Below are 72,089 nucleotides of genomic sequence, written 5' to 3' on the forward strand. Positions count from 1 at the left end.
CACTGAGGATTTTAGGCCAGGGATAGTGCTTTTTTCATCAGGGTTAGTGCTATCCAGGATCCTTGGGACATCCCTACCCTACCCTAAACTTAACCATAACCCTTACCTAACCTTAAACAATTTTCAACTTTTACAGGGTGACATCAGTTGGACTTTCAAAGAAATCTAGAGCAACGACCGATACGGCAGGGATTTTGTGGACAGGGTAGCAGCACCCTCATGTGGCTATCAAAGAACATGACCACAGAAAACATAACCCCAGACAGCGAAGAGATGCCAATCACATCCGCGTCATACACTTATACAACATGATTGGTCGGTGGTGCAGGGGTAAACCCATATTTGATCATGTGACGTCGGTCGTATAAATACTTAGAACCTCACCACATTAACGCAACCCTAGTTTTTTTTTGAGGGAAAATGTATCGTCTTCGCCAACAGTCTTTCTCCAGGATCGCTTTTAATTCCTTTTTCTCTACCGTGCCACGGGAAGATTGTCAATTTATGAGACAGTTTAATAAAAACTGGTCGTGTATCGGCTGATTTTTGCTCATATTTTCATACGTATCCGCACGAAAATGCCAAGGTCCAAGAAGAGGAGTTCCAGGGGTAAGTAGACTCGCTACAGACCGGGTTGTTTTGGCCTACTCTCGTGGTTTGAGTTTTGTGCGTTGTAGGAGTTGTAGTTCTGTACATTCTTACAGCGTGTTGAGCTCAACGACCGGTAATGTCTAACAGAACTACAAAAGTGTGGCATCACTGCCCATGTTTTGTCGTTGAAATCAGAGCTTCCAGACAAAGAACTCTCACTTTCTCTTAAAATAATTTTAATTAACTTCAACATCAGATTGTTTGCCGATATTATTGTATGAGTATTGTGATTATAGAAACGACCCCCGAAACCGCGATTACAGTATATTTATTTTTTAGACTGACTTTTGAAACGAATTCGTTACCTAGCAACTAACGTCCGTTGGCCAGTGTTGCTCATATGTTAGTTTTTAGCGAGTTCTCTTTGGCTCCCTTCCTGTAAAAGGATAGGTTGTTTTGAGGACACGAAGTTTATTTGGAAGGACGCCACAACATTTGAGTGAGATCGACAGTCGATCAGGTCAAATAATGGGATGATTCGATTATGCTGAGCGGCAGATAACGTTAGCATAGTGAGCGTTGGTCTAGTAACCGAAAGGTTGCACACTCGAATCCCCGAGCTGACAAGGTAAAAATGTCGTTCTGACCCCGAACAAGGCCGTTCTTAACCCACTGTTCCTGGCCGTCATTGAAAGTACGTTTTTTTTCTTAACAAACTTGCCTGCCGTGACGTCAGCGGCCAAAAACGATGATGAGGGGAGGGGAGGGGGTTCATGCTTTGAACAAGGCAGCATGGTGCATCGTCCGGAAACGTACAACATGCTTTTCCATAAAATACGTTTACATTGAACTAGTTTTCACTGGGAAGGCAGATACTACGTTATCAAAAGCAATCGGTTTTGAAGGTGGGACACCGAATCTTACTCATAACTGCACGTGCTTAACGTTTACTACTGAACTTCGCCCTGGACCTTGAACGGGGCACCTGGCTCACGCCCGGGAGGCCCGGTTCCGAAATTAATGCTGTCAACTTTCACCCAGTGTAACACATGCTTGACCGTGACAGATTAATCTAATCCCGTCATGGTTATATAACACTCGCTGGACTAGCTAGCTCGGTAACTAGTTATTCACATTACAGCAAGCTAGCTACATTGCTGGCACACGTTTTATAGGGCCAGCTATGCTATAAAGCAGGATCGTGTTAGTCGACTAGCTATTTGGGTGGTGTCTGCCTCCTTTTTCAGAATAGTTTGTTGCTATGGTCTGAAAAGGAAGCAATGGATTGCCACGTGAACATGGTCACGTTTACACACTGCAGAGCAGACAGTGTGTGGCCCTCCCTCTCAGATGGGAACAGTCTTATCATAATAAACTGCACCAGCTGGGTTTAGATTATGTCACTGCCTGGCCAGCTACCCACCCAAGGAGCTGTGCTGTTTGCACATTCAGCAGAAGACTAGGGAGCCCTTGACTTTGAGGGGAGAGAATATTAAGTGCATATCCCATAAAAAGTATAAAGTTATGCGTTGTGATTGCATGGAAGTGTACTAGTTAAGCCCCTGGAGTAAAATGCACACATTGTACCTACATGACCTAATGTATGATTTGTTGGGGGGTCGGGCGTGGGACATGTAATCATTTCAGGGGGGCAGCATGGAGCTGTGCAGCCTTTCAGTGATGAGGATGCCTCCATCGAGACCCTCAGCCGCTGCAGCAGCTTCAGTGATGCCATGAGTGTGGCAGAGGAAGGTATGTGATTGTGTGTACATATGCTTGCCTGTGTCCCAGTCATAAAGTAACAACAAAGGGCAAGTACATTTTTTTTAAAGGACTACCTTTTGACTAGTCAAGTTATAAATGCCTTACAGCCCTTTTATGTTATGCTTTTATCTTAAATGGTTCAAAGAATACAATCTACAAAGGGAATAGCCTAGTACAACTCTGTATTTCTCAGGCTGTGTTCTATTCATCTTCATATGTGTAGGAGGGGAGGCTGGTGAGGAGACAGCCCAGGAGGATTTACAGTACAAGCTGAAGGTTTTCATTGACAGCACTGTGGATAAGAGGCAAGTCTAAACCACTGTGGGAAACCGATCTACCTGCTATTTCTCTGTTAGCTGTCTCACTTTCAGACGAGATGGAACCAGAGGCCTAGGACTGGGTCGACAAAACCTGAGATGCTATATAATGAACACAATGCAACAAGACGTCATCCTTTCCATTCACAGATTGCTGCTGATAATTGAATTGTGTAGCAGTTACATAAGCTACTGCAGACACTAGGCCTAAATCTTTACTGTTCTCCTACCTCGTTGACAGTGCCAAGACCAGACAGGGAGCCCTGGATGGGCTGAAGGCTGCCATGGCAACTAGGATCCTGTACGAGTTCATTTCAGACAGGAGGATGACCATCACTGACAGCATTGAGCGCTGTCTCAAGAAAGGTTAGCTACTACCGCTACTACAGGCTTTCACCAATTCATGCTTCATATTCCCCGAATACCAATACAGACCCACATTGTATTGAGTGTTTGAATCTTTAGTTCTGGTCCAGTAGTTACTATAACCCCTCAAAGTTACTGAGGATGGTAGCTGACTCTATAGGTACTCCTATCTGTCATATCTTTAATCTGGGCCTAGAGTAAAGTCTTTGTCCTCAGGTCTGGATGGAAGCTAGTCATTCCGCTACCCAAGAGTGGTACAGTAGACCAATCGGCTGGCTGCCAGTGCTGAGCAATTTAAAATAAAATCCAATGCTACTTCTCTGTGAACAAATTAAGACTTATAGAGAAGGGAACTCAATGTACTGCACTGACACAATTTACTTATTGGTTGAAATAAATTAATATTAAGAAGTTTGTGGGAGCTGTACTATTAGATTTCAGTGCAGCCTTTGATATTATTGACCATAACCTGTTGAATTTTGTTATGGCTTTTCATCCTCTACCATATTGTGGATTCAGTTTTATCTAATTGAACTCTAGGGTTTTTCTTTAATGGAAGCTTCTCTAATGTCAAACATGTAAAGTGTGGTGTACCGCAGGGCAGCTCTCTAGGCCCGCTACTCTTTTCTATTTTTACCAATGACCTGGCATTAAACAAAGCATGTGTCCATGTGTGCTGGCTAAACCATATACGCATCATCAACCACAGCTAATGAAGTCACTGAAAACCTTAAGTGTTGCAGTCTGTTTTGGAATACGTGGCCATTAAAAGTTTTCTTGATTGTCCAGTCATATGGTCAAGTGTTGCAACAAAAGACCTAGTTAACCTTGAGGATTGGAACCTTTTTTATTTTAATTTCTGCCTAAAATAACACCTACAATAACACATCTAACTCCCTCAGCTCATGACCTGATTCAATTATATGCATGTTCTTGATTCCTTTTGAAAGGAAACATTTAGAAGTTTGTGGAAATGTAAAATTAATGTAGGAGAATGTAACAAATTAGATATGGTAAAAGATAAACACGTGTTTTCTATTTTTGTTTGCATCTTTGAAATGCAAGCTGCCAGATGGTGATGTAGAATTTTAGGTGTAATTTAGATATCCACAAGATGGCAGCAGTGTGTGCAATTTCAGACTGATCCAGTAAAGGATTACATCACTACACTATTTTGTATCCGGTCTGCCAGGAGTTTGCCCAAATGTGCCGAAATGGTCAAGTTATACATGTACATTTTATTTAACTAGGCAAGTCAGTTAAGAACAAATTCTTTCTTTCAATGACGACCTAGGAACAGTGGGTTAACTGCCTGTTCATGGGCAGAACGACAGATTTCGGCTTTCGGTTACTAGCCCAACGCTCTAACCACTAGGCTAACCTGCCGCCCCGCTCGTTCATACATAACTATAGTTAACATACAAAAATAATATGGCGAGTTTGGATACTCCCAAGAATTTCATACATGATGGCTCATTAGCTTCCCTACAGAAAAGACACAAACCTTCTCATCTAGATGGCTGGGCTGGGCAGGGTGGGTGAGGTGGCAGTGGGGTCAAACAGTAGAACCCAAAATTGATTTTATCAAACAACTATGCTACATTTTCCAGGATGACAAACCAGAGCAAGAGCTACCATTCAGAGGTGAATGTATCAAACCAGTTGCTGTGATGAGTGTTAAGTTGTTGCGCACTATCCTCAAACAATAGCATGGTGTTTTTTTGCGGTAATAGCTACTGTAAATTGGACACAGCATTTCGATTAACACTTGTTTAAGCTTTCTGCTCATAAGACATGTCGATGTCCAGGAAAGTTGGCTGTTTGCAATGTCATTCTAGTCGCATATTGAGCAACAACTGTCCCGGTTTAGGGACACCGCATGCCAGTCTCTCTTGGCTACGAGTTGAGGAAAGACTGACTGCGTCACTTGTTTTTATAAGAAACATTCATGTGTTTGAAATTCCCAATTATTTGCAGAGGCAACTTAACGCACACAAGGGTCACCCCAAGGGTCTTTTCACAGTTCCCAGGTACAGAATAATTTAAAGGAAATGTACAGTATTATCCAGAACCATGAGTGCATGGAACTCCCTTCCATCTTATATAGCGCAAGTGAACCGCACTTTGTTTCAAAAAACAAATACAATGCCTTTCCCCCATGTGACCTACTTGTTGTGTATGTACTGACATGTATGTCTAACTGATAGATGTGCACATGCTGTTGTTTTTTAAATGCATGTAAAGTCTTGTCTGTGTGCTTTGTCAGACCCCAGTAAGACTAGCTGTTGCTAATGGGGATCCTAATAAATCAAATCCCTCTCTCAGGTAAAGGACCGGAGCAGTGTGCAGCAGCCTCCCTGGCCTGTCTGCTGTGTATTCAGCTGGGCTCAGGCGTTGAGAGCGAAGAGGTGTTCAAGACCCTCAAACCCATCTTCAAGAACATTCTGTTGGATGGAGCAGCCAACATCCAAGCCAGACAAGCTGTGAGTATCTGCCTGGACCCCGTCATTAAAATAGGTTTGGTTTGCTAAACTCAGCAAAAAAAGAAATGTCCTCTCACTGTCAACTGAGTTTATTTTCAGCAAACTTAACATGTGTAAATATTTGTATCAACATAAGATTTAACAACTGAGACATAAACAAGTTCCACAGACATGTGACTAACAGAAATTGAATGTGTCCCTGAACAAGGGGAGGGGTGTGGCCACTGGCTGCATTAAGTACTGCAGTGCATCTCCTCATAGACTGCACCAGATTTGCCAGTTCTTGCTGTGAGATGAATCCGACCATCACACCTGGTGAGACAAAACCGCGACTCGTCAATGGAGAGCACTTTTTGCCAGTCCTGTCTGGTCCAGCGATGGTGGGTTTGTGCCCATAGGCAACTTTGTTGCCGGTGATGTCTGGTGAGGACCTGCCTTACAACAGCCCTCAGTCCAGCCTCTCAGCCTATTGCGGACAGTCTGAGCACTGATGGAGGGATTGTGCGTTCCTGGTGTAACTCAGGAAGTTGTTGCCATCCTGTACCTGTCCTGCGGGTGTGATGTTTGGATGTATCGATCCTGTGCAGGTGTTACATGTGGTCTGCCACTGCAAGGACGATCAGCTGTCCATCCTGTCTCACAGTATGGACTTTGTAATTTATTGCCCTGGCCACAGCTGCAGTCCTCATGCCTCCTTGCAGCATGCCTAGGGCTCGTTCATGCAGATAAGCAGGGACCCTGGGCATCTTTCTTTTGGTGTTTTTCAGTCAGTAGAAAGGCCTCTTTTTAGTGTCCTAAGTTTTCATGACTGACCTTAATTGCCCACAGTCTGTAAGCTGTTAGTCTTAATGACCGTTCCACAGGTGCGTGTTCATTAATTGATTATGGTTCATTGAACAAGCATGGGAAACAGTGTTTAAACTCTTTACAATGAAGTTCCGTGAAGTTATTTTGATTTTTACAAGTTCTTTCAAAGACAGGGTCCTGAAAAGGGGATGTTTCTTTATTTGCTGAGTTTATAAGTGGCCTTTTGTTTCTTTTATAGTGTGCAACAAGTTTGGGCCTGTGCACTCTGGTGGCGGAAGATGACATCCTGGTATGTGGCTATGTTTGACGTTCCAATGTGACTATGCTTGATTGTATGTGGAACTACTTTGCCAAATTCTTCAGCAGCACAAAATACATTCTGTCTAACATTTATTCTGTTCAGCATTTTAAACAAGGTACAGAAACCAAGACCTCTCTCAAAATGACTGCATAGTTCAATCTCACACCCTGGTTAAACATAAATGATGAACCTCTTTCTCTCTGGGTATCCAGGATGTGTATGCTACCATGGAGAGCTTTGAGAGTTTGTTCATGCGTTCCTATGTGAAGGAGGATGGGAGTCGCCCCCCTCTCAACCCCCAGACCACCCTGCTCCACACCAACGCCCTCCTCTCCTGGGCCCTGCTGCTCACAATCTGCACAGGCAGCCAGGTCAAAGCAGTCACACACAAGTATGTACTTAACTCGAACCTCTAAGTCCCTCTGGGACACGACTTTCAGTCCATTTCAGCCTATAGGTCTTTGGATGTTTCTGATCAAAACAATATAGTGAATGTGTGTTCCTGACGTCCTTACCTGTCCAGTTGTCTTACCAGTGTGGATGAAGGAAATATAATGGCGATGGGAAGCCTTAAATAGAAAGTCTACTTGTTTTTGAATGAAATGTTTGTCTTTCAGGCACCTGCCCAAACTACCCCGGTTGTTGGAGAATGAGGACGTCAACATGAGGATAGCAGCAGGAGAGACCATCGCTCTGCTGTTTGAGCTGGCTAGGGACATGGACCCTGTAAGTGCTCACCTGTTCTTTGGTCTGTGCTGCTCAGTTCCATTTAATTTCAGGAGATTCAATGAGATTTCATTTAGGAAGTTCAAATCTTATTGGATTTTCAATCCTGTTGTACTAGGAAATGGGGGGGGGGGGGGGAATTTCACTATTCGACCAGTATCATGAATTTGTTGGATATCCGGACATTCTAAATGTACAGTACCAGTCAACAGTTTGGACCCACCTGCTCATTTGAGGCTTTTTCTACAGCCTTGAGGTGTGTTAGGCCATTGTCCTGTTGAAGAAAAAAAAAAAAGATTGTCCCGCTATGTGCAAAGCAGATGGATTGGTGTATCGCTGCAGAATGTGGTAGATATGTGTGCCTCGAATTTTAAATAAATCAAACCGTGTCACCAGAATAGCACCATCACACCACCACCATTCTTCTCTTGGGAACCACACAAGTGGCGATCATCCGTTCACCTACTCTGTCTCAAAGACACGGCAAGTGGAACCAAAAATCTCAAATTTGGACTCATCAGAGCAAAGGACCGATTTCCACCTGTCGAATGTCCATTGCTCATTTCTTGGCGCAAGCAAGTCTCCTCTTATTGGTGTCCTTTAGTAGTGATTTCTTTGCAGATATTTGACCATGAAGGCCTCATTCATGCAGTCTCCTCTGAACAGTTGATGTGTCTGTTATTTGAACTCTGATGCATTTATTTGGGCTGCAATCTGAGGCTGGTAACTAATTAACTTATCCTCTGTAGCAGAGGTAACTCTGGGTATTTTCTTTCCTGTGGCGGTCCTCATGAGAGCCAGTTTCATAGTGCGTTCTGATTTTATGCGAGTGCACTTGAAGAAACTTTCAAATTTTCCGCATTATTGACCATGTCTGTCGTTTCTATTTGCTTATTTGAGCTGTTCTTGCCATAATATGGACTTAGCCCTATTTGGTAAAAGACCATCTTCTGTATACCACCCCTACCATGTCACAACACAACTGATCGGCTCAAATGCATTTAGGAAAGAAATTACACAAATTAACTTTGAACAAGGCACACCTGTTAATTGAAATGCATTCCAGGTGACTACTTCCATGAAGCTGGTTCAAGTCAGGGTGGTTACTTTGAAGAATCCAAAAGAGAAAATATATTTAGATTTTAACACTTTTTTTTGTGCGTTTCTTTTTTTTGGGGGGGGGGGGGGGGGGTTACTACATGATTCCATATGTCATGCCATAGCTTGTCTTCACTATTATTCTACAATGTAAAAAATAGTAAAAATAAAGAAAAGCCCTTGAATGAGTAGGTGTCCAAGCTATTGACTGGTTGTCTGTATATAAAATGGTGTGTACTTTTTATCCTGAGAAGTGCTGCAGAAGTGCCGGTTAGATAGCTAGTCTTGGCTGTTATTTATCCCCATATAGCCTTCCCTCAGCCTGTTTTGGCTGGAGTAGCCTTGAATAGCTAGCTGGGTTAATTGCTCGTTGTAGCCTACTCCTTCTCATTTTGGTCACTTTTATAATTCTGTAACTTTATTCCATCTTGCATTAGTGAACTCTCTCTACATATGCTAAACATGGAGCTGCTTTGATTGGCCAACAAGCTACACGTGAAGGCTACAGTTGTTATTTTTTAATGGGGGCACTTCATAAACTGTTTAAATGTGTTGTATAATTTGTTGTCATGGTATCCTTGTATGTAACAATGTCACATGGTTATTTTAATGTAGAGAATGCCCTTTTCAGTTAAAATATACCTACCTATAAGTAGTTTTTGCTCAAATGAATAAATTTTTTTGGGGAATACTAACGGCAGTTTTGGATATTCGTCTGGCTGTGCACATCCCCATCCTGTACTGAATTAAAATGGCATTTTACCGAAATGCAGTGCCAGCATAGCATGTCAATCTGTAAACACTTGAGTGATGACTGACCCATGCTCTGTTGTGACGTTCTCAGGAGTTTGAGTATGATGACTGGGAGCCCCTGTGTGACAAGCTCAACTCTCTGGCCACCGACTGCAACAAACACCGTGCCAAGACTGACAAGAGGAAGCAGAGGTCTGTGTTCAGGGACGTGCTCAAGGCTGTGGAGGTGAGCGGGCAGATTATACAATAGTAGATGAGCACTGTCTGGGGAATAGAATTTGAATTTCATGTGATGACTCATTGCTGATTCATGGTGAGAATTCTGTGTGCCTGTGTTGGCAACTGGTTGCCATTGCCAACCTAATCTACCCTTGTTATCAATAACGTTTACCCATTTTGTTGTCTTGTGAGAATCCAGAACAGTGTAGCCTTGCCTCAGCTGACGTGTGTGTGTGTGTGTGTGTTAGGAGAGAGATTTTCAGACTGAGACAATCCGCTTCAGCACCGAGCGTATGACCATCGACAGCTGGGTGAGGAAGAGGACTTACGACGCCTTCAGAGAGTTTGTGGGCTCTGGCATGAACTACCACCTACAGGCCAATGAGTTTATTCGCGACGTGTTTCAACTGGGACCCCCCATGCTGGTTGACGCGGCCACACTGAAGTCCATGAAAATCTCCCGCTTCGAAAGGGCAAGTATCCTTACTAGACTGCGTACTTTTCTTTCTTTGACTAATTGAACTCGACTAACTTTTTTGAAAAGGTCACGTGCATTTTCTTTCAATTAACCCGATCAGTCTCGAGACGGTTTTTGCTGGTGTCTCAGCCGACTTTAATGTCCAGCCCTTTATATTTAGCCTCACAATGACGTGTTTTACCACTTTATTTTCAGGACAACCAGATCTACAAGTGCATCACAAAACAAGTTGACATAAAATGTTGCGTTCATGAGTTTGACAAATGCCATTTTTCTTTTTTTAGCTCAAACAATTTGGACTCTACAGAAGTTTTTGTAAAAAGACCCAGCCCCTTCGGGATCTGCCCATGTCTCACAAACACCGCTCTAGCTCACCCCACCCCTCCGTTAATCACGCAGACCAACGGATGCAGAATAAATGTATTTATCCAATGGTACAACCCAGCAGTCAGTAGCTGAAACGTACACTGTTTTAAAAGGGGCTAGAAGTGCAAATCATGTCGCGGTTGGACTCGTTGGGTTAAGTCTTTGCCCATTTCAAATGGATATACCAACGCAAAAAAAGAACCTGTCTTATTGTGTTAACATTGCGGTTTTCTTTTCCAGCATCTCTACAATGCGGCTGCATTCAAGGCTCGGACAAAGGCCAGGAACAAGTTCAGAGACAAGAGGGTTGACGTCGGGGAGTTTTGATGTGATTTAATGGGTCCAACCTGCTCTTTTATTAACCATCAATTGAACCTTCTTGAATATCACTGTTACTATCCTTAATTTATCCAGTTAAGTGTTTGGTATTTGTAAATATGAATAATCATGTCTGTCTCAAGTGATTCTCTATTCCCCATAGGCTTGCCAGTGTCTATGTAGGGAATAAAGTGTTTTGTGAGGTGTAGACTTTGTTGCTCTGTTTTAATGTTTGTGTTCCATTAACATTGAGTTATAATATTTGAAAATGCACTAATTGGTTAACGTTTCCTATGGACTTCCCCTTGGGCCCTGGTTTATTGTCTGGTGTTTTGTTATACACAGATTATACCAAGCATTAGGATACCTTCCTAGTATTTAGTTGCCCTCAGAACAGGCTCAATTTGCTGGGGCATGGACTACAAGTCTACCACATGGATGCTGGCTCATGTTGACTCCAATGTTTACCACTGTTGTCATGTTGGCTGGATGTCCTTTGGGTGGTGGACCATTCCTGATACACACGGGGAAACGGTGTGTATACCCTGTGGTGTTGCAGTTCTTGAGACAAACCGGTGCGCCTGGCACGTACTGCAATACCCTGTTTAAAGGCATTTAAATCTCTTGCCTGTTCATCTTCTGAATAGCACACATGACACAATCCACGTCTCAAGGCTTAAAAATCACTCTTTAACCCGTCTCATTCCCTTCATCTACACTGGTGGAAGAGGCTTTAACAAGTGACATCAATAAGGGCTCATAGCTTTCACCTGGTCAGTTTGTCCATGTAAAGAGGGGGGTGTTCATGTTTTGTACACTCAGTGTAGTTTATGTCTATTGGATGTGAGAAACTCAAATAAATTCTAACTGAACTAGTCTCAATGTGTTTCTTGAGCTTCAGTACATATCACCCAGTCAATCATTGTTATGACTAGTCCTAAAGCAGACCAGTTAGGATAAGATCCATGTTAAGCTGAGGTGTGTCATATTATGTAATGGGTTTCTCTGACACACAAAATGAGTAGAAGAGCAGAGACCAATTAGCAGACAACCAAATGGACTTCTGGCTAATTGACTCTATTCTCTCAGATTTTCCTGGAAGCCGATTTCACATTTGAGGAACTGCTTTACAGTTGCCTATGAAATGGTCACGTTGACACAACGCCACAGCTGAACATGTTTTTCAGAGAATGTTGCCGTTTTAATGGGTCCTCCAGAGATATGCGCTTTAGTCCTTGTGTAAGCTGAGTGAGGAACAGACTGAGGAAGAAGATATTGCGGCATAACAGTACTTGATGTTCTTCCCACAAGTATGACTTGTAATAGAACACTAACGCAGCACAGCAGTGACGCATGATTAGGTAACTAGTCAAATATCCACGAGCTCCTGCTTCTCTGGAGTTTGGACCCCAAACACTACCAACACCTATCGATTTTATACACTGCTCAAAAAAATAAAGGTAACACTAAAATAACACATCCTAGATCTGAATGTAATGTTCTTATTAAATACTTTTTTCTTTACATAATTGAATGTGTTGACAATCACATTCTCAATGGAAATCAAATTTATCAACCCATGGCGGTCTGGATTTGGAGTCACACAAAATTAAAGTGGAAAACCACACTACAGGCTGATCCAACTTTGTAATGTCCTTAAAAAAAGTCAAAATGAGGCTCAGTAGTGTGTGTGTGTGGCCTCCATGTGCCTGTATGACCTCCCTACAACACCTGGGCATGTTCCTGATGAGGTGGCGGATGGTCTCCTGAGGGATCTCCTCCCAGACCTGGACTAAAGCATCCGCCAACTCCTGGACAGTCTGTGGTGCAACGTGGCATTGGTGAATGGAGCGAGACATGATGTCCCAGATGTGCTCAATTGGATTCAGGTCTGGGGAACGGGCGGGCCAGTCCATAGCATCAATGCCTTCCTCTGGCAGGAACTGCTGACACACTCCAGCCACATGAGGTCTACCATTGTCGTGTATTAGGAGGAACCCAGGGCCAACCACACCAGTATATGGTCTCACAAGGGGTCTGAGGATCTCATCTCGGTACCTAATGGCAATCAGGCTACCTTTGGTGAGCACATGGAGGGCTGTGCGGCCCCCCAAAGAAATGCCACCCCACACCATGACTGACCCACCGCCAAACTGGTCATGCTGGAGGATGTTGCAGGCAGTAGAATGTTTTCTCCACGGCGTCTCCAGATTCTGTCACGTCTGTCACGTCCTCAGTGTGAACCTGCTTTCATCTGTGAAGAGCACAGGGCGCCAGTGGCGAATTTGCCAATCTTGGTGTTCTCTGGCAAATGCGAAACGTCCTGCACGGTGTTGGGCTGTAAGCACAACCGCCACCTGTGGACGTCGGGCCCTCATACCACCCTCATGGAGTCTGTTTCTGACCGTTTGAGCAGACACATGCACATTTGTGGCCTGCTGGAGGTCATTTTGCAGGGCTCTGGCAGTGCTCCTCCTTGCACAAAGGCGGAGGTAGCGGTCCTGCTGCTGGGTTGTTGCCCTCCTACGGCCTCCTCCACGTCTCCTGATGTACTGGCCTGTCTCCTGGTAGCGCCTCCATGCTCTGGACACTACGCTGACAGACACAGCAAACCTTCTTGCCACAGCTCGCATTGATGTGCCATCCTGGATGAGCTGCACTACCTGAGCCACTTGTGTGGGTTGTAGACTCCGTCTCATGCTACCACTAGAGTGAAAGCACCGCCAGCATTCAAAAGTGACATCAGCCAGGAAGCATAGGAACTGAGAAGTGGTCTGTGGGCACCACCTGCAGAACCACTCCTTTATTGGGGGTGTCTTGCTAATTGCCTATAATTTCCACCTGTTGTCTAATTCCATTTGCACAACAGCATGTGAAATTTATTGTCAATCAGTGTTGCTTCCTAAGTGGACAGTTTGATTTCACAGAAGTGTGATTGACTTGGAGTTACATTGTGTTGTTTAAGTGTTCCCTTTATTTTTTTGAGCAGTGTATATAAAAAAATATATATTTCTAGAGACCTTAAGCGATGTGCTCACCTGCCTGTTTTGGTACAAAGCTGGGGGATGGAGAAATGGGCCACGCTTTATTTGGATAGCCCATCGTTAGTGTTAGTAGGTAGTTGAACTGTTACTGATTGTCTGTAGAGCATCAAGAGACAAGACTATCCAAATGAATTGTTACCGGGAAATGTAACCACTCTCAAATTCAGACAGCGGTGTGGATGCAGTGACTGACCATCAATGATAGTAAAAGTATTGTTTTAACCATGTTTTGAGGCTATACAGTGTTTTACATTGTTTACAAATGGAGGAAAACAAGCTTATATTTTGGGTTCTGATGCAGTATGACATTTGAACTAAGCTCAGGTGTTTTATTTTTCAAGAAGCAGTGGGTATAAACTGGATGTAGCAACGAAGGAGTCTAGCTTTAAGGGACAGTTCAACCAAATTGCAAAATGACATATTGCACCAATGCAAATAAACAGTATCTATATAATCATTTTTGTGCTTCATGTCCAAATCTACCTTAAGTGTCAAAATATTCTGTGCGAGTCAAGTTATTTATAGATGATTTGGATGTGAACATGCTAACATAGGCACCATACAGTAGTTACACTACATGACCAAAATCGAACATCTCATTCCAAAATCATGGGATTTAATATGGAGTTGGTCCCCCCTTTGCTGCTATAACAGCCTCTACACTTCTGGGAAGGCTTTCCACTAGATTTTGGAACATTGCTGCGGGGACTTGCATCCATTCAGCCTCGAGCATTAGTGAGGTCAGGCACTGATGTTGGGCGATTAGGCCTGGCTCGCAGTCGGCGTTCCAATTCATTCCAATGTTCAATGGGGTTGAAGTCAGAGCTCTGTGCAGGCCAATCAAGTTCTTCCACACCGATCTCGACAAACCATTTCTGTATGGACCTCGCTTTGTGTATGGGGGCATTGTGATGCTGAAACAGGAAAGGGCTTCCCCAAACTGTTGCCACAAAGTTGGAAGAGCAGAATCGTCTAGAATGTCATTGTGTGCTGTAGCGTTAAGATTTCCCTTCACTGGAACTAACGGACCTAGCCTGAACCATGAAAAACAGCCCCAGACTATTAATTCTCCTCCACCAAACTTAACAGTTGTAACTATGTATTTGGGCAGGTAGCGTTCTCCTGGCATCCACCAAACCCAGATGAATCCGTCATACTGCCAGATGGTGAAGCATGATTCATCACTCCAGAGAACATTTTTCCACTTCTCCAGAGTCCAAACGGTAGTGAGCCGACGATTGTCATTGCGCATGGTGATCTTAGGCTTGTGTGTGGCTGCTCGGCAATGGAAACCCATTTCATGAAGCTCCCGACGAACAGTTCTGGTGCTGACGTTGCTTCCAGAGACGGTTTGGAACTTGGTAGTGAGTGATTTTTAAGCGGTACACGCTTCAGTACTTGGCAGTCCCGTTCTGTGAGCTTGTGTGGCCTACCACGTCGAGGCTGAGCCGTTGTTGCTCCTAGACTTTTACACTTCACAATAACAGCACTTACTGTTGACCGGGGCAGCTCTAGCAAGGCAGACATTTGACGACCTGACTTGGAAAGGTGACACCCTATGACGGTGCCGCGTTGAAAGTCACTGAGCTCTTCAGTAAAGGCCATTCTACTGCAAGAGTGTTTGTCTATGAAGATGTGTGACCGAAATAGCTGAATCCACTGATTTGAAGGGGTGTCCACATACCTTGTATATAGTGTACCATTGACTGTCATACCTTGTCCATATACTTGGTAAACTATCCCTTTAGTCTACCAAAGCCTTGAACTTTAGGCTATGAAAGCGGTACACCAAGTTAGGAACAAATAGTCAGATGCATCTTTCATGCCTAGGGTTTCCACTTACGTTGGCAACGGAATGGTCTCCATCTAAAGTTCTGGCAGGTAGTAGTGGGCCTATTTGGAAACCCGATCCTCTGCTCTGTCTCTCGAGACAAATTTAGTCGGGATAAATGGATCCTCACGCAAAAGGAGGACACACACACACACAATGCTGTGATAATAACACTGTATCCGCCGGGATTATTGAGGTAACAACCACACAAGTTTATTGTGATCCAGTTTGGAAATCCTGTATCTTTCGGGCTTCATTTTTCTCCTGCAAACTGGTAAGTACAGTGATAGAAAAACAATACACTTGCTGACAGAAAACTGTAGAGCAAGGCAGGCACTATATAACTGATAGTTTTACAATTAGGACTAACAGTATGTAAATTAGCAATCTCAGCCAGTGATTCTTAACGGTGGGGGACAACGTATCTTTGTTGTCAAACCAGCTTAGCTAATGATCAACACTTTCTGTTGATTTTGCTAGTGTAGCGTGGTTCCTTCTGCGTGTTGTGATTTAAGTAGGACGCAGCCACAACTGGAGGTCTGCTGGTTGGATTATTTTTATTTGCCCTGCACACGAAGCGACAACACACAATGTTAGCCCTTGGCGCAGTCACAGACCTCAGGCACCTCGCTAGCCGAAGGTCAGGCAAAAGAGAGCGCCAAAAATAAATAACAGGTGCTGCGTGCATACATTCAGTGCACAACAGCACACCATACAATACAATGTAAAATGAGATGCAACATAATTCGGACAAAATAAATGACATACCTGCACACGAAGAGACAACACAATTTTTTTTAGCCCTTGGCGCAGTCACAGCTCCCAGGCACCTGCGCGAGCACATGGAAACTCACTCAAACATTGTCCCAAGTACTCACAAGTTACAATAGGTACCCTAGTTAGCGAGCTCGGTGAAAGTTGTTAACATACATCTTTATATTGTCCACATTGTAACAAAACGTATGGTTGCATAACAGTACATTGTGTAACATTACCACGGTTTTATATTGAACAATTGCGGAGCCAAGGACAACATATCTAGCTAGCCGAAGGTCAGGCAAAAGAGAACAATAAGGGGGTACGGAAATACAGATAACCCGCGATGGACCAAACCAAAATATACAAAACCTTTACAATCACGTGTATGTACAATACAGATATGAAAATGTGTTTGTACACCAAAAAATAACATTAGCTATGCAGCTGTAATTCAATTTTTTAAAAACACACTGAATTATGATTATTATTATCAAATGATTAACATCCTCCCTTGACCTGCCCTATTGTGTGGAACTGGTCCTTGTGTGCAATTTGGTGCATAATCAACACTAGCCTGGCCCCAAATCACTACTGTGTACTCTGGAGAACTCACTCTGCAGTCTATTGTTATCATGCATTATAATGTATGTATAACAATGATGCTCAGCGGAATTGAGTAAACCACATACAGATTGTGGACCAGACTACTGTACGTGTCACTTTATAAGGCACTTGGAACCAGAGACCGATAGACCTACAGTATCAGTGTTAATGGGTGTGAAGGCTGTGTGCTAATGGACATGGACTGACCCTTTAATGTGTGAATTCCGATACGTGAGACCCTTCTGGTATGGCAAATAGCATTCTCTGAAACCCTCCGAGCTGTCATTTATCAGGGACCCAGGGGAAAAGACAAGGGCACAGCTGTCTGTCTGTCAGTCAGACGAATCGGGATTGACGGAGGGATATAGGGGATGGCAATGCCAGACACTGTCATTCCTCCCTCCATGGCCCTAACACTGTCATTCTCCCTCCATGGCCCTGACAGGGTGGACCTGCTGAGGGTCATGCCCCACATACCTCCCCAGGGGGTCCATGCCCTGGCCCCATTTCTCAGGGGCCACTGGGTCACCCATTACTAAAGCTAGGCTTTTAGACTCACTTAAAAAAAACAGAATGTTCGCCTCTTAATTTGGACTATTTTTGGATTCAACTAATTTTGAAGTCCATTTGTTTTGAAAGTATGTCGTTTATGGAAGGGGCTCATGTTTAAGGCATGGAATTGGCGCTCTCTGGTTAAGTTTGTGATAACACTCCATTGAGAGAGACTTTCCTGTCTTCAAGATGGCCCTAACATCAGAGACGATGACAGAGATTTGTCTAGACCTGGACTGTTTCGACGAGGAGAGGAAACTGTACTCGGCAGAATCACTGAACGACCTCCACAAGATGAACTTGTGCTCCAACCCCAAGGACCTGCTGAAACTCACAGGTTGGTGTTTATTAATTAATGAATTGTCATATTCATTCCCACATCATATGCATGCAGACTGTAGGTCAGTCAGTCCACAGACACTATTCTCTTGAGGCTGTGTGGAATCTTACAATATGCTCTTTATCTATCTGTGGGTTATTCAGTTTGAGATACAAAGAAGAAGGAATGTTCCTCGGAGGGTACAACTTCCATCAGGCTATTGAATGCATTCCCTGACCTCACCTCACTTTTGTCTAGACTCAATAGCTGTCCTTGTTTCACTGAATGACTTTCTCTTCACTAAACCTCTCTAGGATTACCAATATGTGCTTTCCTTGGTGAACGACAATATTGTCTAGACCTTTTGAGAGCTTGAAAGTCTGAACAGCATGGAATAGCTGATAGTAACGACTAGTTATGCTCCAGTCTCCAGTCATGTTAGATTTAGTCCCCCCAGGGTAATAGAGGCATCCAGCCTATCGAAGCCTAAGAACAGGTGTACGCACGTGCACACACACACACACACACACACACACACACACACACACACACACACACACACACACACACACACACGTGTTAACCCTCGCAAGGCTGCAGGCCCAGACGGCATCCCCAGCCGCGTCCTAGGAGCATGCGCAGACCAGCTGGCTGGTGTGTTTACGGACATACTCAATCAATCCTTATCCCAGTCTGCTGTTCCCACATGCTACAAGAGGGCCACCATTGTCCCTGTTCCCAAAAAAACCAAGGTAACTGAGCTAAACGACGACCGCCCCGTAGCACTCACTTCCGTCATCATGAAGTGCTTTGAGAGACTAGTCAAGGACCATATCACCTCCACCCTACCTGACACCCTAGACCCACTCCAATGTGCTTACCGCCCCAATAGGTCCACAGACAACGCAATCGCAACCACACTGCACACTGCCCTAACCCATCTGGACAAGAGGAATACCTATGTGAGAATGCTGTTCATCGACTACAGCTCAGCATTTAACACCATAGTACCCTCCAAACTCGTCATCAAGCTCGAGACCCTGGGTCTCGACCCCGCCCTGTGCAACTGGGTACTGGACTTCCTGACGGGCCACTCCCAGGTGGTGAGGGTAGGTAACAACATCTCCACCCCGCTGATCCTCAACACTGGGGCCCCACAAGGGTGCGTTCTGAGCCCTCTCCTGTACTCCCTGTTCACCCACGACTGAGTGGCCATGCACGCCTCCAACTGTATCATCAAGTTTGCCGACCACACTACAGTGGTAGGCTTGATTACCAACAACGACAAGACGGCCTACAGGGAGGAGGTGAGGGCCAGGAAAATGTCAGGAAAGTGTCAGGAAAATAACCTCACACTCAACGTCAACGAAACAAAGGAGATGATTGTGGACTTAAGGAAACAGCAGAGGGAGCAGCCCCCTATCCACATCGACAGGACAGTAGTGGAGAGGGTAGTAAGTTTTAAGTTCCTCGGCATACACACCACGGACAAACTGAATTGGTCCACCCACACAGACAGCGTTGTGAAGAAGGAGCAGCAGCGCCTCTTCAACCTGGAGAAATTTGGCTTGTCACCAAAAGTACTCACAAACTTCTACAGATGCACAATCGAGAGCATCCTGTCGGGCTGTATCACCGCCTGGTACGGCAACTGCTCCGCCCACAACCATAAGGCTCACCAGAGGGTAGTGAGGTCTGCACAACGCATCACCGGGGGCAAACTACCTGCCCTCCAGGACACCTACACCACCCGATGTCACAGGAAGGCCATAAAGATCATCAAGGACAACAACCACCGAGCCACTGCCTGTTCACCCCGCTATCATCCAGAAGGCGAGGTCAGTACAGGTGCATCAAAGCAGGGACCGAGAGACTGAAAAACAGCTTCTATCTCAAGGCCATCAGACTGTTAAACAGCCACCACTAACATTGAGTGGCTGCTGCCAACATACTGACTCAACTCCAGCTCACTTTAATAATGGAAATTGATGGAGAAAAAAAAGCCACTTTAAACAATGTCACTTAATACTGTATAATGGTTACATACATCTCATATGTATATACTGTACTCGATACCATCTACTGCATCTTGCCTATGCCGTTCTGTACCATCACTCATTCATATATATTTATGTACATATTCTTTATCCCTTTACACTTGTGTGTATAAGGTAGTAGTTGTATAATTGTTAGGATAGATTACTCGTTGGTTATTACTGCATTGTCGGAACTAGAAGCACAAGCATATCGCTACACTCGCATTAACATCTGCTAACCATGTGTATGTGACAAATACAATTTGATTTGATTTGACACACTTCCAGATGGATGCTAACCACTTTCATGCTAACCACGTTCATCTCCATAGCATTTATCCCCCCCCCCCCCCCCCACACACACACACACACACACTCACACTGTCCCCCCCACCCCCCACCAGCCCTCCACCCCTGTATAGAGTTGGCACTGGAGCCAGCCAGCTCTGCTGCCTATCACAATAAAAAAATTGTCACAGAGCGCCTCACTCCTCATGTTTTCTTCTCAGTGGCTCACTGTTGTGTGTGTTGCTGTGTTGACAAAATGGCAGCTCCCGCTGATGGATGTAAACACACTGGGAGAGGCATGCATTGCTTTCACAATGTCCAGGTGACTCCTAGCATATACAGCATATCTAATCTGAACCCCTCCATGGTGGCGAGTGTTGGGTGCCTATAAATCAGATGCAGCAAATTAGTCTTCAGAGGTACTGTAAGAGCAAGAAAAAAACAGAGCCGAGCTGAGTGCTGGCTGGCTGCAGGGGTGGCACGGCTGTCCATGTCTCTAGGGAGACTGGGAGAGCGGCCACCTGTTAGTGTGTCACCTCCGCTGGGGTATAATTAGTCAGCTCTGGTCTTGAGGCTCTCTGCCTTAGTGACAAGGCACAAAGGAAGTGTGGGGCTGTGGTTGTGTCAGAGAAACATTCACTGAGCGGTGCACGTACACGTATAGGCTCACAGTGAAGTGTTTTTACTGACCTGGTTTCAAGACGGTGGATATCAATCTTCTTTTACAGAAGGAAATATGATAGAAGGAGGAAATTATGTATTGAGACTGAGCATGAACAAATACGGTGAAGGAATGAAGGAAGAGTTATAATTTTCTTTCCTCATCAACAAGAAACCAGACAGACAGACAGACAGACAGACAGACAGACAGACAGACAGACAGACACAGGCACACACACACACACACACACACACACACACACACACACACACACACACACACACACACACACACACACACACACACACACACACACACACACACACACACACACAGTACCAGTCAAAAGTTTGGACACATCTACTCATACAAGGGTTTTTCTTTGTATTTTCTACATTGTAGAATAATAGTGAAGACATCAAAACTATGAAATAACACATATGGAATCATGTAGTAACCAAAAAAAGTGTTAGAAAAAAATCTAAACATATTTTATAACTGAGATTCTTCAAAGTAGCCACCCCTTTCCTTGGTCACAGCTCTGCACACTCTTGGCATTCTCTCAACCAGCTTCAATGCATTTCAATTAACAGGGTGCCTTGTTAAAAGTTAATTTGTTGAATTTCTTTCCTTCTTAATGCATTTGAGCCAATCAGTTGTGTTGTAACAAGGTAGGGGTGGTATACAGAAGATAGTCCTATTTGGTAAAAGACCAAGTCCATATTATAGCAAGACCAGCTCAAATAAGCAGAAATGACAGTCCATCATTCATTTAAGACATGAAGGTTAGTCAATTCGGAAAATTTCTAGAACTTTTAACGTTTCTTCAAGTGCAGTCGCAAAAACCATCAAGCACTATGATGAAACTGGCTCTCATGAGGACCATCACAGAAAAGGAAGACCCAGAGTTACCTCTGCTGCAGAGCATAAGTTCATTAGAGTTACCAGCCTCAGAAATTGCAGCCCAAATAAATGCTTCACAGAGTTCAAGTAACAGACACATCTCAACATCAACTGTTCAGATGAGACTGCATGAATCAGGCCTTCATGGTCGATTTGCTGCAAAGAAACCACTACTAAAGGACACCAATAATAAGAAGAGACTTGCTTGGGCCAAGAAACATGAGCAATGGACATTAGACCTGTGGATATCTGTACTTTTGTCTTCTGAGTCCAAATTTGTGATGTTTGGTTCCAACCACCGTGTCTTTGTGAGATGCAGAGTAGGTGAATGGATGATCTCTGCCTATGTGGTTCCCACCGTGAAGCATGGAGGAGGAGGTGTGATGGTGTGGGGGTGCTTTGCTGGTGACACTGTCTGTGATTTATTTAGAATTCAAGGAACACTTAACCACCATGGCTACCACAGCATTCTGCAGTAATACGCCATTTCTTTTTTTTTTTAGCTTAGTGGGACTATCATTTGTTTTTCAACAGGACAATGTCCCAACATACTTCCAGGGTATGGGCAATTTGACCAAGAAGGAGAGTGATGGAGTGCTGCATCAGATGCCTTGGCCTCCATAATCACCTGACCATAACCCAATTGAGATGGTTTGGCATGAGTTGGACCGCAGAGTGAAGGAAAAGAGCTCAGGATATGTGGGAACTCCTTCAAGAATGTTGGAAAAGCATTCATGCAAGCATTCATGCAAAGCTGTCATCAAGGCAAAGGGTGGCTACTTTGAAGAATTGATCATCTAAAATATATGTTCATGTGTTGTTTCATAGTTTTGATGTCTTCAATATTATTCTACAATGTAGAACATAATACAAATACAGAACAACCCTTTAATGAGTAGGTGTGTCCAAACTTTTGACTGGTACTGTATGTGCAAAATGTACTGTACATGTTGTATGTACTCAGATATTCATATTGTGTACTCTGATTATTAATATGGGCATATCAATAATCCCCCATGGTGAGAGGCATGTATTTATTTTGATCATCGACGAAGATCTGACAGAATCCAGGAAATAAAATGTCCCTCACATGGTTTGTCTGGAATCAGTTATACCAGATTGAGTTAGAAATGTTCCCGTCATGATGGTCCAGTATATGAATTGTATCGTCTTTATAATGCCATGGTTTATTTTCTATGGTAGTGTGACTGTCCTCTCCTCTGGTTGATTTCAGAACAGCCAATGAGCTCTCAGACCACACCCACTGCTGAGGAAAGAAGAGGTAAGAATGCCAACAGCAATGGCCAGTGTGGTGATACTGATGGTATGGTTTGTTTACAAAGCAAGTTAGGATAACTAACGTTGCTGGTTAGGATCATTAACGTGGCAGGTTAGGTGAATTAAAGTGGCAGGTTAGGAGAATGAGGTTATGCTTTGGAAAAGGGTTAGGGTAAGGCTTAGCTTCAATGCTACAGTTGTCAAGCACTGTTGTCCCCGACGTGACCAGTAGATGGAGCTGTAGGCCTACTCTATCTAGCCACAATGTTAGAACTTAAACCATCTGTGGCGACAAATCATCAGTATCATAGCACGGGCCTGCAGCAGGTTAGGGCAGCAAAAGCATACAAATATATTCAGGGGCGTCATGCACCCATTATTGTAGAGGAGGCACAAAGTACGTGAGGATGGAGGGGGAGTTCGCTGAATTTAGTATTTTTCAAACACCTGAAACATATTTTTCCTGCAATCTAGAGCCATAATTATTATGCCTAATTATATGTTTAAAAAATATGTCCATGACACCTGTGAATTTATTCCTACTAATTTACCAGGGATCAATCAAAGTACTATCAAAATACATAGATAAGGCTCCTTGACACACACAATTTGTTCTAAAAGAGCCAGAGGCAGCGTCTCCATCTACCTCTACAAACAAAACATGAAGCTCAACGATAACCCTTCGAAGAAAAGGTTCAAGTATTTATTAATCTCCCAGACTGCCTGGGTGGTGTGACGCAGCTGGTAAATGTACACAGTGCTGTTGGCATCGAAGAGGAGCGCATCAAGACTCTACACACCAGTGATGTAGAGGAGGGCAGTAAAACATCACACACTCACCCTCGACCCAGACTGTTCCTCATCCTCTTCATCCTCCCGACTTTGGCTCTGCTGCTGATCCTGGTGCTGTCTGCCTACGCTGTCTTACTCATGGGTAACCTAGCAATATCCTACATACATTATTTCAAATGCTATAGGCCTACATCACTCAAGAAACCCAATCCTACCTGCTTTAGGCTATGCAAACATTATGCTATGCAACATATTAATAACCCTATTGATTCATTCAAGCAATCCTTCAATCATCTCTATCTTTCTATGTTGTGTCCTCAGTCGAGACAGCATCTAGGATGGGTGAGTTAGCAGGCGTTAGTGAGGTGGAGAGGACTTACCTGGAGGAGATGAGACAGTGGAAGACTCTCCTTCAGCAGTACCTGGACCTCAGCCAGAACCACTGCTCATAGTGAGGTACCGGTTCTCTTCAGTCTTCCGCTCAACTCTCCCAAGAGAGTGTGGCTCATAGTCCACTTTACACAGACAGAACGCATGTTGAAACGGCATGCTTGCCAAAGAGAGAGGGTCGGTCACTCATTGTCAGCCTCCTAAGCAGTTCTTAGAAAGGGTTTAGACACAATACTTTTGTCCTGGTGCTGTCTGCTGTGCTTGATGCAGGGCCTCCCTGAACAGAGCACTTATCTCAAAAGAGCCTGTATGGGTTGATGGCACAATTTATTTCTTGATGATATGGCTCTGTGACTGTCCCTCTCCTCTCCTCCTCCTCTTCCATATCATCCAGGTTCTGTTATGACAGGTTATGTGAGGAGATAATGATACAGTGGATTATTTAGAGCATGTTTTAATCAAATAAATTATTATAATGGGGGTGAAGGGATACTGTACTGTACTGCTGTATAATCTACATTTATAATAGGTGGTATTTGAATGCATTGTATTTGGCATTATTTTAAACAGTTAAGTTTAAAATAAACTGTGTGTTCATGTCTTCATCTTTATAATAAAAAAAAAACTTTTACATTTTCTGAGAGTATGTCTGAGTAATGTCAAGCAGACTGTAGTTTTTATTTTTCACCAGCAGGTGGCAGTTATTTACCACTAAACTGAATGGAATCTTTATGCACTATACTGTACAACTAGAGAGCCTTGGGAATATCACATTGGTGCTTCTTTCACTTCTGAAACTACTCCACTGTGGATAGGGAGAACCCCCCTATCCACACTGACGGGACCGCAGTGGAGAAGGTGGACAACTTAAAGTTCCTAGACGTACACATCACTGACAAACTGAAATGGTCCACCCACACAGATAGTGTGGTGAAGAAGGAGCAACGGTGCCTCTTCAACCTCAGGGGACTGAAGAAATGTGTCTTTGCACCTAAAACCCTAACAAACTTTTACAGATGCACAATTGAGAGCATCCTGTTGGGCTGTATCACCACCTGGTATGACAACTGCACCGGCGGAAAATGCAGGGCTCTCAAGACGGTGGTGCGGTCTGCCCAACGCATCACCTGGGGCAAACTACCTGCCCACAAGGACACCTACAGCACCCGATGTCACAGGAAGGCCAAAAAGATCATCAAGGACAACAACTACCCGAGACACTGCCTGTCCACCCCGCTATCATCCAGAAGGCGAGGTCAGTACAGGTACATCAAAGCTGGGACCGTGAGACTGAAAAACAGCTTCTATCTCAAGGCCATCAGACTTTTAAATAGCCATCACTAGCACCTTAAATCCAAGTAAAACTAAATGCATGCTATTCAGCCGATCACTGCCTGCACCTGCTCGCCCATCCAGCATCACTACTCTGGACGGCTCTGCGTTAGAATACGTGGACAACTACAAATACCTAGGTGTCTGGTTAGTCTGTAAACTCTCCTTCCAGACTCACATTAAGCATCTTCAATCCAAAATTAAATCTAGAATTGGCTTCCTATATTGCAACAAAGCATCCTTCACTCATGCTGCCAAACATACCCTCGTAAAACTGACCATCCTACCGATCCTCGATTTCGGTGATGTGATCTATAAAATAGCCTCCAACACTCTACTCAACAAACTGGATGCAGTCTATCACAGTGCCATCCGTTTTGTCACCAAAGCCCCATACACTACCCACCATTGTGACCTGTGCGGTCTCGTTGGTTGGCCCTCGCTTCATACTTGTCGCCAAACCCACTGTCTACAGGTTATCTATAAGTCTCTGCTAGGTAAAGCCCCGCCTTATCTCAGCTCACTGGTTACCATAGCAGCACCCACTGCGCTCCAGCAGGTATATCTCACTGGTCACCCCCAAAGCCAATTCCTCCTTTGGTCGTCTTTCCTTCCAGTTCTCTGCTGCCAATGACTGGAACGAACTGCAAAAATCTCTGAAGCTGGAGACTCATATCTCCCTCACTAACTTTAAGCGCCAGCTATCAGAGCAGCTCACAGATCACAGCACCTGTACATAGCCCATCTGTAAACAGCCCATCTGTAACGGCAGATTTCCTCTTCGTCTGAAGAGGAGTAAGGATCGGACCAAGATGCAGCGTGGTCAGTGTTCATGATGATTTATTAAAAACGAACTGAACAGTGAAATACAAAACAATAAATGATGTGATGAAAACCGAAACAGTACCGTGTGGCAACAAACACCCACACGGAAACAAACACCCACAAACCAACAGTGAAACCCAGGCTACCTAAGTATGATTCTCAATCAGAGACAACTAACGACACCTGCCTCTGATTGAGAACCATACTAGGCTGAACACAAAAACCAACATAGAAAAACAAACAGACTGCCCACCCCAACTCATGCCCTGACCATACTAAATAAAGACAAAACAAAGGAAATAAAGGTCAGAACGTGACACCATCTATCTACCTACCTCATCCCCATACTGTATTTATTTATTTATCTTGCTCCTTTGCACCCCAGTATCTCTACTTGCACATTCATCTTCTGCACATCTACCATTCCAGTGTGTAATTGCTATATTGTAATTACTTCGCCACCATGGCCTGATTTATTGCATTAACTCCCTTATCTTACCTCATTTGCACTCACTGTATATAAATTCCATGTGTAACTCTGTGCTGTTGTATGTGTCGAATTGCTACGCTTTATCTTGGCCAGGTCGCAGTTGCAAATGAGAACTTGTTCTCAACTAGCCTACCTGTTTAAATAAAGGTGAAATAAAAAATAAAATGAACCTTAGAGGCTGCTGCCCTGTAGACATAGACTTGAAATCACTGGCCACTTTAATAATTGGAACACTTGTCACTTTAATAATGTTTACATATGTTGCATTACTCATATCATATGATGTAATACCTTATTACATTCTATTCTACTATATTTTAGTCAATGCCGCTCCGACTTGCTCGTCCAAATATTTATATATATTCATAATTCCATTCCTTTACTTTAAATTTGTGTGTATTGTTGTGAAATTGTTAGATATTACTTAGAAATTAAATTACTTGTTAGATATTACTGCACTGTTGGAGCTAGAAACACAAGCATTTCGCTACACCCGCAATAATATCTGCTAAAAATGTGTATGTGACCAATAAAATTTGATTTGATTCATCTCATTTGCCCTTCTATAAACATTCAACAGACGCAGATCTACTGCACTGAATTTGTGAAAACAATGTTTGTTTGCCATAAGAAAATATGTGCATTTTTGTTTTAATCTGATGATATAATCACTTAACCACTTAACAGACCAATGAAATAGTTTGTTGAATGAATCCACTTTGTACGCATTTGTCATGCTGGGCACAGATGCATTGTAGCTCCTACTCTGTGCGGCAGTGTGACTTAGATGTTCACCCAGTGACGCATGTACACACACACACGCACACGCACACGCACACACACACACACACACACACACACACACACACACACACACACACACACACACACACACACACACACACACACACACACACACACACACACACACACACACACACTCCCCATTCCTCACTACCCCCCTCTCCCTCCATCCACTCCCCTCTCTCCCATGATGGAGGCCAGTGACACACACAGGCCCCCGTTGAGGCTGACAACTGTTTGTGTGTATCTGCCAGATACAGGAGGCCAGGGTGCATTGGAAGACACCTGTGAGTGAGCAGCACGAGCCAGCTAGCGCTCTGGCAGTGGAGCCAACGCCTTAGCGGGAACCCGACTTTATCTCCTCTTTAGAAACATTGCCTAGGAGCCCAAAACACAGCCACCCTGACAGGAAGGGAGAGACAGGAGCCAATACTGAATACTTTACCTATATCATGTGCTAAACACCCTTTCATTCCCTTAATATGCTGGTGAGTGAGACTATTCTGTACCCTTTCGTAGCCTCCTTACACTGGTTAATAAAAACATTATTATACTTCCTCTTGTCCTGGGTTTCCTTATACAGTATAATTGAGATGTCAGTATCTCAATAGGACTAACCTGGATACACGATAAAGGATATACAGTATAAACCCATAAGGAAAAGAATAATCAAAGTCATATAAGAATCTTGTACGGCTGAATATATGTCAGTGGTGTATTTGTATACGTGTTACAGTAACTTAAATGCCTATGTGGCAGCACGATTGAATACTGTATAAGCTTTGTGACATCCGCTGGTGTAAAACAGGCTTTTTAAATACATCTGATTTGAGTTGAATACAAGGCTGTGGTGATTTTCCTTCATAGATATGGCGTGTGAGACCTTAGAAGACTCAGCTTGCATGTCTCTTCTATGGTTTTAATACAACACATGCAACATGAACAGTCCGTCGGCTATTACAAGAGTCTTCTATGAATCTTGCATATGTATTGGCTGCAGGTAGAAAATAATCATCTTGTTCAATTCTTCTTTATGTTTTCTGTATTGGACTTGTGACATCAGTTTATACCGTAGCTTGTAAATGTTCATTGTGTATTCTGGCCCCAACTATACAGACTATAATGCCATGTCTACTTATAGCTTCATTATAAATTCATGAGGTCATCCATTTATCTGTCAATCATGGGATGGAAGTGGTCACCCCTGAATCATGCATTTTATAGCACAAATTAAAGTGTGTGTGTGTGTGTGCGCGCACATGTGTGTTTAGTCTAACCTGAGTGCATTGAACAGCTGGCTCTCATACAATACCTGAATAAAGAGGAGTGTGGCATGTACTGGCTGTCCTATGATTAACACGCTCGCACACACACACTCCTCACACACAGAAGCTTGCCTTTGCCGAGGAGGTTGTTGCCAAGCGGCTCAGAGGGAGAGAGCAAGCTGATTGGCTCATTCCCATGACTGGAGATTCCCCCACCAGTCAGGCGGTCTTCTCTCTCTTCTAATACAGGAACCTTTTACAGTTTTTCTCAATTGCTAAAACACTAAAACCCATTGGCTGAACAAAGTTCTCAGTTGCCTGGACTCATTTAGCTAATTATGAAGTCTGTTGTCAATACCTTAAACCATTTCACATGGTAAAACACAATTTGCAGACTTTTCAGCAGAACTCTAAACACATTCTCATTCTCAAAACACATTCTGCACTCTAATGCACATGTCATCCATACTGGGAAACACAAGTGGCAACAATCAAATACAAATAGAGAAGACATGTCATTGATTGAACACAAACACTCAAAATTGATTTAACCTGTTTCAAATAATGCGACACAACCAATATAAGCCAGTTCAGAGAGCAAACAATTTGTTGAAGGTGGGAAGGAGAAAGTCTGAGAATGGATAGAAGAAACAATGTGAGAGTACGAGGACGAGTGCGTATGCGAGGTGGGCGACGAGGAGGAAGAGGAGGAGGAGGGCAAGAAAGAGGAAGAGGAGGACGAAGAGTGGAAATATCTGATGAAATTTTAGCAACAGTTATAGACCATGTTCTTGTCCATGGACTGACAATGAGGGAAGCAGGACTTAGAGTGCAACCCAATTTTGAGCCGATTTTCTGTGTCCACCACAGTAAGGACATTCAGAGAAGAGAACAGGTACAGGATACTACTGTATATTTGTAATTGCAAATTTACTGTACTACACTATATACAGCTGTTTCAATAGACATTTGTAAAGTTAATCACTGTATGTATTGGACTGCATGAATATGTTTTGTAACTGCACAACTACTTTTTGTAGAATTGCAAGGCTGCCACATGCAGGTGGAAGGACAGCTATATTTACTCGGGAGCAAGAGGCCGTTATAGTTGGCATGGTCCTTGAAGATAATGCAATACGACTCAGAGAAATCCAGGAACAAGTGATACAAGACAACACACACTTCCAGGGAATCGACAGTGTGAGCATTTCCACAACTGACCGTGTCCTCCATCGTAACAGGATGCGAATGAAACAAGTATACAGAGTACCTTTTGAGTGCAACTCACCATGGGTGAAAGAACTGCGAGCTCAGTATGTGCAAGTAAGTATACATTCAGAAACATTTACTTTAATCCAGATTGTCTACAGTACTAACACATACTATGTGAATGACATTACTCTTCAATACGTACAATGTATGTGAATCAGAAGCCTAATTGTACTCTACAGTATAGCACTGTCTCTGTACGACTTACAAAATCCTACATACAGTATATTCTGTTTCTACACAGACAATATTTGACTTGGAATCCTTGGACAGACCCCATGAGTTCATCTTTGTCGATGAAGCAGGCTTCAATCTAACAAAGAGGAGAAGGAGAGGCCGAAACATGATTGGACAGCGGGCCATTGTTGAAGTCCCTGGTCAACGAGGTGGCAATGTCACAATCTGTGCTGCTATCAGCAAACATGGTGTTCTACATCACCATGTTACACTCGGGCCATATAACACCCAGCACCTTCTAAGATTTATTGCCAATCTAAGATATATTTTCTTTGAGCAGCAGGTTCAAGAGCAGCAGGGTCAAGAGCTAAATGAGAATCCCATTCCCACCTATGTGATAGTGTGGGACAATGTCAGTTTCCACCGAGCTGCTCAGGTAAGGAATGGTTTAACATCAATGGGCAGTTTATGAACTTGTACCTCCCTCCATACTCGCCTTTCCTGAATCCGATTGAGGAGTTTTTCTCCTCTTGGAGATGGAAAGTGTATGATAGACAACTCTACACCAGAGTAAATCTGCTGCAAGCCATGGATTTAGCCTGTGGTGATATAGGTGAGGAATCATGTCAGGGTTTGGATACAGCACACAAGAGGCTTCTTCCCCCGTTGCCTCAGGAGGGACAATATTGCTTGTGATGTCGACGAAGTCCTCTGGCCTGACCCAGCCCAAAGACAAGAAGAAGCACATTGATCACGTTTACTCCTTTTTTGTCCCTTTTAGTATTGTATACTGTAGTACAGTGCATTGTAGGCTGTATACTGTACAATGGACAAACTGTATGGCCCTGAACATTGTGCTTTCCATTTATTAACAGTACTGACTGCTCAATAGATTTTGACTGGTTGCAGGTTCATATCAACAAAGAACAAGAATTACAGTATCACAGAGACAAAGGAGAAGTTTGTGAGATGCAGGGTACAGTACTGTAAAAATAGGGGTACAAGGAGGAGGAAGAACAAAAAACAAAATTGCAAAGAGCAAAGCAGAGTAGTAATTTCTGATAAATTCTGAACCAGTATGATAGAACATGTTTTTGTTCATCAAAAGACAATAACGGAAAATATGAATATTTTTTTAGATAAAAAATGTACTTCTCCATGAGAATTGTATGTTTTGAACAATGTGTTTTCTATTTTTCGGTGTATTGTTTACTGACTGCTTGAGAGTGTATATCATTTTGATCACTTTGTTTATGATTTGAGAGCCGTGTTTGATTTTGAACACAGGTAAAACTGTTTTGAGGCGAATGTTTCATTTTGCGAGAGGAGTCAGAGGTTATGTGTCACGCCCTGACCATAGTTTACTTTGTATTTTCTATGTTTTGTTTGGTCAGGGTGTGATCTGAGTGGGCATTCTATGTTTCATGTCTTGTTTGTCTATTTCTATGTTCAGCCTGATATGGTTCTCAGTCAGAGGCAGGTGTTCGTCATTGTCTCTGATTGGGAACCATATTTAGGTAGCCTGGGTTTCACTGTGTGTTTGTGGGTGATTGTTCCTGTCTATGTGTTTTTCACCAGATAGGCTGTTTTAGGTTTTCGTTACGTTCTTTATTTTTGTAGTGTTTGCATTGATTCGTGTTTTACGTTTGTTCATTAAAACATGGATCGCAATCTACATTCTGCATTTTGGTCCGACTCTCCTTCACATATAGAAAACCGTTACATTATGTAAATAGTTCTTGAAGATGAGGTTTTGTGTTTAATGTTTTCAGGAAATGGAGCAAGGTTTCAGAAATTGTGTTTTAGCAATTGAGAAAAACTGTAACTTGTTTTTACCCCCATCTCCCCCACCAACCACTGGTTCTCTCATTACACTCCCCATCAGCCCACACAGCCCATTCTCTTTTAATTAGGTTTGTTTCAAAGGAGCTGTTTTTATATCAGCGCTACAGTACAGTAGCCAAGGTGAGGGACACTCACTTCCATCTGACAGATCTATCCTCGGGATTGTAATTACAAAAATGATGAGTGTATCATTATGCCCAGATCACAGAACAGTGTGGGTGGAAACGTTGTACTTTCTGTAAAAGGAGGGATTTTATAACATTCTGCGATCTTTACTTGATCAAAGGACACAAAGGTTAGCTGTGTGAGGCAGAAATAGATAACTGTGTATTAACACGAGAGGATCCTTGAACACAGCCAAATCTATGTAGACTGTAGATTAGACCGTTTACTTCACAGAGCTTCCTTGTCTGTGGCTTCTGATAACACTGAGGACTGAGATGTCTTGCCTTGGGGCTGGTGTGAGTGTGTGTGTGTGTGTGTGTGTGTGTGTGTGTGTGTGTGTGTGTGTGTGTGTGTGTGTGTGTGTGTGTGTGTGTGTGTGTGTGTGTGTGTGTGTGTGTGTGTGTGTGTGTGTGTGTGTGTGTGTGTGTGTGTGTGTGGGAGCGTGTATGCATGCGAGTGTGTGGCTGGTCTGCACATTTGAGTGTGCGTGTGTGAGTTTGTGCGCATCCGTGTGTATATATCCATGTGTGTGTGTGCGCTTGCGCACGTGTCTCTCGGCAAGAGTGTGCCAGTGAATTTAACAAGGTCATCAAGTGCCAGGCTGGCAGCAATGATTTCCTCAAAAGGAATACTCCCATACAGCATGTCAGCCGTCTGAACACCCCTCTACAATAGATAAACTTATCTTTACTACTCCACACACACACACACACACACTTTAAAGGAAAGGCCTATTGCTAAGGCGCAATTACAGTCAGTTAGCCATCCGCCATATATCCTTCAACTCATTTTACTATGCATTCAGGGTTCAAATGTATTCCATCATATTTCTTTACAAGGGCAGTAAATACATTGGCATTGTTTATGGCGGACGTTTCACTTTCCATCAGCACTGTCACTGCTTTCCAGTTTACTGTAACATTTTGTTTTCCTCTCTAACAGGAAACAGTGAGTAGCTGCATAGTCACCCTAACCCTGGTCTACCTCTGTATTGCTGAAGGATGTTCTGGTCTGCCTCTGTATTGCTGAAGGATGTTCTGGTCTGCCTCTGTATTGCTGAAGGATGTTCTGGTCTGCCTCTGTATTGCTGAAGGATGTTCTGGTCTGCCTCTGTATTGCTGAAGGATGTTCTGGTCTGCCACTGTATTGCTGAAGGATGTTCTGGTCTGCCTCTGTAATGCTGAAGGATGTTCTGGTCTGCCTCTGTACTGCTGAAGGATGTTCTGGTCTGCCTCTGTATTGCTGAAGGATGTTCTGGTCTGCCGCTGTATTGCTGAAGGATGTTCTGGTCTGCCTCTGTACTGCTGAAGGATGTTCTGGTCTGCCTCTGTATTGCTGAAGGATGTTCTGGTCTGCCTCTGTATTGCTGAAGGATGTTCTGGTCTGCCTCTGTATTGCTGAAGGATGTTCTGGTTTGCCTCTGTACTGCTGAAGGATATTCTGGTCTGCCTCTGTATTGCTGAAGGATGTTCTGGTCTGCCTCTGTATTGCTGAAGGATGTTCTGGTCTGCCTCTGTATAGCTGAAGGATGTTCTGGTCTGCCTCTGTACTGCTGAAGGATGTTCTGGTCTGCCTCTGTATTGCTGAAGGATGTTCTGGTCTGCCTCTCTACTGCTGAAGGATGTTCTGGTCTGCCTCTGTATTGGTGAAGGATGTTCTGGTCTGCCTCTGTATTACTGAAGGATGTTCTGGTCTGCCTCTGTATTGCTGAAGGATGTTCTGGTCTGCCTCTGTACTGCTGAAGGATGTTCTGGTCTGCCTCTGTACTGCTGAAGGATGTTCTGGTCTGCCTCTGTATTGCTGAAGGAGGTTCTGGTCTGCCTCTGTATTGCTGAAGGATGTTCTGGTCTGCCTCTGTACTGCTGAATGATGTTCTGGTCTGCCTCTGTATTGCTGAAGGATGTTCTGGTCTGCCTCTGAATTGCTGAAGGATGTTCTGGTCTGCCTCTGTATTGCTGAAGGAAGTTCTGGTCTGCCTCTGTACTGCTGAAGGATGTTATGGTCTGCCTCTGTATTGCTGAAGGATGTTCTGGTCTGCCTCTGTACTGCTGAAGGATATTCTGGTCTGCCTCTGTATTGCTGAAGGATGTTCTGGTCTGCCTCTGTATTGCTAAAGGATGTTCTGGTCTGCCTCTGTACTGCTGAAGGATGTTCTGGTCTGCCTCTGTATTGGTGAAGGATGTTCTGGTCTGCCTCTGTATTGGTGAAGGATGTTCTGGTCTGCTGAAGGATGTTCTGGTCTGCCTCTGTATTGCTGAAGGATGTTCTGGTCTGCCTCTTTATTGCTTAAGGATGTTCTGGTCTGCCTCTGTATTGCTGAAGGATGTTCTGGTCTGCCTCTGTATTGCTGAAGGATGTTCTGGTCTGCCTCTGTACTGCTGAACGATGTTCTGGTCTGCCTCTGTACTGCTGAGGATGTTCTGGTCTGCCTCTGTATTGGTGAAGGATGTTCTGGTCTGCCTCTGTATTGCTGAAGGATGTTCTGGTCTGCCTCTGTACTGCTGAAGGATGTTCTGGTCTGCCTCTGTATTGCTGAAGGATGTTCTGGTCTGCCTTTGTACTGCTGAAGGATGTTCTGGTCTGCCTCTGTATTTGTGAAGGATGTTCTGGTCTGCCTCTGTAGTGCTGAAGGATGTTCTGGTCTGCCTCTGTATTGCTGAAGGATGTTCTGGGCTTCCTCTGTATTGCTGAAGGATGTTCTGTTCTAACTTTGAATTCCTTCCTGAAGCACACTAACAGACTACTGCTCAGCTCCAGGCTCGGCCCACATGTGACCTTTTGAACCGCGATATTCAGATGATGTGACTGGCATTTGAATTCTCTGCTTCCCCCAGTTATTGCACACAAAAGAGAAAGCAGATGACTAGCTAGACCAGGAAAAAGGCACTGGATTCGTCATAAAAAAAACATGATTTTCATCACAGCTGGTAGACATGTAACAAAGGAAAATCTCATAGATAATCCAGAGGAAGAAATGAGAAGAGTCATCAAAATGGTAATCACGTTCCAGACGAACGCTCCGGTTTCATGCAATATCCCTCAGCTGATGCATTATGTTATCCCCTCACCTGAGGGAATGTGTGTGTGTGTCTAATGTTATGTATGACTCTCTCTGTGTGTGCGTCTATGTCTGTCTGTTTGTCTGTCTTTGTGTGCATGAGTGCTTGTGCACATGCTTGTGTGTATGTGTGTACATGTCTGTGTGTACATACAGTATCTGTGCATGTATGTGTGTGCGTGAGTGTGTGTCTGTGTGTGTCTGTGATATGATTTGATTTGATTGTGAAGAATGGCCCTTCAGATGCAAATTCAGATGACAAGAACATCATTACAGTCCAACGGTCTCTGGGAATGATATCAGACAGGCTAATTTGAGCTCTCTCTCTCTCTCTCTCTCTCTCTCTCTCTCTCTCTCTCTCTCTCTCTCTCGCTCTCTCTCTCTCTGTCAGTCAGTCAGTCAGTCAGTCAGTGTCCTATCTCTCTCTGCTATGCAGTACACACACTACTGAGCCTGGTGATGCTAAGACACTGACTTCTGACCACAGACTCAGCCAGCCACAGAAAGAACATGAAAATACAAAGTCACGTTGACAATGAAATAGAGGAAAAATTGGGAAAATATATCCATTCATTATTTGAGTGGATTAGTAGTGGTTAGTAGAGGAATATTGTTGGTTTGACGTTAAGTTTACTACATTGCACATCCAATTGATTTGCATTCCCCCATGTAATACCCAAACCACATAGACCGTATCTAGTATTTCATGCATAAATCAGCAAGGATAATCTCATCATAAAAATGTGGTTGATAAATCGCTTCTTCCTGCGCTGTCAAAATACCCAAGAGAAGCGATCTTCACTGCTCCGCGGAGAAAATTAGCACAATGATATAACTAACTAAATATTTCAGGTGCCAAGAACTAAAATCATGGAGAGAATTAAAATTAGCCTTAATACTCATCAGTGGCTTACTCCTTCAGCTGTACAAATCACTTCCTCTCTCAACTAGTCAAGCAGTCGCTATAACAACTATCCACCAGGAAAAGAATGACGCATAATATCTTCCAAAATAACACTCTCAAGTTGCATCCGCCCCGGCCTACAGAGAACACCTGTCTTTGACAAAAATCACAAACACCCTCGCACTCAAATATGAAAGCTACTGCTTGACTGCTTGCAATTCAAATGATAGATTTCCATTTTGACAGCATGTCAAAGGGATGAATTGAATATTCAGAGTCAAAGCAGGTGTCACTGAAAACCCATGGAGTGGGATCGCTATCCTTTTATCTATTAACCTTTGGTCTGCTGGCCGTGGACAGCTCTCCTCCTCGCCTGGTTATTGATGGTCTTCTATTGATGTCTTCTAATTCGTCTTTTGCTTCAGTTAGATCCCCCTACCTTGTAATTCATCGTCTGAGCTCTTTTGCCCTTTAGAAATTGCAAAATCATTTCTTCTCATTTGGTGATTTACAGTTATTGCACGGTGATGCGCTCCCGAGGTAATTTGATGCTGAAAATGAGCACGGGACAGGAAGAGAGTTCAAATCGGTAACTCACTCCTCCTCCTTCTCCTTCTCCTCCCCTAACTCACCATATTGGTGTCCCTCCCTGACAACATGTTAGTAATGGGGAGTTCATATGAAGGGAGACTTGTTCGGATTTCAAGGTTGTTGCCCCTTAATGTGTGATTAGATTTCTAAAGAGATGCATGCTGGGTTAAAGATGGAGACAGGTATCTGTTGGACAAACCCCAACCTGATGAGTCCCCTTCAGACATTAGATACAGTGTGTCATCCCACCATGGCCATAACTCACCCTGGATCAGTGGTGAAACCAAGGGGGACCATTATACATGATTCACTTTATAGGCCCGAACGAACGAACTGTACACTGTGGTTTCTCTGATATTTCATTTTCTAACTGTCCTCTACAGCATTGTTACAGCAGCTATGGTGAATGCGTAATCAGGCCAGTTCAGCTCGGCATGGTTTGGCTCAGTTTGGCATTGTGAATCATACAGTACGTCATCCAACGAGGGTCATAATTCATCCTGTATCAGTGGTGAGACCAGTCGATCCATTAGAGGGGCTGTGGAGGGTTAATGTGCTACTGGTTCCTGGTCAGTTCCTGTGCATGCAGTCATCATAGGTGAGCTTAATGCTCAGATACTCCCCAACTTCCTCTCAACACAACACTAAATCCATCGGTTTTAGATAGTAAGCTATACAACTATGGATAGATTTACTTTTTTATAGCAGGTTAGGAGAATTTACGCAGTCGGATAATAGAAATGAACATAGCACATAAGGAGAATTGGATTAAGGGTTAGCTAAAATGCTAAAATTCCACAACGTGACTGAAACGTGCAACATTTGTAAAGTAGCTTTATACCACAACCAATATAAACAACAAATACAGTATACCACAACCAACAGCAACAATCACAACCAATCCCATCCCTGCAGTCACCGACACCACCACGACCCCTACCATCAACACCACCATCACCTCCACCACTACCATCTCCACCATCTCAATCACCACCACCGTCACCACCACTATCACTACCATCACCACCACCATCACAATCACCACAACCACCACCATCACCACCATTACAACTACCAACACCACTTTCACCACCACCACAACCACCATCACCACCACCACCACCTCCACCACCAACATCACCACCATCACCACCACTACAACTACCACCACTACCAACACCACCACCGCCATCACCACCACCATCACCACCACTACAACTACCACCACCACAACCACCACCACCTCTACCACCTCCACTACCATCACCACCACCACCACCACCACCATCCCCAACACCACCACCATCACCACTACCAGCACTACAACTACCATCACCACCACCACCATTGCCACCATCACCACCATTGCCACCATCACCACCACCACTACCATCACCACCAACACCACCATCACAATAACCAACACTACCACCACCACCATCAACACCACTACCACTACCATCACCACTACCATCACCCCCACTACCATGACCACCACCACTAGCATTACCACCACTACCATTACCATCACCACTACTATCAACACCACCACCACTACCATCACCACCACCATCACCCCTACCATCACCACCACTACCACCACTACCATTACCACAACAACCACCACCACCACTAACACTAAAACTACCACCACCATCACCACCACCACCACAAACACCAACACTACCACTAACATCAGTACCACTACCATCACCACCACTACAACTACCACTACCATCACCACAACTACCACCACCACCATCACCACAACCACTACCATCACCACCACCACCACCACCACCATGACCAACACCACCACTACCATCACCACCACCATCACCACCACAACCACTACCTCCACCACCATTGCCAGCCCCACCCCCACAAACGCCACCACTACCATCACCACCATCACTACCACTACTACCACTACCACCATCACCACCACCACTACAATTACCATCACCAGCACCACAACCACTACCATCCCCACAACCACCACTATCACCACCACTACAACTACCACCAAAACCACCACCATCACCACTACCACCACTGCCATCACCACAACCACGACCATTACCATCACCACCCCCACCACTACTACCACCACCACCACTAGCACCACCACCATCACCAACACTACCACTACCATCACCACCATCACAATAACCAACACCACTACCACCACCACCACCACCATAACCATCACTACTGTCACGAACCGGCTCAAAGCCCATAACAAAAGGGAGACAATGTGGAGATAAGGAGTAACAAAACCACCACCACAATCACCACCACCACTACCATCACCACCACCACTACCACCACCAACATCACCACTGACATCACCACCACCACCAACACTACAACCAACACTACAACTACCAACACTACAACTACCATCCCCACCACCATCACAATAACCACAACCACCACCATCACCACAACCACTACCAACACTACCACCACCACCACCACTACCACTACCACTACCATCACCACCACCACTCTACAACTACCATCACCACCAAAACCACAACCACTACCAACACCACCACTACCACCACCACCACCACCACCATCACTACTACCATCACCACCACCATCACCACCACTACAACTACCATCACCACCACAACCACTACCTCCACCACCAACACCACCACTACCATCACTACCACTACGATCACCACCACCACCACTAACATCACCACCATCACCACCACCACCACCACCACTACCATCACCATTACCACCACTACCATCACCACCACCACTACCAGTACCATCACCACTACCATCACCACCACCACTACAGTTACATGCACCACCACCACCACCACCACTACAACTACCATCACCACCTCTACCACTACAACTACCATCACCACCACCACCATTACCACCACTACCACCACCATCCCCAACACCACCACCACTACCACCACCACCACCATCACCACTACCATCACCACCACCATCACCATCACCACTCTACAACTACCACCACCACCAAAACCACAACCACTACCAACACCACCACCATCACCACCACTACCATCACCACCACTACTACCATCACCACCACCAGCACTACCACCCCCACCACAATCACCACTACCACCACCACCACCACCACTACCATCACCACTACCACCACTACTTCCACCACCACTACCATCACCACTACCACCACCACAATCACCACCACTATAGTTAACTACACCATATATCATAGTGCCCAACAGCACAGCCAGACACACATAAGCACCACCTACACATCTCGACCCCCTGACCCATCCTTGGTTGATAGAGTGAGTGAAAGTGTGTCTGTGTGTGTGTGGTGGTGGTGGTGGGGAAGGGGGGGGGGGGGGGAAGACAGAGAGAGGAGGATGAAAGCAAAGTGTAGAAAGCAATAGTAGATGGAGAAAAGAGCACCATCTGCTATAGTATTCCTGATTACTTAACTGGTGAATTAGGCACAATCAGCCTTGATCCACTTTAATCGTGTTAACTCCTGATAGGCCCTGCGGGATCTGTGGGATGGAAGTTCACTTCTAGCATCTGCTGTGGGGCTGTGACTCTTGATTAACCAAGTCACTACATGGAAGGAAGGTCTCTTCTTTGATTACCTTGACTGTCCACAGGTATATGATTGAAGGGTTAGGAGGAAAGACTAGTAAAATACAGACATCAGATGACCCAATGGGCACAGAATTCAATTCAATGTCTATTCCATGTTGGTTCAATGTAATTTCATAGAAATTTCATTCAACCAGTGGGGAGTGAGGATTCTTCTGAGAAGTATCTGTTAGATTAATTTAGTTATTATGTTTTCATTAACCAATTCAATTAAAACACTCTGTCCATTTCTAAGAATTTATAAGGTTCTTATTTGCATAAAATGGACAGGGACCAGCCACCAAAATTAGCCAATAGCGTTTATTCTCTAGAGCTCTAATCATAATTGTCACGATTCTTCAAAGTCGAACCCAGAAGCAGACCAGGACAAGGAGAGTAGGAAAAAGGTGAGTATTTATTTACAAGTGAATGGGTAGATATATCCAGGTGGTGTAGCGGGTAGCGGTGATGAGTTGATGGGAGTAGATAGGTGGATCCAATGGGGAAGCGGAATCTTCTGTCGACCAGGCGGGAATGGGGTAAATGATCCGGGTGAGTAACTGAAGACAGAACAAACAGGTAAGTTCAAGGCAAACAATACGTAACAAACAACTTCTATCCAACTTGAGGCTGATACTCTGGCACAACATACTGTTCATGGCTAACGATCCGGCAGGGAATGGATGTCAGGTCCGGGCTTATGAAGAGGAGAGATGATGATCAGGACCAGGTGTGCAGATAGCTGATGGGATACAGGTGCGGGTAATCAGAAACCCCAACTGGCTACATTGCCCGGCAACCAGACAGGGTGCGTTCCAGGACGCCGGAAAAACTCTCCAGGACAGAACATAGGCAAAAAACAGACTCAGGAAACGGAATTCGTGACAGTACCCCCCCTCCGACGAACGCCACCGGGCGGACTACCCGGAGTGCCAGGGTGGAGGTGGTAAAAGTCACGAAGCAGGTCATCGTCAAGGATCTGACGCCGAGGAATCCAACTCCTCTCCTCAGGACCATATCCTTCCCAATCCACTAAATACTGGAACCCTCGACCCCGCCGTCTGGAGTCCATGATGCGGCGCACCGTGTAGACAGGACCACCTCCGATCATCCGAGGAGGAGGAGGACGAGGAGGAGGGGGCAACAGAGGACTGAGGTGAACCGGCTTGAGGCAGGAGACATGAAAGGTGGGGTGTACTCGAAGCGTTGCCGGCAATTTTAGTCGGACCACAGCAGGGTTAATGATTCTCTCCACCACGAACGGACCAATGAACTTTGGTGACAGTTTCCTCGACTCAGTCCGTAGAGGAAGATCCCGTGTAGCCAACCACACCTTATCTCCGATGGTATAAGCGGGAGCAGGAATACGGCGACGATTCGCCTGGATCTGATACCGGTCAGAAACTCTAAGGAGAACCTTCCTGGCCCGATGCCAGGTCCGGTGGCAACGACGAATGTGGGCCTGGACAGAAGGGACCGAAAGATCCCTCTCCTGAGAAGGAAACAAGGGAGGTTGGTATCCGTACAGGCATTGGAAGGGGGACATCCCAGTGGCAGATGAAGGAAGGGTATTATGGGCATATTCGACCCAGGGTAATTGAGATGACCAAGAGGTGGGATCAGAGGAGACAAGACAACGCAGCGTGGACTCCATCTTCTGGTTGGCTCTCTCCGCCTGACCATTAGATTGGGGGTGAAATCCAGATGTGAGACTGACTGTAGCTCCAATGGCCAAACAGAAGGATTTCCAGACAGCAGAGGTAAACTGAGGACCACGGTCAGAAACAATGTCACAGGGCAACCCGTGGACCCTGAACACCTCCCTAACCAGTATCTCGGACGTCTCAGTGGCAGAAGGCAGCTTGGAGAGGGGAACAAAGTGGGCAAACTTGCTGAATCTATCCACAATGGTCAGAATAACCGTGTTACCAACAGAAGAGGGCAACCCCGTGACAAAATCCAGGGCCAGATGCGACCAAGGTCGTCGGGGAATAGGTAGGGGGTGAAGAAGCCCAGAGCTGGCCCGATTGGTACTCTTATTCTGTGCACAAACAGGACAAGCGGCAACAAACCTCCGGGTATCTTCTCCCATGGCAGGCCACCAAAATCGTCTGCGCAGTAGCGCCATAGTCCGAGCAACACCAGGGTGACAAGCTATCTTGCTGGCGTGGGACCACTGAAGGACAGCAGAACGAACCGACTCAGGCACGAACAACCGACCGGGTGGACCGTTACCGGGCCCGGGCTGTGTCCGAAGAGCCGCCGTCACCTCCTCCTCAATCCTCCATGTAACGGCTCCCACGACAACGTTCTGGGGAAGAATCGTCTCAGTCTTGGCCTCACTCTCCTCCGTCTTGGAGAACATCCGGGACAGGGCGTCCGCCTTCCCGTTCTTTGACCCAGGTCGTAACGTCAGGGAAAAATTGAAGCGTCCAAAAAACAAAGCCCACCGGGCCTGACGAGAGTTGAGACGTTTAGCCGATTGCACGTAAGCCAGATTCTTGTGGTCAGTCCAGACCACAAACGGTTGCTCCGCTCCCTCCAACCAGTGACACCACTCCTCCAAGGCAAGCTTCACAGCGAGAAGCTCCCGGTTACCCACATCGTAGTTTCTTTCAGCTGGAGAAAGACGACAAGAGTAGAAGGCGCAGGGATGGAGTTTACCGTCAGTGGAGCTACGCTGGGACAGGATGGCGCCCACCCCCACATCAGACGCATCCACCTCCACAACGAACTGACGGGAAGTGTCAGGTTGAGAGAGAATCGGGGCGTTGGTGAATCGGCTCTTCAAATCTAGAAATGCTCGGTCTGCCTCAGGAGACCAACAGAATTTTCTGGTGCAAGACGTCAGTACAGTTAAAGGGGCGGCCACCCGGCTGTAATCACGGATAAACCTCCGATAAAATTTGCAAACCCCAGGAATCTCTGGAGCTGCAATCTCGAACCGGGCTGGACCCAATCCCGAACCGCCCGAACCTTCTCTTGGTCCATCTTGAGCTCTCCCCTGGAGATGATGTAACCGAGGAAGGACGTCGTGTGGGCGTGAAAATCACACTTCTCAGCCTTCACGAACAGACGGTTCTCCAATAACCGCTGCAGGACCTGCTTGACATGCTGAACGTGGCTAGAAAGCTCCTTCGAGAAGATGAGGATATCATCCAGGTAAACAAACACAAAAATACCAATCATATCTCTCAGAACGTCATTCACCATACTTTGGAACACAGCAGGAGCGTTGGTCAGTCCAAACGGCATCACCTGGTACTCGAAATGTCCCATCGGAGTATTGAACCCAGTCAACCACTCGTCTCCCTCCTTGATCCGAACCAAATGATAAGCATTACGTAAATCAAGCTTCGTAAAAACCGTAGCACCCTGTAAAGAATCGAAAGCCGAGCTCATCAAGGGCAAGGGATACTTGTTCTTGACCGTAATATCATTCAAACCCCGATAATCAATACACGGTCGAAGAGAGCCATCCTTCTTGCTCAAAAAAAAACAAATCCTGCTCCCAGAGGTGATGACGAGGGCCGAATGAGACTTGCAGCTAGAGACTCCTTGATGTAGGTCTCCAAGGCCTCACGTTCAGGTCGAGAGATACTGTATAACCGTCCCTTGGGTAAGGAGGCTCCAGGAAACAGATTAATCGCACAGTCATAAGGTCGGTGGGGAGGAAGGGACTGAGCCTTCTGTTTACTGAATACTTCACCCAACTCGTTATATGTTTCTGGAACCAGGGACAAATCAGGAGGAACAGAGTCACTGACCTGACTGGAAATGGCAGGAGAACAGGCAGTCCTAAGACAGTTAGCATGACAATCAATGCTCCAACTAGTTACCTTACCCGTCACCCAATCAAACGAGGGATTGTGTTCCTTCAGCCAGGGGTAACCAAGAACCAGAGGAACATGGGGTGAGGACAGAATGAAGAAGGAGATAAACTCTGAATGATTCCCCGACAACAACATCTTAACCGGTTCAGTCCTCATAGTGATCCGTGCCAGACTACTGCCGTTCAGAGTGGTTGCTTCAATGGCTTCCGGCAATTGCTCCTTAGAAAGCCCCAGCTGTTCCACCAAGTCGCCATCAATAAAGCTGCCATCGGCACCTGAATCGATAAAAGCGTTCATCTCTAAGCTCTGATCCTTATTCATAAGGGTCGCAGGAAAACGGGGTCTGACAGGATTCTGGAGAGGTTGAATCTGGCTCGCTAAAATTCCTCCCAAAACTAGCGAGCCGGGCAGTTTAACGAGCGCTGTGGACAATTGGAGATGTAATGTCCTGAGCTACCACAGTAGAAACAGCTGTTGGTCTCACGTCTACGTTGGCGCTCCTCCTTAGTAAGCCCGTGTCGCCCCACTTGCATTGGTTCAGGATCTGGTGGCAAGACCCCTCCACTAATCCCGTGTGGGGAATAACGATCAATACGTTCTGGTTCACTTCCTGAACCGAATGGTAACCGAGTTGCTGATTGATTGGATGGGCCCCACTGCTTCTCCCTCCTTCTCTCTCGGACTCTATTATCTACCCGAATAGATAAAGTGACCAAGCTGTCTAGATCACTAGGCTCTGGATAGGATATCAGCTCGTCCTTGAGTTGCTCCGACAACCCCTGGTAAAAAGCCGTTTGTAGTGACTCCTCATTCCAACCACTCTCCACAGACAATGTCCTGAACTCGATCATAAAGTCTGCCACACTGCGAGCTCCTTGGCGAAGAGTGAGCAAACGTTTAGCTGCGTCCTTACCTCGGACTGGATGATCAAAAAGCCTTCTCAGCTCTCCCGTGAATTCCTGGTATGAAGACATGCAGGTCCCCTGTCGTTCCCAAACGGCTGAAGCCCATTCCAGAGCTCTTCCACGCAGCTGTTCAATAACAAAGGCTATCCTAGCCTTGTCAGTGGCGTAAGAATGGGGCTGCAGATCAAACACTAACCCACACTGCATAAGAAACGAACGGCATCTTCCCAAATCCCCTTCATATTTATCAGGTGTCGGTACCTTGGGTTCACAGAAGGAAAACGCATCAGGCACGGCAGGTGAAATGGGTGAAACAGGTGGTGAATGAATCGCCAGCAAACTGAGCTGATCCTGGATCTGTGTCAAGCTAGCAGATAATTTCTGGATTGCAACCGCTATCTCCTGTAGCTCCGTCTTGTGTTGTCCCAATGTCTTCCCCTGCTGGGTAATGGCATGGCAAACGGAATCCAGGTCCGCTGGGTTCATTCTTGGCCGGATCGTTCTGTCACGATTCTTCAAAGTCGAACCCAGAAGCAGACCAGGACAAGGAGAGTAGGAAAAAGGTGAGTATTTATTTACAAGTGAATGGGTAGATATATCCAGGTGGTGTAGTGGGTAGCGGTGATGAGTTGATGGGAGTAAATAGGTGGATCCAATGGGGAAGCGGAATCTTCTGTCGACCAGGCGGGAATGGGGTAAATGATCCGGGTGAGTAACTGAAGACAGAACAAACAGCGGTAAGTTCAAGGCAAACAATATGTAACAAACAACAAAACAACTTCTATCCAACTTGAGGCTGATACTCTGGCACAACATACTGTTCATGGCTAACGATCCGGCAGGGAATGGATGTCAGGTCCGGGCTTATGAAGAGGAGAGATGATGATCAGGACCAGGTGTGCAGATAGCTGATGGGATACAGGTGCGGGTAATCAGAAACCCCAACTGGCTACATTGCCCGGCAACCAGACAGGGTGCGTTCCAGGACGCCGGAAAAACTCTCCAGGACAGAACATAGGCAAAAAACAGACTCAGGAAACGGAATTCGTGACAATAATACCCTGTACGTTGGTTTATATACTTCTCATTTCATCATAAATGTCCCTCCTCCTCTCAGACAATGACAATATAGTTTACAAGTCTTCTCCTATGCATACATTGCTCATCACATCCTGCAACATGTTACACAATCTACTGCAAGCCCAAGGTTTCTCCTCTCCCTATGTGGGGAGACTTCCTTCCCTTTTATCAGTTTCACAGTGCTCCCAAGTTGTCTGCCACAGTCCCCTGCCTGCTAACAGTCCCTCTTTCTTATGGACAAACATTCTTCATATGACAGGATAGAATTATATTAGTTAGAATTCTACATGAAATGTAAATCAAATCAAATCAAATTTATTTATATAGCCCTTCGTACATCAGCTGATATCTCAAAGTGCTGTACAGAAACCCATCATTTATGTATACATGATGTATACATAATTTAATCATTATTCATAAAAATCCCATAACAGTATCTAATCTAATTGATGTTTTGCATACATCAACATTGTATTTGTATATTGATCTATTTACAGTATAGCATCCATTAACAAAAAACAGTCTCTCATCTCATCTTGGCTCAAGAAATCTGCCTATAAACCAGACCCAGCTGGTGTGTGTATTGGACAGAGCACCACCAGGGCTATTTTCTCCATCAATATCCGCTCATCTAATAAATGCACCAGATTGAGAAATAAAATTGAGTTTCATTTCCAGCCTGCGGCGGGCCATATTGAAACCTATTGATTACCTGTGATTGCGTTTCTCACTCCAGGCCAGGCACGGCCTCCCTGTTTGTAGTGCGACGATGTGATAGGCTGTCTCCCATCCAACACCCCCCCCCCCCAATGGTACAGCGATCAGACACAGGGAACACAACTCACCACGACCGCCGAACGCACTGGCACTTAACCTTGAAACCCTATTCAGAGTGCCTCTATGAATAATTCTCCTGAGAGAGGGAGGGAGAGAGGGAGAGAAAGGGAGGGAGCGATAGAGAGGGAGAGGAAGAAGGAGGGGATAGAGGGAAGGAGGGGGAGTGATAGTGTGGGAGAGATGGAGAGAGGGAAAACTAGAGAGAAGGAGTGAGAGAAACAAAGGGAGGAAGAAAGAGGAGAGAGAAAGGGATGTAGACAAAGACAGGGAGAGAGGTAGATAATGGGTAATAATAGAACCACACAGATTGTGAGGAGAGGTAGAGGTGGAAGAGAAGGCATGGAGAGGAGAGAAGTAGAGGGGGGGGGGGGGGGGAGCCAGAAAGGTCACCAGGCAAAAATGATAAAGTAATCTATATTAGTTTTTCTCTGCTGCTGTACAGAAGGCTGGCTTTCATCCAGAAGACTAGCTATTTGTACCTGTAGTAGTCAAAGTAACAGCAATTCTCAGGTCATTATGTGTAAAAAAAAGAATAATGAATTGGAGGCCTCTCCAGACCCAGCAGGTTCATATGAAGGCTGAAAACAAAGTGTTTGAATTGTTTTAACAAGACGTAAAGTCTTGATAAAGTCAAGATGCGACAGAAAAGTGCTGCGTCCACATTATAAAGGCCTCATCTCCGCTTCAGATATGACAATCCGGGCCTATAGCTGTAATCATTAAAGGGGTTAGTGGTGGTGGTGGAGGTGGCATCGGGCCAGTAGTGGCTGAGGCTTGCTGGAGACGACACCCTGCAGAGCCATTTGTGAAAGCCAATAAAGTTCCTGAAGGTCAGGGACACTGCTAGTCCTGGAGGTCCCCTGTCCTCCCCTCCTCTCCTCTCCTTTCCTCCTACGCCTCTACTCTCAGCTCATCCCGAACCACTGATGCAACAAATAAGAAATCCGATCCCTGTGGCACAGACCAGCTCCGAAGACCCTGAGAGTGGCAAGAGGCCCCTTCACTCAGAGAAACTCTAAGAGAGGGAGAGTGTGACAACAGGACTCCGATTTTATTTCCAGTTTTATCGTTGTACCCACAAGGGCTGCAAGGTGAGAGCCAGAACAATATTGACAAACAAGATATTTGGTTTAAAGCAGGAAAAGTGCAGACGGTAGGGGAGCGATGGGGGCCCAAAAAGTTTTGCCGCAAACCAGGTAATCACTCTATTGCATTTTTTGGGATAGACTAAATGAATTTATCTCACACTGCGAGGGGCTTGGTTCGTAACACTGTCTGGCCTTTTTAAGTGAAAGCAATTTAATTCTCGAAATGAGCCATGGCTGTGCTCTCCGGCGCATCTCTTCTACAGAGTGGCTGGTTTTCAGATCAAGACGGGGTGACCTGTTAGGGCAGCTGAACCCCTCCCTTACAGTCTCAACTCTCAAGATCCTTCAGATGTGCCTGTGCATATCTCTGGCTGATTGGCTTTAAGCGGGTGGAGGGCTCAGTCCGACATTGTCGAGAATGTCAACGCAGGTCAATCAGTCTGTTGTCATCTGGCTGAGGGGGTCCTGTAACGACGTTCGTCTGTAGGAGGAGAAGCGGACCAAAAAGCAGCGTGGTGGTTACTCATGTTCTTTAATGGAAAACTGAACGATACATGAAATAACTTAAATCTAGAAAACAACAAACGGAACGTGAAAACCTATACAGCCTATCCTGTCACAACAAACACAGAGACAGGAACAATCACCCACAAACACACAGTGAAACTCAGGCTACCTAAGTATGATTCTCAGTCAGAGACAACTAATGACACCTGCCTCTGATTGAGAACCATACTAGGCCGAAAACATAGAAATGCCCCAAAACATAGAAAAACAAACATAGACTGCCCACCCAACTCACGCCCTGACCATACTAAATAAATACAAAACAACGGAAATAGAGGTCAGAACGTGACAGTACCCCCCCCCAAAGGTGCGGACTCCGGCCGCAAAACCTTGACCTATAGGGGAGGGTCTGGGTGGGCGTCTGTCCGCGGTGGCGGCTCTGGCGCGGGACGCGGACCCCACTTCACCATTGTCTTAGTCCGCCTTATTGTCCGCCTCCGTGGCTTACTCACCATGCCCACCCCTCTCAATGACCCCACTGGACAGAGGGGCTGCTTGGGATAGAGGGGCAGCTCGGGACAGAGGTGAAGCAGCTGCTCGGGACAGAGGGACAACTGCTCGGGACAGAGGGACCGCTGCTCGGGACAGAGGGGCAGCTGCTCGGGACAGAGGGGCAGCTGCTCGGGACAGAGGTGCAGCTGCTCGGGACAGAGGGACAGCTGCTCGGGACAGAGGGGCAGCTGCTCGGGACAGAGGGGCAGCTGCTCGGGACAGAGGGGCAGCGGCGCCTCTGGGCGGAGGGGCTCTGGCGGCCCCTGGCTGACTGGCGGCACTGGCGGCCCCTGGCTGACGGGCGGCACTGGCGGCTCCTGGCCGACGGGCGGCACTAGCGGCTCCTGGCCGACGGGCGGCACTGGCGGCTCCTGGCAGACGGGCGGCACTGGCGGCGCTGGGCAGACGGGCGGCACTGGCGGTGCTGGGCAGACGGGCGGCGCTGGGCAGACGGGCGGCGCTGGGCAGACGGGCGGCACTGGCGGCGCTGGGCAGACGGGCGGCACTGGCGGCGCTGGGCAGACGGGCGGCACTGGCGGCGCTGGGCAGACGGGCGGCACTGGCGGCGCTGGGCAGACGGGCGGCACTGGCGGCGCTGGGCAGACGGGCGGCACTGGCGGCGCTGGGCAGACGAGCGGCACTGGTGGCGCTGGAGAGGAGGAAGGCTCTGGAAGCGCCGGACTGAGTAGCTCTCGTAGCACCGAACAGGCGGGAGACTCCGGCAGCGCTGGAGAGGAGGAAGCCCCTGTAAGGATGGGCCGGAGAGACAGCCTGGTACGGGGGGCTGCCACCGGAGGGCTGGTGCGTGGAGGTGGTGACGGATAGACCGGGCCGTGCAGGCGCACTGGAGCTCTTGAGCACCGAGCCTGCCCAACCTTACCCGGTTGAATGGTCCCGGTCGCCCTGCCAGTGCGGCGAGGTGGAATAGCCCGCACAGGGCTATGCAGGCGAACCGGGGACACCGTGCGCAAGGCTGGTGCCATGTAAGCCGGCCCAAGGAGACGCACTGGAGACCAGAGGCGTAGAGCCGGCTTCATGGCACTTGGCTCGATACCCACTCTAGCCCGGCCGATACGCGGAGCTGGAATGTACCGCACCGGGCTGTGCACCCGCACTGGGGACACCGTGCGCTCCACAGCATAACATGGTGCCTGCCCGGTCTCTCTAGCCCCCCGGTAACCACAGGAAGTTGGCTCAGGTCTCCTACCTGGCGTAGCCATACTCCCTGTGAGCCCCCCCCCCAAGAAATTTTTGGGGCTGACTCTCGGGCTTCCATCCGCTCTGCCGTGCTAGTTCCTCATAATGCCGCCTCTCTGCTTTTGCTGCCTCCAGCTCGGCCTTTGGGCGGCAATATTCTCCTGGCTCTGCCCAGGGTCCTTTCCCGTCTAGAATCTCCTCCCAAGTCCATCTCTCCAAATAGTGCAGCCTCTCCCACTGCTGCTGCTGCTGCTCCTGCTGCTGCTTTTTCCGTTGCCCATTACCACGCCGCTTGGTCCTGTTGTGGTGGGTGATTCTGTAACGACGTTCGTCTGTAGGAGGAGAAGCGGACCCAAAAGCAGCGTGGTGGTTACTCATGTTCTTTAATGGAAAACTGAACGATACATGAAATAACTTAAATCTAGAAAACAACAAACGGAACGTGAAAACCTATACAGCCTATCCTGTGACAACAAACACAGAGACAGGAACAATCACCCACAAACACACAGTGAAACCCAGGCTACCTAAGTATGATTCTCAGTCAGAGACAACTAATGACACCTGCCTCTGATTGAGAACCATACTAGGCCGAAAACATAGAAATGCCCCAAAACATAGACTGCCCACCCAACTCACGCCCTGACCATACTAAATAAATACAAAACAACGGAAATAGAGGTCAGAACGTGACAGGTCCAATGATCTCCCAGCCAATCTGCGGCATTGTACATGTGGACCATATGCAAATAGACTGAGCTGATTTTGGGTTCTTAATTGGCTTAAAATCACCAGAATGTTGTTTGGCAGGCTACAGTGTCCCATAGCTTCATTGATTGCTTTCAGTATGGCTTTCTCAAAGAGGTGAAATGTGGAACTGTGACCCAAGCCCGATGTTGATTTGCCTCTTGTATCGAACCAAACACACCTGTTCTGCAGAATCAGTGTGGATATACGTACTTGGTCGCCTGCTTTGCTGATTAGAATGAAAAAGGTCACAAGCGAAATTTGCCTGAGCGCTTAATTCATCACATCAGAGCGACAATAAATCCAGCTGCTTTTAATGGTGGAGAAATGCAACAACGCAGTCTATCCAGAAGAGCTCTCCATCATCCTGTCTTAAAGCTCTATTAGGGGGGGTGCACAGTGTTTCCCAACATATAAATCAACTCAATAATATCACTGGAACATGGTTGCTGACCACACTCCCCACAGGGACTAGGCTGGGCTGCTGGAGGGGATCCCTTCGGTCTTCAAACATGGTTGAAACGCTTACACACACACACACACACACACACACACACACACACACACACACACACACACACACACACACACACACACACACACACAATGGGAATGAATGGATGGGAATGAATGGTGTGGTATGGATGATGTTGGACGCAGTAATAGCTCACACTGGTTAATAGCTCACACTCAAATATCGTCTATAGGTGATACTCTCATGGAGGCCATATTGAAAGTCACACTCAGGGTTCAGTATTCTGTACAGTGGCTGAGGATGTGTGTCTGAAGCATACACTAGGGGCCTCTAAATCCATGTTTAACTGATAATAAGGCTGGTGAGAAGGACAGCTTACTGACTATGGTCTCCCTCTGGTCGCACTGGAATAAGATGAGGAGGTTCACCTACCACTGTGTGACTATGGTCTCCCTCTGGTCGCACTGGAATAAGATGAGGAGGTTCACCTACCACTGTGTGACTATGGTCTCCCTCTGGTCACACTGGAATAAGATGAGGAGGTTCACCTACCACTGTGTGACTATGGTCTCCCTCTGGTCACACTGGAATAAGATGAGGAGGTTCAACTACCACTGTGTGACTATGGTCTCCCTCTGGTCGCACTGGAATAAGATGAGGAGGTTCACCTACCACTGTGTGACTATGGTCTCCCTCTGGTCACACTGGAATAAGATGAGGAGGTTCACCTACCACTGTGTGACTATGGTCTCCCTCTGGTCACACTGGAATAAGATGAGGAGGTTCAACTACCACTGTGTGACTATGGTCTCCCTCTGGTCTCCCTGGAATAAGATGAGGAGGTTCACCTACCACTGTGTGACTATGGTCTCCCTCTGGTCACACTGGAATAAGATGAGGAGGTTCAAGAACAAATTCTTATTTTCAATGACGGCCTAGGAACAGTGGGTTAACTGCCTTGTTCAGGGGCAGAACGACAGATTATACCTTGTCAGCTCGGGGATTTGAACTTGCAACCATTCTGTGAGCTTGTGTGACCTACCCCTTCGTGGCTGAGCCATTGTTGCTCCTAGAAGTTTACACTTCACAATAACAGCACTTACAGTTGACTGCGGAAGCTCTGGCAGGGCAGAAATTTGACAAACTGACATGTTAGAAAGGTGGCATCCTATGACGGTGTCGCGTTGAAAGTCACTGATCTCTTCAGTACGAGCCATTCTACTGCTAATGTTTGTCTATGGAGATTGCATAGCTGTGTGCTCGATTTGATACACCTGTCAACAACGGGTGTGGCTGAAATAGCCGAATGCACTAATTTGAAGGGGTGTCCATATACTTTTGTATATATTGTGTATAAAGCCAACTTAAAGGAAGCGAAGCTTTGGCCTAGCCCCAGAGAGATATTTATTTATTCGTTATTTTACCAGGTAAGTTGACTGAGAACACGTTCTCATTTGCAGCAACGTACTAGGGAATAGTTACAGGGGAGAGGAGGGGGATGAATGAGCCAATTGTAAACTGGGGATTATTAGGTGACCGTGATGGTTGAGGGTCAGATTGGGAATTTAGCCAGGATTAACTCCACTACTCTTACGATAAGTGCCATGGGATCTTTAATGAGCTCAGAGAGTCAGGACACCCGTTTAACGTCCCATCCAAAAGACGACACCCTACACACGGCAATGTCCCCAATCACTGCTCTGGGGCATTGGGATATTTTTTTTAGACCAGAGGAAAGACTGCCTCCTACAGGCCCTCCAACACCACTTCCAGCAGCATCTGGTCTCCCATCCAGGGACTGACCAGGACCAACCCTGCTTAGCTTCAAAAGCTATCATGAGATAGATATATGCCAGTCGCTTGCTACGACACCGACATGAATTACTTTATGTCAGATGGCTACAGTGTCTGCTGTACAGATATAGACGTACAGAAAGAGGGTAAATCGTTATAACATTAGATTATGAGTAACTATGGTAGGCCTGAAACAGTCTTCAACTGTTGGAGTCTGTTGGAGCGCCGGGGTGTACTGCCTTCATATCAAAGGCTTGCAGTAACTAAAGCTTAATAATAGCCACACCATACCAAACCTTTACAAACATTTTCAAAAATTTATTAGGGTTATATCAAAAGTAAGTAAAGCCATTTTTGTAGGGAAAATACGAGCAGAAGAGTAAATGTAAACCAGGGAAAAAGCCACAACCCTTCCCTGTGCACCCCAGAAAACCACAGAACTCTTCCCAAAGGAAAGAAAAAAGTTGGACAACCCTCCCCTATTTTGGACCACCAATCCCCCCAGTGAATTTCCAACTGTTTGAATGTTCAATCCAGGGAAATGGCTTGTGCTGTATTTCTCTACAGTGCTAAATCCTCTCTGCTAGTTTGTTGCCAATCGATGGAAAGCTTTTCATAGTCGTGAGACCTCAGAATACAAAAGGCCCTTGGGTAATATAGTAGGTCCCTGATGTCACAACTTCAATCTGTCATTGTGTGGTAAACGTATTTGACAAGTCAACAAAGAGAATATACCAACAGGCAATCTCTGCATGTGGCTCACAAGGAACTGCCTTTTGTTTCGTAGTGAGTCTCAAAAAGCTCTAAAGATGGTCCATTTACACCTGACACTGGATTTAATGTGTTCCTGATAAATTCATGTGTTTGAAAACATTGTACCCATTTCAGTAGTGTAAATATGAGAGATGTGATTGCCCCTTGCCTCTTACCTACTGCTCTGCCTTTCAACCTCCACTAGAGATGATGGTGTAAAGTACATTTGATCATGTCAGTTAGGGGTTGCCTTTCTCTAAATCCTGACAAATCAAAAGCTCCTCTCTGCTTTGAAGTGTTCGTCCCATTTCTCAAAGACATAAATATGTGTACTTAATAGACATCCCATGCCTCTGAATACATTCAATCAGTCAATGTACTTATATTACAAACAAAATACTATGTTTTAAGTGAGAAGTAGGCATTGGTCTGAAGACAAAAAAGTCACATGACACCCACATTGCGTACTTCACCAATGCTCTACCAAGGTTTTCCAGCACACAGCTTTGACCTACTACAGTAGCTATGTTGGTCTGTTGCTTAGGATTCAAACATTCTCAAACAGCCTAGCTTAAAGTACTTTCAAATAGTTCATTTGTACCCATTAACTAAAGACATGAAAATGTGCTTTAAAGTTTACTGAAGAAAGGCCTAAAACTACTTTACCTATAAACAATGAGTTATTACAGTGAGTTATTACAAACTATGACATTTACAATAAAACGTATTCATTGGATATAGTACAGTTTGTAAATGTAAATATTATACAGTGCATTCGGGAAGTATTCAGACCCCTTGACTTTTTCCACATTTTGTTACTTTACAGCCTAAATTGTTGTTTACACACAATAAATACCCTATAATGTCAAAGCATTTTTTTTGTGCAAATTTATTAAAAATACAAAACTGAAATATCACATTTACATAAGTGTTCAGACCCTTTCCTCCAGGCCTGGGCAATTATTTTCCATGGAGGCCCACATTAGAATATATTTTTTCCATCGTGGGCTAGAATCATATCGCAGGATTATACATCATGTGTATGACTGTGTTGACAGATATATCTACTGTAAATCACGTCCAGATATGCAACTTATTTTACTATTTTTTTAATGTGCAAAGACATAAACCACATCCATGTTCTCCTTTTGGTAGGTATTTTCATTATTAAACATGCAATGAACTACACGGAGGGAAAAGTACAGTGCATTCAGCACCACGGACAGAACTCTTGTTAAAGGGTATGCACAAAAACACAAGAAAGAGAGAAAGCTCAACATTACATTTAAACGACTTAATCAGTGTGAGGAGTGAAGACTGATGGGCATGGACTAAAGCAGTGAAGTCAGGTATAGTTTTTGACGTCGCAATGCACAGGATTTCTGAGAGATGCATAGAACCTCGTCAGTGTCATCCTTCTGAATAGTTCTCCAATCACTGCATCAGACTGAAGATGGATAAGCTCAACTTGCAGGCCAATGAGAGCGTTATCCACATTGAAGGTGAAAGGAGAGGAAACCAACTGCATGTAAATTTGAAACACTTTGAAATCCTCAAAACGATGAGAAATCTCACCGTTCAAAGCACGCAGCAGCGAGGTATACTTCTCCCGCTGGTCATCTGATAGGGAACAGACTAGTAGTGTCGGAAAGTGGGTGAGATTGTTGTCTTCTACTTGGCGGGTCAGGAGGAGTTATTTTCCCTTGAAGGCTTTGACAAGGCTGTACATCTGATGTGCAAAAAGGCCCTTCCCTTGTCATTTGGAATTCAGTTCATTCATGAGGGCCATGATGTCCCCAGTGAAGACAAAATCAGCCAACCATTCTTTATCTTGCAGTTGAGGGAAATCAACATGTTTTCGTTTCATTTGCAAAAACTCAGCAATCTCTGACTTCAGGTCCCACACCCTTTTAAACACCTTCCCCAAACACAGCCATCTCACGTTTGTGTGGTAGGGGAGATCTGCAACACCCGACTCTGTCTCTTCCAACAGTAAGACAAACTGCCTGTGCTCCCACTCTCCCTCTCTGGAGCTCGAGGGCGCCAGACTGCCTATCATTACGCACACCTGTCACCATCGTTATGCGCACCTGCATCTTCATTGGACCCACATGGACTCCATCACTATGTTGATTGCCCCTCCTATATCTGTCTGTTTCTTTGGTTAGATCCCTGTGTCAGCATTAATGTATTCCTATATTTCTCTGCATGCTTCGCCTGGAAGTGTCGGGACAAGTTGTAGTCTTTCAAGACAGCGATGCTCTCTTTGCACACTAAGCACACAGCTTTCTCTGATACCTCAATAAATAAAAATGTTGATGTCCACTCTTGCTAGAACACCTTACATTCATTGTCTACTTTCCTTTTCTTTGAAATCTTTGAAAACTATTTTTTTTGCGCAATTTCTAACTACCTACTATTTGTAACTGTGATGTGTGTGTCAGCCTGTCAGTCAATGTCTGTCCTCGTGCAGTTGTTATTTATACGTGCCTTCAAAATAAATGTCCCACAAGCGGTGGGAGTTAAATCATTACACATCTGTGAGTATTCATTGGGCTTTTAATTTGAATAACAAATACATTTTTCAAAACTTGACTATTGCAAATTCTTTATGTGATCTGAGCATGATTCCGCGGAAAGTATTCAATCAGTTCGCTGGTCGCATATGGCCCCCGGGCCGGCCCTTGCCCAGGCCTGGTCTATGGGGAGTAGTTCGATGTAAGTCTCTGGTTGTCCAATTCTCTCCATAAGACACAAAGACATTCTGATCACCCAAACTAGGCCCCAAAAAGAATCGTCTGCAGCCTATGGTTTATGGTCGACGTGAGGTGTCATAAAACCCCCACATCCATTCCTCTCTCCCTCTACGGGAGATAAAGAGCTCTATAGAGCTGATCCACTGTAACCTGATATTTTGGATCCTCACAGGAGAGTCGGGACACCCAAGAAGATCCGGAAAATGGTTTAACCTTTCTAGCGCAGGGGTTCCGCTAGCGGAACACCTCGACAACATTCCGCTGAAAAGGCAGCGTGCGAAATTCAAAAATATTTTTTTGAAATATGTAACTTTCACACATTAACAGGAAATACAGCAAATACAGCAAATGAAAGATAAACATCTTGTTAATCTACCCATCGTGTCTGATTTAAAAAATGCTTTACAGTTAAAGCTCAACATATGATTATGTTAGATCACCGCCAAGTCGAAAAAACACACATCCATTTTCCCAGCCAAAGAAAGGAGTCACAAAACGCAGAAATATAGATAAAAATTAATCACTAACCTTTGATGATCTTCATCAGATGACACTCATAGGACATCATGTTACACAATACATGTATGTTTTGGCCGATAATGTGCATATTTATATCCAAAAATATCAGTTTACATTGGCGCCTTACGTGCAGTAATGTTTTGATTCCAAAACATCTAGTGATTTTAGCAGAAATACTCATAATAAACATTGATAAAAGATACTTGTAGCGATCATCTGTGATGGAAGAAGGTGAGGACCAAAGCGCAGCGTGGTAAGTGTTCATGTTTTTTAATAAAATAATGAACAAAACAATAAACGTGAAGTAATCAAACCGAAACAGTCCCGTGTGGCACCAACACTAACACAGAAAATAAACACCCACAACTCAAAAGTGAAACTAGGCTCCCCAAGTATGATTCTCAATCAGGGACAACGATTGACAGCTGCCTCTGATTGAGAACCATACCAGGCCGAACACAGCAATCCCAAATCAATAGAAAAAATAACATAGACAACCCACCCAACTCACGCCCTGACCATACTAAAACAAAGACATAATAAAAGAACTAAGGTCAGAACGTGACGATACTAGTGTTTTTCACAGAATTAAAGATAGACTTCTCCTTAATGCAAAGGCTGTGTGAGATTTTTTTTTTTTACTTTACGGAAAAAGCATGATCTGAGAACGGCGCTCAGAACCCAAAACAGCCAGAGGAATAGCCGCCATTTTGGAATCATCAAAGTTAGAAACAACACCATAAATATTCACTTACCTTTGATGATCTTCATCAGAAGACACTCCCAGGAATCCCAGTTCGACAATAAATGACTGATTTGTTCCATAAAGTTCCATCATTTATGTCCAAAAAGCCACTTGTTGTTAGCGTGTTCAGCCCAGTAATCCATCTTCATGAGGCACGAGCATTTCATCCAGACAAAAACTCGAAAAGTTCCGTTACAGTCCTTTAGAAACATGTCAAACGATGTATGGAATCAATTGTTAGGATGTTTTTAACATAAAACATCAATAATGTTCCAACCGGAGAACTCCTTTGTCTTCAGAAAAGGCACTGGAATGAGAGGTGTGGAATGAACTCTGTCGGGAGCGCGCGTCATAAGACCGAGGCACTATGCCAGACCACTGACTCAAACAGGTCTCATGAGCCTCTCCTTTATAGTAGAATCCTCATTCAACTTTCAAAAGACAGTTGACATCTAGTGGAAGCCCTAGGAAGTGCAACATCATCCATATCTCAATGTGTACTCAGTAGGCAAAGCTTTGAAAAACTACAAACCTCAGATGTCCCACTTCCTGGTGGATTTTTCTCAGGTTTTCACCTGCCATATGAGTTCTGTTATACTCACAGACATGATTCAAACAGTTTTAGAAACGTCAGAGTGCTTTCTATCCAAATCTACTAATAATATGTATATCTTATCTTCTGGGGATGAGTAGGAGGCAGTTGAATTTGGGCATGCATTTAATCCGGAAGTGAAAATACTGCCCCCTGTAACCAAGAAGTTAAAGAACACCATCTGTGTTCTGTGAGGCAGGTAACTCTCTATCAACAATAGAGCAGGGGGTGTAAAGCCATAACATAAATGTTTTTCCAGCGGCAGACTATGAACGAAAATGTCAAAAGCCACACTGAAGTCAATTCCTCTCAGCCAATCATCAGTCATTTGTGTAAGTGCTGTGCTTGTTGAATGTCCTTCCTATAAGCGTGCTGAAAATCTGTTGTCAATTTGTTTACTGTAAAATAGCATTGTATCTGGTCAAACACAATTCTTTCCAAAAGTTTACTAAGGGTTGGTAACAGGTTGATTAGTTGGCTATTTGAGCCAGTAAAGGAGGCTTTACTATTCTTAGGTTGTGGATTACTTTTGCTTCCCTCCAGGCCGGGGGCACATACTGTACTTTCTAGTAGGCTTCATTTAAAATATGGCAAATAGGAGTGGCAATATCATCCGCTATTATCCTCAGTAATTTTCCATCCAAGTTGTCAGACCCCAGTGGCTTGTCATTATTGATAGACTTCTTCCACACTCAAACCTGTTAAGGAGGCTGCGAATTCGGGCAGTTTTTTTTTTAACTCGCGCAAAATTTAAACGTTGTGCTACTCATGCCAGGAATATAGTATATGCATATGATTAGTATGTGTGGATAGAAAACACTCTGAAGTTTATAAAACTGGTTAAATCACGTCTGTGACTATAACAGAACGTGTTTAGCATGCAAAATCCCAAGGAAAACTTTTCACCAAAAATATTACTCCGCCAGTCTCTGTATTAGATAGAAAATAGATAGGACCCTGTTTACAATGCCTACAGCTTCCACACGATGTCGCCAGTACTGGCATTTACATTGAAGTTAATCCTTGGTCAGATGACAAATAGGCACTTCCTGTTATCGACCATGCAAGCGGATGTTTGGAGAGACAGAAAATGGAGCATCATTTCCAAACGTGCTGCTATTGAATACAGATCGCCCCGTGATCAATTTGATCGGTTATTAACGTTTACTAATACCTAAAGTTGGATTACAAAAGTAGTTTGAAGTGTTTTGTCAAAGTTTATAGGCAACTTTTTTAATTAAAAAAAATGACGTCGCGTTTTGGAGCGGTGCTTTTCCATGGATCAGACGGGCTTCATAAATGGACATTTTGGGTATACATGGACCGATTTAATCGAAAAAAATACCCAATTGTGATGTTTATGGGACATATAGGAGTGCCAACAAAGAAGCTCGTCAAAGGTAATGAATGTTTTATATTTTATTTCTGCGTTTTGTGTAGCGCCGGCTACGCAAATTATTCTGTTTACGTCCCCTTTGGGTATTTTGGGGTGTTGCATGCTATCAGATAATAGCTTCTCATGCTTTCGCCGAAAAGCATTTTAAATATCTGACATGTTGGCTAGATTCACAACGAGTGTAGCTTTAATTGAGTACCCTGCATGTGTGTTTTAATGAAAGTTTGAGTTTTATTGAGTACTATTAGTTGTCACTCTGAATTTCTGCTGATGTTGATCCCTGTACAAGGACAGCAGCCGTAAAAATGACAATGCTTGGCTTTCATCATTTGGTCAGATATACTTGGATATGTAGTGTCAACATTTGTTGCTGGCATGTCATGCCTAAGTTTGCTAATATTGGCAATGAAAAAAATCATTAAAGTAGTTGGCGAGATCAGTCGGTTTTGTGATGAATGAGCCATCTGATTCAATTAGTGATTGAGCTGAGTTTGCCTTTTTCCCACAAATTTCATTTAAGGTGCTTCTATCATTCTCCTATCTACTATCATTCTTGATGTCATTTATCTTTATTTGATAGTGTAGCTTCTTCTTTTCATTCAGTTTAGTCACGATTACTGAACTTGCAATACTTTTGCCAATTGGTTGTGCAGCCAGATTTATTTGCCATTCCTTTTGCGTCATCCCTCTCAACCATGCAATTCTTCAATTGCTCATCAATCCACTTCCGCCGAAGTCGGTCCCTCTCCTTGTTCGGGTGGCGTTCGGCGTCACCGGCTTTCTAGCCACCGCCGATCCACTTTTCATTTTCCATTTGTTCTGTCTTTGTCTTATCACACCTGGTTTCACTCAATCAATTACTTGTTTATTATTTAACCCCCTGTTCTCCATGCTGTATTTGTGAGTGATTGTTTCTTGTATTTTTGGTCCGTCATGGTGTGCTCGTGCTGTTACTTTGTTCATTTGTTGTTAGTAAAAGTATGTTGATGACTCATATTTGCTGTCCTGTGCCTGACTCGCTACACCAGTTACACATAAGACACTTACAAAGAGTTTAATAGTTTTTACAGTCGTTTTCTTACTGAGTGCAGGCTTATTGGTAACTGGAATAAGCTATTTCATAAATGTGCCAAGTGCAGCGTCTGTTTGCTCCTCATGACATACAACGGAACAACAAATGTTATTACATAAACAATATTACATTATTACATAAACAACATAGGAATCACAACAAAACTTATTGTATGACCTCATATAGACTATATTGGGCCCAGCATTTGGAACTTTGATTTTCCTACATATGGCTACTACATCCGATGGATCTGGATACTGCTTTCAAGCTCATTTCTGCAGCATTAGTAAAGATGCGATCAATACATGATGATGATTTCATTCCTGTGCTGTTTGTAACTACCTTGGTAGGTTGACTGCTAACCTGAACCAGGTCGCAGGCACTGGTTACAGTTTGAAGCTTTTTCTTGAGTGGGCAGCTGAATGAAAGCCAGTCAATATTTAATTCACCCAGAAAATATACCTCCCTGTTGATATCACATACATTATCAAGAATTTCACACGTTATCCAGATGGTGACTGTTAGCACTTGGTGGTCTATAGCAGCGTCCCACAAGAATGGGCTTTAGGTGAGGCAGATGAACCTGTAGCCATAATACTTCAACAGTATTTAACATGAGATCCTCTCTAAGCTTTACAGGAATGTGTTAGCAAGCATGGCGTTTTCTTTTTGACGCACACGTCATGCAAGAAAGCAATGATCATTATGATGTTGTTGTTTTACCTGGATGCTTCCTGTGCAACTTGCACCCCTGCTACGTTTTACTTGTGGATAGAGAGGTTTTCAGGAACACGTTGAAAAGTAACCTGACACAGTGTCAATAGTTCAGCATACATTTGGATTGTAACGACAAGAAGAAAATGTAATTGACAGAGGAGGGAATAAACTGAATTAATGCATAAGGTAAGGACTAGAATTTTCTCTGGATCTTCTAACAGCAATGCGTCTGACTGGTGTGTGCATGTATTATAATTAGCAGTATGGCAGTTTCCCCAAAGTTCGGTGTTTCTAACTGGCTATAATAGCAGCCAAGGGTGTTCGCTAGATTATTTGTTTGTTCTCTGATTACGCACAAGTGTCCAGGTCAGCAGTTTGCACAGATGACTGTATTCAGCCATATGAAAACCTTCCATAGCGAAATATACCTAGCTAGTTTTTTTTTTTCGCTTCTCATCCAATGGTGTTAGCTAGCTAGCTAAATCTGCAGGCTTTCTACTAGCAAGCTGCTAATGTTGCGCAGAAACCTAGTTGCTCGACTGATTTTAGAACGCTGAGGTTCATCTGAAAAGGTAGCAGCACATCCTTGGTTTTTATTGGGCAGAAATGTACACGTGAGAGACAAACATTGTGAATTCAATAAAAAACATCATATCAGATGTAATAATACATTTTATTTTAAGCGCTTTTTAGACACCCAAAGTCACTTCACATAATCAGTAATCATCAATCATCAAGATAAGGCAATACAATCACCTGAATGAAATCAGCAAGAATCTAAAAGTACACGAAACATGATGACAGACTAACCAGGGGAGTAACGTTAGAACATGAATTTTCTCCCAATCGGTCGATATTACAGCTTTCTGGAACACATGAATGGAAGTTGCGTCCAGCAGGCTGCATCATTCTGCCCGAAGTCATCTGGGAAAGAGGGTAATACAGAGAAAGATTTTTTTTTTTTTTTTAAAGTAGCTTGAAAGGAAACACATTACCTTTAAAATTTATTTTTACATCTATCAAAATGTTTGATGAATAATGTGAGGGAGAGTGCTCTGGCGACAGCATCGTACCTCCATGGTTCATCTCCATACAATGCTCACGGCCATTCGTGTTGTCGTTCCCAGCAACATAGTTGTAGTTATCGGGTTGCCCCTTGCCCCAGTTCTGGTAGCTAAACCTGGACCCATCGCTCCACAGCCAAAGACCCTCCTAAAGAGCATACAAGCAGATGTGTAACCAGCAGACACTATACATTATATAAAAATGATTTAACCACGTTTTGAAGCGACAGTGTTTGTTTACAATTACATTGTTTACAAACAATGGAGTAAAACAAGCTTATATTTCGGGTAAGGCACCACTAGGCATTTATAATTATATTCTAAATGAATCAATGCATCTTACTGTATAGGTTTCAGGAGTGTTAAACAGAGTGTTTCTGACCTTGATGGCATCGTTGGCTCCAATCCAGGTGCGCTGGGCTCCATTGGCACTACTTAGGATGACTGTTCGAAGGAAGTTATACTGGGAGAGGCTGTGCACTGACGCCAGGTTACCTCCCAATAGCAAACAGTAATGCTGAAAAGAGACAGAGAGAGAGAATCACACAAAGGTAGAATATTTTTTATTTTTATAACCTTTATTTTGACAGGTAAGTCATACTGAGACTGGGATTTCTTTTACAGATGAGCCCTGCATAAATACTATCAAACACCTACAATATACATTATAAAACATATGAACAACAGACACATTTATCAACATAGATGTCTCCAATATTTACTCTGAACTGACCAAGTGGGACCAGGACATGTAATTTCAGAGAGCTCCGTAAGGTGTTCCACATGAAGAGCACAAACAAACTAAAGTCAGTTTTATCCAACTCTGTGGAGACCTTAGGGGCCTCCAGTGTTATCCAAGTCTGAGACCGGGTTTGGTCATTTGTAAGTATAAATTGAATTAATGATGATAGATAGGAAGTTTCTGCATTAGTTTCTGAATTTTAAGATAAAGAGAAGAAATAGCATGTCAAGTTGTAGTTTAGCAACCCGGTTAAACAAGCTAATTCTATGATGTTTAGAATGAGTAAATCTGGCCCTAAATATTGACATTTACAGGTACCTCTGCCTCTGGCCATTTGGCCATGATGGGGACGTAGTGATAGCAGTGTGTCCCATATCTGTGCCAACCAGGTGGGCATGATGAACTCCTGGTTTGTAGTTCCCGCTTCTCCTTCGCTCCCATCTCCTCAGACTCTGTAAGGGGGAAGAGATAACATGCAATATCCTGATGAAATGATTAGTTCCATCAACACAATCTGAATAGTCAAAAGTGCGTTCCAACAGTGATGTTACTGAACACAGCACCACAGCTATCTGTGCGTTATCAGTCCATTAACATTAGCAAACCAACACGATATTATAGCTTTCTGCAGGTTTCAGAAATCTTGTTGATATGGGATTGAGGAAGGCATTTTACCGATTGGCAGGTTGCGTATCAGATTCTCAATAATTTGATTCTCTGTGTCATTCAGATCTCCTACAACAAAGAGAGACAAAAACAGAGGAAAGATTCATACTCATGTGCTCTTTAAAGTGTAGAATGATATAATCAAACTGCATCTGATGAGTGAACAGGTAATCAAACCATTGATAAGAATACCTCTACTACCTACACATCATTAAACACCTCTTATCTGCGCTGTAACTAAAAGGAGTACACTTAAAATATGGTGGAAACTATGAGGTGTATCCCTCTTACTTGCATCACCCAGAGCAAAGGCAGCGCTCAGAAGCAGAAATATGGTCAACATCGTCATGGTGATACTCTCCTGAGAAAAATAGAGAGAAAGAGAGAGAGAGACTTAAGACAAATTCAGCGTCAGACTGAGTACTTTAGAACGTAGGCGGAGGTGACTATAGTGGACTTACCTGTTGTGTAATGAATCTCTGGTAGGCTCTGTTCTGTTGGAGAATGGGGCACACTTATATACACCCCTGACCACAAGGAAGCATTTATCGTTTTTTTATCAATAGTTAACTAATATAATATCTATTTCCTTCTCATGACGTGTTTCTTATCATCATCAAAAGAAGAGAGTAGCAAATATGCTAAATGGGCATGTTGGGGTGGTGGTGGTGGGGGGAGGTGCTCATACACAGTACATTCGGAAAGCATTCAGACGCCTTCACTTTTGACACAGTTTGTTACATTGCAGTCTTATTCTAAAATGTATTCAATATTTCCCCCCCTCATCAATCTACACACAAAGCCTCACAATTACAAAGCAAAAACTGAAATATCAAATTTTACATAACTTTCCAGACTCTTTACTCAGTACTTTGTTGAAGCACCTTTGGCAGCGATTACAGCCTCAAGAATTCTTGGGTATGATGCTACAAGCTTGGCACAACTGTATTTGGGGAGTTTCTCCTGTTCTTCTCTGCAGATCCTCTCAAGATCTGTCAGGTTGGATGGAGAGCGTCGCTGCACAGCTTTTTTTCAGGTCTCTCCAGAGATGTTCGATCTGGTTCAAGTCCAGACTCTGGAAGGGCCAATAAAGGACATTCATAGACATGTCCCGAAGTCACTCCTGCGTTGTCTTTGCAGTGTGCTTAAGGTTGTTGTCCTGTTGGAATGTGAACCTTCACCCGAGTCTGAGCGCTCTGTAGCAGATCTCGCTACACTTTGCTCCGTTCATCATTCCCTCAATCCTGACTAGTCTCCCTGTCCCTGCCACTGAGAAACATCCCCACAACATGATATTGTCACCACTGTGCTTCACCGTAGGGATGGTGCCAGGTTTCCTCCAGACGTGAAGCTTGGCATTCAGGCCAAATAGTTAAATCTTGGTTTGATCTGTTCAGTTTACTTAGGAGTTGCTTCCGTCTGGCCACTCTACCATAAAAGGCCTGATTGTTGGAGTGCTGCAGATATGGTTGTACTTCTCTGATAGGGAATCATCTCTGGTGAATCTCCGGGCTTCCTCATGTGATGCTCATGTTGTGGAATGATGTGAAGAAGAAGAAGAAGAAGAAGTTTTAAGGTTTTTTGAGATAATGCCTTTGCTTTTACTCCAGCAGCCAGTCAGGTCCATTTCCAGCCAGAGAGAAAAGAGAAATTCAGTACATTGCCCTCGCAACAAGCAGATGCTGAATGACTGTGAGCAGGCCCAAAGGACACCCAGGAGAACAGACAGACCATAGACTGACCATACCTCTGAATAGGAAAGAGTGGAATGAGCTCATGGTCATACGGTACTGCATGATGGTTCACATTGCAACAATGCAAAGGCTTGGAAACATAATGAATGAGACTAGGAATAATGATGTGTACTTAACCTGATTGTTGAGACATGTTTAATGATTTCTAGAATAAGTTTTACCTATGGCCTCCTACTCCTACTATGTCAATGTTTCGGTTCTTTCAAGCATGCAACTTTCAAGTGACTTCATTCACGGTAACAAAAACATGATATACAGCTAATTAATGCTCAAATACAGTCTGGATAACACTCACAAACATCTTCTACCTGTATTAGGGAAACATTTTCTGACAGGCCCAAATTGCCCACTCAGTACAGATGAGACACAGCTGCGGAATGAAGCATGCTGGGTAGTTTGCTTGTTAGTGTGTGTGTGTGTGTGTGTGTGTGTGTGTGTGAGTGGCATGCTCTGAATCAGCACATTGATGTGGGCTGCAGAAAGAGAGAAGCGCAAGCAAGCAAGCGAGTGAGAGACCATTGATGTGGGCCGTAGAGAGAGAGAGAGAGGAGTCAGAGACACTGGCTCTTTTATTACCTAATCCAGTTTAGGAGATGAATCCAGCCTTTAATCAAATATTCCCATAATGATTCCTCATGTATACATGAATCACTGCCCTTACCCAATAACAGCTCTTTGGGGTTCCGAGTGGCGCAGTGGTCTAAGGCCTTGCATCTCAGTGAAAAATGTGTCACTACAGTACATGGTTCAAATCCAGGCTGTATCACATCCAGACAATTGGCTGGTACACAATTGGCCCAGTGTTGTCTGGGTTTGGAAGGGGTAGGCTGTCAAAAAAATAAGAATTTGTTCCTAACTGGCTTGCCCAGTTAAATAAAGGTTACATTTGGCCCTGACCAATATAAAGACAAGAAAGAGGCTGTAAGTGTGTCTGTGTGAGGATGCAGGTCTAAATGGCCTGTATTAAAGCGGCAAAGCCGACACTGGAGTTCTCTCTATTCCTCCCAAAGCTTATCAACGTGGTTTCATTCATTCCTCTCTAGTCTAATAGTATCCTCCAGGCACCATGGCCTGGTTCACTGACCTGCTGTATGAAACCAATGAAATGCATCAGAAGTGTGACAATTGAAAGCAGCTCTACCTTGGAGACATTGTAAGGGAACATTTTATTTTCTGAAGACATAGCCTTGAATTGCACACAGTAGGCATCTCCTCTCAATCGATCATGTGACTGTGACCGCCTCATCAGACCAATTGGCAGAATACCCAGAATATGTTCTAGAAGTTAAGATAGGAGACATTACTCAGTTTCTTGGGAAATGTAGCCTGCACGATAACAGCCGTGCAGGAACAAACACTATGAACCACACCTATGTAGGTTTTTTGGGTAGCAGTATATAAGAGGACTGGAGGGACCACCCTGGCGGAGCTGGTAGCAGAACAAGAACAGACTGACGAGTTTCAGAAGATAGTCTCTAGCCATTTTGAGTCTGTAATCGAACCCACAAATGCTGATGCTCAAGACACTCAACTAGTCTAAAGAAGGACAGTTTTATTGTTTCTTTATCATCACACAGTTTTCAGTTGGAAGTTTACATACACTTAGGTTGGAGTCATTAAAACTTGTTTTTCAACCACTCCACAAATTTCTTGTTAACAAACTATAGTTTTTGCAAGTCAGACACGACACCTATTTTGTGCATGGCACAAGTAATTTTTCCAACAATTGTTTACAGACAGATTATTTCACTTATAATTCACTTTATCACAAATCCAGTGGGTCAGAAGTTTACATACACTAAGTTGTTTGTGCCTTTAAACAGATTGGAAAATTCCAGAAAACGATGTCATGGCTTTAGAAGCTTCTGATAGGCTAACATCATTTGAGTCAATTGGAGGTGTACCTGTGGATGTATTTCAAGGCCTACCTTCAAACTCGGTGCCTCTTTAATTGACATCATGGGAAAATCAAAAGAAATCAGCCAAGACCCCAGAAAAAAAATTATAGACCTCCACAAGTCTGGCTCCTCCTTGGGAGCAATTTCCAAACACCTGAAGGTACCACACTCATCTGTACAAACAATAGTACGCAAGTATAAACATCATGGGACCACGCAGCCGTCATACCGCTCAGGGAGGAGACGCATTCTGTCTCCTAGAGGTGAACATACTTTGTTGCTCATAAACTTCCGACTTCAACCGTATGTACTTATATGTATGTATGTGTATGTATGTACAAGTGTGTGTATGTATATATATATATATATATATATATATGTATTATTATTATTATTTTTTTTTTATATATGGGGGATTGGAAGTGATGCAGACAATTACATTGATTGAAGCTACAATCTATCTGCAATATGAAAGCTGATCTACCCCCTAAAAAACAATTTAAAAAAATAAAACATAAGCATTATAACGTTAGATTATATGAGTAATTATGGTAGGCCTGAAACAATCTTCCTCACCTATTGTTCAACTGTCGGAGGCAGTTGGAGCGCCTTCATCTCAAAGGCTTGCAGTAACTAAAGCTTAAAAATAGCCACACCATACCAAACCTTTACAAATTTTTCTAAAATGTACTAGGAGCTCCCGAGTGGCGCAGCGGTCAAAGGCACTGCATCTCAGTGCTAGGCATCCTACAGACCCTGGTTCAATTCCAGGCTGTATCACATCTAGCCGTGATTGGGAGACCCATAGGGCGGTACACAATTGGCCCAGTATAGTCCAGTTTAGGGTTTGGCTGGGGTAGGCTGTCATTGTAAATAAGAATTTGTTCTTAACTGACTTGCCTAGTTAAATGTAAAAAATTATATTGGAAGTCAAACTGTTGTTTATAGAGAAAAGACGAGCACAAGAGCAAATGTAAACCAGGGAAAAAACTCATTACCCTTCTCTGCCCCCCCCCCCCAGAAAATCACTGAACCCTCCCCAAAGCAAAACAAAAAAGAACTGTTTGAATATTCAATCCAGGGAAATTGCTAGTGCTATGTTTCTCCTCAGTACTAAATCCTCTCTGGATTGTGTGAAAGAACTTGACTGGCCTGCACAGAGCTCTGACTTCAACATCCTCTGAACACCTTTAGGATGAATTGGAATGCCGAATGCGAGCCAGGCCTAATCGCCCAACATCAGTGCCCTACCTCAATAACGCTCTTGTGGCAACTCCATATTAATGCCCATGGTTTTGGAATGAGATGCTTGACGAGCAGGTGTCCAAATACTTTTGGTCATGTAGTGTATTTACAAATCTGATGGATAGGTGCTCGAAATCCTTTACAAATGGTCCCAGTAATGCTATACACAGATTCCCACATTTTAGAAATGGCAGCATAACTATGAAAACAGATGGGAGCTATACACAGAAGATCTCTACTAAACATAGAATCACATGGTTTATCCGTCTGTGAATGTGATAACTTCAGAACAAAGTTGACTCACATACAAAGGTGCCAATGTCTTTGCAATTGATACAAATAAGCAACGTATAAATGAAAACCTAAACGACTGCATTAAAATATAAACAGTAAGCTATAGGCCAATTTCAATCATATTGAAATATACAGTATTTCATGTTCTATTTTGCTACTTGTAGGCTACTGTCTGTAGGCTACTGTCTGATGTGTAAGCTAATGTTAAAGAAAGATTTGAATGGAGAAAGCTTAGCTGAGAGCAGCGCTTACTTTCTTTCGATCCTATCAGTATTGACACATGCTACAACAACGCAGTTAGAGACCGTTACCTTTGCATGGTGTTTTTGGAAAAGCATGTTACATCTTCGCCCATTGTAGGAAAGATGTATAATTTAAACACTTCCACTGTACCTTCCCCCGTAGTAGCAAGACGCCCGCACTAGTACCCAACGAACCCAAAGGCTCTTTTAAGGGACACATAATAAATGAAAATAAGCACACACCGTGCATGTGCACGCCAGTGTGTGTGTGTCTATACACAGAAGAGAATGGTCAAAATGTCCCCTCCGGTAAGCAAACCAGGGATCTTCAAATAAATAGAGAGACTGGTGATGACAGCTTTCACTCCAAAAGGTTTTTGTTGTAGTTTCACTCAGTACTGTTTGAATGTTTATTTATTTGCGTGGTTAAAAAAAGTCTAAAACAGTCGATGTGTTAAAAATGGATCCCCATCATCTGCTCCCAAAGCAGCAGTTACTCTTCCTGGGGTCCAGCTAAATTAAGGCAGTTATACAATTGTAAAAACATTACAATACTTTCACAGATTTCACAACAGACTGTGTGCCCTCAGTTCCCTACTCCACCACTACCACATTTCTACAATACAAAATCCATGTGCACGTGGGTGTATAGTGCGTTTGTTATTGTGTGTGTATGCATGTGTCTTTGCCTATGTGTTTCTTCACAGTCCCTGCTGTTCCATAAGGTGTATTTTTATCTGTTTTTTAAATGACATTTTACTGCTTGCATCAGTTACTTGATGTGGAATAGAGTTCCATGTAGTCATGGCTCTATGTTGTACTGTGCACCTCTAAAAGTCTGTTCTGGACTTGGGGATTGTGAAGAGACCTCTGGTGGCATTTCTTGTGGGGTGTGCATGGGTGTCCGAGCTGTGCGCCAGTAGTTCAAACAGACAGCTCGGTGCATTCAACATGTCAACACCTCTCATAAATATAAGTAGTGATGAAGTCAATTTTCCTAAGTCCCTTTTTGTGGCACCTGACCACACGACTGAAGAGTAGTCCAGGTAGGACAAAACTAGGGCCTATAGATCCTGCCTTGTTGATAGTGTTGTTGAGAAGGTAGAATTGCGCTTTATTATGTACAGACATCCTCCCATCTGGCCTACTGTTGTAACAATATGTTTTGACCATGACAGTTGCTCAACATGCTCCATTTCCACATGATTTATTACAATATTTAGTTGAGGTTTAGGGTAGAGTGAATGATTTGTCCCAAATACAATGCTTTTAGTTTTAGCAATATTTAGGACTAACTTATTCCTTGCCATCCACTCTGAAACAAACTGCATCTCTTTGTTAAGTGTTGCAGTCATTTCAATCGCTTTTTTTTAGCTGATGTGTATAGTGTTGAGTCATCCGCATACATAGACTCACTGCCGATACTCAAACCCAATGGCATGTCGTTAGTAAAGCTTGAAAAACGTAAGGGTCCTAAACAGCTGCCCTGGGAAATTCCTGATTCTACCTGGATTATGTTGGAGAGGTTTCCATTAAAAAACACTCTGTGTTCTGTTAGGCAGGGAACTCTTTATCCACAATATATGTCACGTTCTGACCTTTATTTCCTTTGTTTTGTCTTTATTTAGTATGGTCAGGGCGTGAGTTGGGGTGGGCAGTCTATGTGGGTTTTTCTATGTTGGGGTTTTGAGTTCAGACTAGTATGGTTTGTCTGTATGTCTGTTTGCTCCTCATTACACATCACGGACCAACAAATATTCTTTACAGCAACAACATAGGAATCTCTAGAAACGTATTGTATGACCTCTTGTACACTATTTTGGGCCCAGCCTTTGGAACTTTGATTTTCCTAGATATGGCTACTATATTGTGATCACTACATCCGATGGATCTGGATACTGCTTTCAAGCTAATTTCTGCAGCATTAGGAAAGATGTGATCAATACATGATGATGATTTCATTCCTGTGCTGTTTGTAACTACCCTGGTAGGTTGACTGATAACCTGAACCAGGTTACAGGCACTGGTTACAGTTTTTTACTTTTACTTGAGTGAGCAGCTTAATGAAAGCCAGTCAATATTTAATTCAACCAGAAAATGTACCTCTCTGTTGATATCACATACATTATCAAGAATTTCACACATGTTTTCCAAATACTGACTGTTAGCACTTGGTGGTCTATAGCAGCTTCTCACCAGAATGGGCTTTAGGTCAGGCAGATGAACC

General features: G+C 44.3%; 3 protein-coding genes and 1 pseudogene across 5 annotated transcripts; 3 read left to right on the plus strand and 1 right to left on the minus strand.

Moving 5' to 3' along the window:
- The first annotated feature begins 332 nt into the window (after positions 1–332).
- On the plus strand, positions 333–11,462 carry LOC110490226 (interferon-related developmental regulator 1). Its single transcript, XM_021563496.3, has 11 exons — positions 333–609; positions 2,239–2,343; positions 2,579–2,660; positions 2,914–3,038; positions 5,364–5,521; positions 6,567–6,617; positions 6,842–7,020; positions 7,247–7,355; positions 9,298–9,432; positions 9,674–9,898; positions 10,510–11,462. Exons 1-11 carry the CDS (start codon positions 579–581, stop codon positions 10,594–10,596), a joined length of 1,287 nt encoding a protein of 428 aa, XP_021419171.2. The 5' UTR covers positions 333–578; the 3' UTR covers positions 10,597–11,462.
- A 3,649-nt stretch (positions 11,463–15,111) lies between these two features.
- LOC110490228 (uncharacterized) lies at positions 15,112–28,050 on the plus strand. 3 transcript variants are annotated; one of them, XM_021563497.3, is made up of 6 exons: positions 15,112–15,736; positions 17,566–17,713; positions 22,818–22,865; positions 23,580–23,795; positions 23,975–24,109; positions 27,749–27,885. In XM_021563497.3, exons 1-5 carry the CDS (start codon positions 15,581–15,583, stop codon positions 24,103–24,105), a joined length of 699 nt encoding a protein of 232 aa, XP_021419172.1. In that variant the 5' UTR covers positions 15,112–15,580; the 3' UTR covers positions 24,106–24,109; positions 27,749–27,885. The 3 variants fall into 3 exon arrangements, with proteins under 3 accessions (XP_021419172.1, XP_090056433.1, XP_090056434.1); XM_090200307.1 differs by lacking the exon at positions 27,749–27,885 and having other exon boundaries at positions 23,975–24,683; XM_090200308.1 differs by lacking the exons at positions 23,580–23,795; positions 23,975–24,109 and having other exon boundaries at positions 27,749–28,050.
- A 1,346-nt stretch (positions 28,051–29,396) lies between these two features.
- Positions 29,397–30,677, plus strand: LOC149978099 (uncharacterized; annotated as a pseudogene).
- A 31,934-nt stretch (positions 30,678–62,611) lies between these two features.
- LOC110490847 (ladderlectin-like) lies at positions 62,612–64,847 on the minus strand. The gene is made up of 6 exons (XM_021564283.3): positions 64,721–64,847; positions 64,439–64,498; positions 64,082–64,215; positions 63,404–63,538; positions 63,031–63,169; positions 62,612–62,881 (listed from the first exon to the last, which is right to left on the minus strand). The coding sequence occupies exons 1-6, from the start codon at positions 64,776–64,778 to the stop codon at positions 62,814–62,816; spliced, it is 594 nt and encodes a 197-aa protein (XP_021419958.1). The 5' UTR covers positions 64,779–64,847; the 3' UTR covers positions 62,612–62,813.
- Between the last annotated feature and the right edge of the window lie 7,242 nt (positions 64,848–72,089).

This window comes from Oncorhynchus mykiss, chromosome 15 (genome assembly GCF_057628025.1).
Source record: "Oncorhynchus mykiss isolate SJ-2025 chromosome 15, ASM5762802v1, whole genome shotgun sequence".
In the NCBI taxonomy this organism is placed as follows: domain Eukaryota; kingdom Metazoa; phylum Chordata; class Actinopteri; order Salmoniformes; family Salmonidae; genus Oncorhynchus; species Oncorhynchus mykiss.

Coding starts and splice junctions, on each gene's coding strand:
- LOC110490228 (XM_021563497.3), top strand. CDS start 15,581: ATGGATCCTCACGCAAAAGGAGGACACACACACACACAATGCTGTGAT. Junction 17,714..22,817: donor GGACCTGCTGAAACTCACAG/GTTGGTGTTTAT, acceptor GGTTGATTTCAG/AACAGCCAATGAGCTCTCAG. Junction 22,866..23,579: donor CACTGCTGAGGAAAGAAGAG/GTAAGAATGCCA, acceptor TTAATCTCCCAG/ACTGCCTGGGTGGTGTGACG.
- LOC110490847 (XM_021564283.3), bottom strand. CDS start 64,778: ATGACGATGTTGACCATATTTCTGCTTCTGAGCGCTGCCTTTGCTCTG. Junction 64,499..64,720: donor CTTTGCTCTGGGTGATGCAA/GTAAGAGGGATA, acceptor TCTTTGTTGTAG/GAGATCTGAATGACACAGAG. Junction 63,170..63,403: donor GAGCCAACGATGCCATCAAG/GTCAGAAACACT, acceptor TATGCTCTTTAG/GAGGGTCTTTGGCTGTGGAG.
- LOC110490226 (XM_021563496.3), top strand. CDS start 579: ATGCCAAGGTCCAAGAAGAGGAGTTCCAGGG. Junction 2,661..2,913: donor GACAGCACTGTGGATAAGAG/GCAAGTCTAAAC, acceptor CCTCGTTGACAG/TGCCAAGACCAGACAGGGAG. Junction 9,433..9,673: donor ACGTGCTCAAGGCTGTGGAG/GTGAGCGGGCAG, acceptor TGTGTGTGTTAG/GAGAGAGATTTTCAGACTGA.